A 72,089-nucleotide genomic window follows, 5' to 3' on the forward strand; every position below is an offset into this window, starting at 1 on the left:
TAAAATTCCAGTATATATACCACCATTTGTAAATGCTATAACATTCATGTAAACCAATGAATTTACACGTATTGGGATTTTTTTTAGCAAAGACATGTAGCAGGATACATTTTGGCCTAAACGTATGACAAAATTTGATTTTTTAAAATGTTTTACTGGACATGTTTAATTTAAATTTCATTTGGGTGCAGCATTGCATGACTGCGCAATTAGTTAAGGTAACGCATCGCCATATCGCAAAACACGGCCTGGTCGGGAAGGGGGGTAAATCCTCTGGAGGGCAAGTGATTAAAGAAAGCTGCTTAAGGTATCATGCACAGGGGGCTTTTACAAGCGTTTTATGTGCCTGGTGTAATTTCCCGGAGCTAAGGTGCCTCATCCAACAAATTTTACGAACTTGAAACTTGCATGTCTGGAAAACAACCTGGATGCGCATGCGTGGGTAAATATCTATGCAAAGAAGCATCATTTACAAAAGTACCACCCCATACAACCATTCATAGGTTTGGCAAGCTGTATTCAGTACATTCGGCTCCCTGGGCATGGTAAATTACACAAGGCATGTAAAATAACAGTAAAACCCTTGAGGTTGTTAAATACTTTGCAAATGCTTGCTGAAGTTTATACTCAAACTATCATTTACAAGTTATTAAACAATCATTTACAAATGACTAAACAAATTCATGTTTAGGGCTTCAGAGAACATCTCTCATCTCTTTTAAGGGCTCATGCACATTGGTGCTTTCGGAATACACAGCAAACTATCCGTGTATTTCTGTGTCCAGGAGTCACAGGTGTTGGAGTATAGCTGCAGCCAGCAGGCTGTACAAATCAATGACGGACTGACAGACGCCATGGCTGTACACCTGAATCTCATATCTAAGTGGTTACAGACATACAGGGATGGATGAGCATGAGCTGACCACACCCAGGATGGCTCATCTGACCCTGCATCCGTGTACAGAATTAACTCAGGTGTGTAGTTATAGGCATACACCTTTGTTGTCTGTCAGCCTGTCATTGATTCGTACAGGCAGCTGTCTATACGCCAACACCCGTGACTCCTGGACCCAGACAAATGCTAAACTCTTGCAGTTTATGTTCAGATGCCTCCATGTGTATGTGAGCCCTAATATGCAATGTCCCCTTACAGCTCATAGGCCATAGCTCTGACACACTTTCCTCCCATCCCACAATGATATGTTTTGTGCCTTTCTGACCAATGCATGTGTGTTGTGGGAGGGGAAGCTGTCAGAGCTGCAATTTGGTATTGCATATACCCCTGGTTAGGGGGACTCCCGCAGATATAAAGAAGGTTAGGAGTAAAGATGAGCTGAATGCTTGGGGTTTAGATTCTGGTTTAGTCTGCAAAATTATTGAAAGTTCAGGTGTTGAATCTGATCCCCCTTGAAGTCAATGGGAGCCAAATATTTAAAAAAAAAACTGTTTGTTGCAACTGAATATAAAGTGTGAGCTGGAGTTTAGCTTCAATTTGATAGTGTATTTAAATATGCTAGTACAACACTCCCCTCCCCCCAGACTGACAATGCTGCTGTCCAAAGGTGTCCCCTGTGCTCTTTCATCCAGAGTAGGGGCATTGTAATACAGGAGGTGTGTTATTGGCCAGATCAGCAGGTGAAAACAGTGGGAAAAGGCCTAAAAAAGAAAACTAATGCAGCCACTACATCTAAAGATTGCTAAGCTGCAATATATTAGATTTTTGGTTTTGGGTTTAATACTACTTAAAGTAGAACTATAGGCAACATTTTTTTTTTCATTTTGAAAAGAGCAAGGGAGGGTTATGACCCCTGTCAGTTTATTTTTTTCACCATTTTGGAGATTTCCCTTCACTTCCTGCCCCACAGCCAAACAGGAAATGATAGGAAATCCCTGCAAATGAAGGGAATCTCTTGGGGACCCCCAGGTCACCAGAACTAGCATCCCCCTAGCATCCCCATTGGAAGATTTCCCCTCTTTTACTTTTTACCCAGAATTTTTCTTTTACTTTCTCTTGGTAATACCTGTAAACAGGACAAATAAAGAGGGTGAGCCTCCTTAATGGGGACATAAGCAGCAGTAAAAACCTTTCAGGGTTTCTAATCCCTCTCCACTCTATAACTAAAAAAAAAAAAAGAGTTGCCTTTAGTTAAACTTTAAGGGGTCATATACACTGCAGCTGATAAACTGATGTTCAGGAGCTGTTCGCTGTTTTTTTTTCAGCAGCCCCTGAACTCTCCCTAATGTTTTCCTATGTGTCCATGTACACATCGTCGTTTACAGTCGTTTACAGGCAGTTGAGTTTACAGTCGGTTTTTATAACGCACCAAACTTGCATTCAGGTGTAGATTTTACCGGAGTTTCAAATTCCAAATGCGTGTAAATTATGCTGTTACACAGTTAATATTTATGTTAATGTTAATGAGAATTCATATAGTTTATTCTTTGTACCATTTCCTATGGAAATTTCTATAGTTAGTAATGCTGCCATCCAGTGGTATTATTTGGTAATGCATTTGTTTTTCATGTTGCCTCCTTGAGATCTATGACACAATTCCTTTGTATATGAAGTTCCTCCCTTCTTCTTGAGTTCAGCACCTGTGTCATGGAGGCAGCTAACAGACCACATGTAATAGGGACACATGTATTCTACATAGTACGCTACAGAAAGTATCATCTTTTGACCGCATAATACTGGAAACCATTCATTCTGCTGTATCCTGTTGTCACTTGTACAGAATAAAGCAACTTCTGGATGAACACAGTATTGGTGAGTTCAAGCTATCTGATAAGGACAATCTGAGTCAGAATATAAATGCTTGTAAATGTGGTTAACCGTTTTTTGACTGTTCCATGTCCAGATGCTGTCCAGAGCCTTTTTTCATCATCAGAAATGCATGCAAAGCGTTTTTCATGTATTCAAATGGACCCAGTACACCAGCGCAGTCAGTTCCAGGTTTTGCATGAAGGAAAAAATGGTAGAACGTGCTGCATTATTCCAATGATAGGATCCATAGTGAATACAACCAGAAAAGACAGGTCATCTCAACACATACTGCTCTCTCTGCTTCTGCTCTATTTGTCTCAAAATGTCTGAAATAGTTAATTATTTACTATTTTTCAGTGCATTCTGGGCATTTGGGAAGGTCTCCTGAGGTTATCCTTTAAAAACGCTTCTAAACGCAAATGCTTCTAAACGTGCATAAACGCGGAATGCAAACGCGGCTAAACTGATGTTTTTTAACCTACGTTTTCCAGCAGTCAGTTCCCATTGTTCAGAAGAGTTTTCCAAAGCCCTGTGTACATGAGCCATAAAGCAACGTTTCAGTGAAAATACATTTTAAAAAAGTCAGCAGCTACAAAAACTGTAGCTGCTGACTTTTAAAAAACAGCCACTTACCTGTCCCTCTATCCCACGGTGTCCTCTCCGCAACCCCTTTCACCGGCTGCCCTGTGTTCTTGATATCTTCAGCGTGGGCACCCGGCAGAGACAGCTTGTGGCTCCACAGCCGGGTGCTCACTGCGCATGCACAAGTAGTGTTGTACTTTGTGAATGGTTCTGTAGTGTTGTGGGACCTGTCATGTGTCCCAGAAGACTACAGGGAGGGAGGGAGGACAACTTCTGTTTCCAATTACCTAGGCAATTGCAGCGGAAGTGGAAGTGGGTACCTGTCAATTTCAGGTACTCACTCCCTCCCTGCTCCCCAAAGGTGTCAATTCTTAACAGGGAACAGGGGACCAGTACTTAACCAATACACGCCCGGCCAATAGCCAAAAGGCGGCCGGAAAAATGTATCGGCTTTCCGGGTTGGACGCCAAATGGTGTCCTCCCGCACATGCGCACTTTTCGCGCTTGCAGAGCCGAGCAGCGGCACGATCTGTCACCGGCCGTGTACCTCGGACACGGCCGATGACAGATCTGAGTATCAGCCCCGTTGCCGGTACCATGTGACCTGCTGTGACCAATCACAGCAGGTCACATGACAGTTGTATACAATGGATGGCTTCATTCATGCCATCCATTGTATACTACTGCCTAGCTGTGAATGGTCACAGCTAATCTAATGCACATGTCATGTGATTAGCTGTGGCCAAATCACATGCACATGTCATGTGATTAGCTGTGGCCAAATCACAGCTAAGCACAAAACAAAACAAAAAAAAACCCTGAATGAATCGATGTCATTCAGGTAAATGCTTGCTTATAGCAAAGTAATTCTTTGCTATAAGCAAATTGTGTGAAAAAAAAAAAAATACTGATCACTTCCCCAAAGTAGTACAATGTTACTATGGTAACATTGTACTACTTTGAACATAGTGAAATATGAAAAAAAATCTTAAAAAAAATAAAAAAAAGTAATAAAAAATTAAAAATTAAAAAAAAAATATATATATATATATTTTATTTTCATACTGTCAACAGTCAGTGTCCCTGATCACTGCCATGCCAGTTATATGAAGACCACTGCACATGTGTAAGTAGTGCTATGCTTTCTGAATGGTCCTGTAGTCTTCTGGGACCTGTCACAGAAGACTACAGGGAGGGAGGACAACTTCAAGGGGCATACAATCGAAGGTCCTTAACTTACAGTGGGGCAAAAAAGTATTTAGTCAGCCACCAATTGTGCAAGTTCTCCCACTTAAAAAGATGAGAGAGGCCTGTAACTGGCATCATAGGTAGACCTCAACTATGAGAGACAAAATGAGTAAAAAAATCCAGACAATCACATTGGCTGATTTGGAAAGGATTTATTTCCAAATTATGGTGGAAAATAAGTATTTGATCAATATCAAAAGTTCATCTCAATACTTTGTTATATATCCTTTGTTGGCAATGACAGAGGTCACACGTGTCCTGTAAGTCTTCACAAGGTTGGCACACACTGTTGCTGGTATGTTGGCCCATTCCTCCATGCAGATCTCCTCTAGAGCAGTGATGTTTTGGGGCTGTCGCTGGGCAACACGGACTTTCAACTCCCTCCAAAGGTTTTCTATGGGGTTGAGATCTGGAGACTGGCTAGGCCACTCCAGGACCTTGAAATGCTTCTTACGAAGCCACTCCTTCATTGCCCGGGTGGTATGTTTGGGATCATTGTCATGTTGGAAGACCCAGCCACGTTTCATCTTCAATGCCCTTGCTGATGGAAGGAGGTTTGCACTCAAAATCTCACAATACATGGCCCCATTCATTCTGTCCTGTACATGGATCAGTCGTCCTGGTCCCTTTGCGGAGAAACAGCCCCAAAGCATGATGTTGCCACCCCCATGCTTCACAGTAGGTATGGTGTTCTTTGGATGCAACTCAGCATTCTCTCTCCTCCAAACACGACGAGTTGTGTTTCTACGAAACACTGTAGCTTTCACGTAAACCAATTCATTTGCACGTATTGGGATTTTTTTTCAGCAGAATACATTTTGGTCTAAATTTATGAAGAAATTTAATTTTTAAAATTTTTTTAGTGGATATGTTTTATAGCAAAAAGTAACAAATATCGTTTTTTTTTTCAAAATTGTCGGTCTTGTTTATAGTACAAAAAATAAAAAATGCAGAGGTGATCAAATACCACTGAAAGAGAGCTCTATTTGTGGGAAACAATTTACATAAATTTAATTTATGTACAGCGTTGCAGAACTGCACAATTGTCAGTTAAAGTACCACATCGCATAAAATGGCCTGGTCAGGAAGGGGGGTAAATCCTCTGTAGGGCAAGTGGTTAATATGTCAGCTACCACTACTCACCTCTTCCTAAAATTTAGGGCCGAATTACACCAGCCCATTTGATTGTGGTCCACAACAAAGGTATGGAGTGAGCTGCCATTCAGAATGTACGCTGCAGAAATGTGAGCCCATTGACACCAACATCTTGTATTCCTCTGACACAAATGATATAGGACTTATTTTTATTTCCACTGACCCCAATGGTTTGCCTTGTTTTATCCCGCTGACACCGATGATTGGGCCTATTTTATTCTGGTGACACTAAAAATGGGGCTAATTTTATTCCATTGACCATAATGATGATGGGCTAAATTTATCCCAGTGACACCAGTGCCAGGGCTTTTTTTATTCCAGTGACACCAGTGATGGGGCTCATTGTATCCCAGCGACACCAGTGATGGGTTTATTTTATTCCAGTGACACCATGGATGGAGCCTATTTTATCTCTGTACACCAAATATGGGTCTAATTGTATCCTGTTGACGCCAATGATAGGGCTTATGTTATCCCACCAAATTCAATGATGGGGCTTATTTTATCCTGGTGACTTCATTGAAGAGACTTATTTGATCCCATTTTTCTCTTTACTGTAGTCCAAGGCCCTTTTTTTCCCTAAACCAGCAAAGTATAGGAGGAAGGTTTAGACACTACAATATGATATGAAGCCACACCCACTTTCTGATCACACCTACTTTCAGCCACACCCCCTATGTGTCTGACAGCACACTTTGTGCACCACATTTTTTCTTCTCAGTGCCCCCTTTACCTGTTCTCAAACATTGGTAACTAGTTACAATGAAAGAGACACAAGCCCGTGGGGTTCATACTTGCACCCTCATGTTCTGGAGAAAGGCAATTTACAGCTTTCAGTGCTGGGTCTTGCTCTTTCAGTGATGCTTTCCTAAACTTCTGCTCTTAACAGGAAAGAGTTGACGGTGGACAGTGCTGGTGTCATTCTGTTAACTTGAAGAAGAAAGAGGCAGAAGAAGGGAGGAGAAGTGGAGTGCCTTTCCATATTAGGCTATGGGGCTGTGTGCTTCCATTGTTGTACACAGTGTAGGGAGACACAACACTAGTCCCTGCATTCAAGGCTGGCTCCATAGAATGCTGCATGAGAATGGAGCCACCCTGAAAAAGGACACCTGTGGCAGTGATCATGGCACCAGCTTAAACTGTAATATAGGTAAGGATTAAAAGAGAAAGACGCTACCTACTCAGTAATGACTAAATCAGCTGCTAAAAGTGCTTACAAAAAATCAGGGTATAAAGTGACAGAGGAAGATTTACTAAGTCTAGGTTCACACGTACCTATGCAGGTTGCATTTGAGGCGTTTCTGCATTGCCTTTTGCGTTTTTGCACTTGCGTCTTTACCACGTTTTTGATGTGTTTTTGCATTTTATTTTTTATTTTTTAAATTATTCCTGTTGCTAGGCAGATTTTAAATGCAAAAAGCATAAAAAATGCATAAAAAAATGCAATACATGCTTTTCTGCAGCGTCCCCATTGAAGTGTATAGAACCAAAAATGCAACGTTTTGCATTCAAAAAAAATCCCTGATGCTTTCCAAAAAACACACCGGGTGAAAAGGCACAGGTGTGAACATGTCTCATAGGAAATCATGTTAAATGGACTGTACTGAGTTTCTGCAAAATGTAAAATGCTGCAGATGATGCTTAGGTGTGAGCCTAGGGTAAAACTGGATCACGCAGAATCTGGTGCAGCTGTGCATGGTAGCCAATCAGCTTCTAACTTCAGGTTGTTCACTTACGTTTTGAAAATAAAACCTGGAAGCTGATTAGTTTCTATACAGAGCTGCACCAAATTTTGCACTCTCCAATTTTAGTAAATCCCCCCCAAGGCCGCATTCACGTCTGGTGATTTCAGATGCGCATTTTTTGCACTTTTTTTGTGTGTTTTCCATGCCACATACATAGGACCGATCATTGATTTCAATGGGCTATCCTATATGTGGCAAACAGGACAAAGTAGCTCATGGGACTTTTTGCTGCGTTCCTGTTTGCGTATTTTTTTTTTACTGCTGCACTTGTTTGTTTTTGTATGTAGCAAAACACGTTTCCTTGCGGTGTCATTAACAATTAATGGCACCACAAGCGCGATTTTTCACATTCCAGAAATGTGTGTGGAAATGTGTGTTCCTGGAATGCCCAGATGTGTACGAAGGCAAACTCTAGTCAAAAATTCTATTCAAGTATAAGGCTTCATGCACACTAGAAAAGCTAAAAATTGCTTTAGAAATGCTGGACAAAAAACTTGAATGTTTTAGCGTTTTCTGCCAGTGTTTAGCCTAGTGTGTAAGCTACGTTCAGTAGGAGCGAGGACGCCATTATTAAGGAGAGGGCTGCCGTGCCCTTAACAACGGATGTTGTTGATGCTAGATGTAAAAGAAAATAACATTGCCGGCAATAAAAAAAAAAGTGAAAAAAGTGGCGTAGGGGTCCCCCCAATACATACCAGACCCCAATAAAAAAAAGTGAAAAAAGTGGCGTAGGGGTCCCCCCAATACATACCAGACCCAAAGATTTTAAAGGGAATCTCATACCAAAATTTATAAAAAAAAAACACAGTGTGGGCCCCCCCCAAATACCATATTTTTCGCTCCATAAGACGCACCTGACCATAAGACGCACTTAGATTTTAGAGGAGCAAAAGATGACCAGAGACTGCAGACATAGTACAGGAGATGATCAGAGACTGCGGACATACTACAGGAGATGACCAGAGACTGCGGACATAGTACAGGAGATGACCAGAGACTGCAGACATAGTACAGGAGATGACCAGAGACTGCGGACATAGTACAGGAGATGACCAGAGACTGCGGACATACTACAGGAGATGACCAGAGACTGCGGACATAGTACAGGAGATGACCAGAGACTGCAGATATAGTACAGGAGATGATCAGAGACTGCGGACATAGTACAGGAGATGACCAGAAACTGCGGACATAGTACAGGAGATGACCAGAGACTGTGGACATAGTACAGGAGATGACCAGAGACTGCGGACATAGTACAGGAGATGGCCAGAGACAGCGGACATACTATAGGAGATGACCAGAGACTGCGGACATACTACAGGAGATGACCAGAGACTGTGGGCATAGTACAGGAGATGACCAGAGACTGCGGACATACTACAGGAGATGACCAGAGACTGCGGACATAGTACAGGAGATGACCAGAGACTGCGGACATATGTAGTACAGGAGATGACCAGAGACTGCAGACATAGTACAGGAGTTGACCAGAGACTGTGGACATACTATAGGAGATGACCAGAGACTGTGGACATAGTACAGGAGATGACCAGAGACTGCGGACATAGTACAGGAGATGATCAGAGACGGCGGACATAGTACAGGAGATGATCAGAGACTGCGGACATAGTACAAGAGATGACCAGAAACTGCGGAAATAGTACAGGAGATGACCAGAGACTGCGGACATAGTACAGGAGATGACCAGAGACTGCGGACATAGTACAGGAGATGACCAGAGACTGCGGACATAGTACAGGAGATGACCAGAGACTGCAGACCTTTGGGGAGTGGGGGAGGGGCGGGTACACGAATTTGACAGGTACCCGCTCCCACTTCCAGGAAGTTGTCCTCCCCCTCCCTCCCTGTAGTCTTGTGGGACACGTAACAGGTTCCAGAAGACAATGGGGCCATTCGTAAAGTGCAGTGCTTCTTGCGCATGCGCAGTGGGCACCCTGCTGTGAAGCCGCAAGCTGTCACAGCCGGGTACCTACACTGAAGATGCCGGCGCCAGGGAAAGAAGACGGCCAGTGAAAGCAGGACACCACTGGACAGAGGAACAGGTAGGACAGAGGAGCAGGTTCTTCTGCACAGTGGAGCCAAGCGGCCGGCTCAGTATTCTAACACAGCGGCGGCTCCATAAGACGCACAGACATTTTCCCCCATTTTTTTGGGGAAAAAAGTGCGTCTTATGGATTGAAAAATATGGTATATACCAGACCCTTATTCGAGCATGCAGCCTGGCAGGCCAGGAAAGGGGGGGGAAAAGAGAGCCCCCCACTCTTGAGTCATACCAGGCTACATGCCCTCAACATGGGGGGGCGCTTTGGGGCAGGGGGTTCCCCCCTCAAAGCATCTTGTCCCTATGTTCATGAGGACACTGGCCAGTAGTTGTCGAGGTCTGTGGGGGGGGGGGGCTTATCAGAATCTGGAAGCCCCCTTTAACAAGGAGGCCCCCAGATCCCGCCCCCCCACCTATGTGAATGAGTATGGGGTACATAGTACCCCTACTCATTCACCATTCCAGAATGCACTGGCAGAGGGTTCTATTTCTGCCACTAAACTTGCGCTCCAAACAGCAGCTGTAAAAGTTCCCAGTGTGCATGAGGCCTAGGCTTGGTTCACAGTTCTGCGGGCCGTGTGGCCTGTGTTTGCTCGGACAGGGCAGCCCTTTCATTTGAATGTGCCTGCGTTTCCCGCACCTTTTTGAAAATGAGGCCGCAGGGAAACCTCACAATCTTTTTCTACGGTCCTGGCTAAGATGTGTGGGGGCGTCTTTTTTAGAATGAATGGCAGCCGAGTGTTTCCTAAGAACAATGCTATTTGGCTGCGGGTGGTTGAGGGAAAAGATGCGATTCCCAGACCCACAACCAGCCCGCATAGTGAGAACCTAGCCTCAATCCTTAACTCATAAAGGCCACTTCTATGGCTCTCAGACTCCTCCAAATAGTCAAATTCTCTTTTTTTTGCTTGTATCTAGGAGTGTAGCCACCCCCGCTTATTTACTCTCAAGATGGACTATAGGATTTGAAGTGTACACAGAGCAGTGCACATGACCAGAACCAGAATGCATTGTGTGCTCCAAACCAGGGGCGGACTGACCATTTGGAAACTCAGGCACTGCCCGAGGGCCCGGGGTCAGTAGGGGGCCCCATGAGATGCCCCTGGTACATTTTTCATAGGCTTTTTTGAGTTTGGGCAAGGACACAGGGGCCCCATGATCCCCTGTTGCCCGGGGGCCCCATGAGTTGTCAGTCTGCCCCTGCGCCAAACAAAAGGAAGTGAGGGGGAAAAGAGCAGACTCAGGAGCTCACAGAGGCCTATAAAAAGAGGCAGAAAAGCACAGCAAGAAATTATTTAAAAAAAGTAGAATACAGGGCCAGTAAGTAGTGGATGTGTAATTACTGGATTCATTGTGGAGAATAAGGATAGAATTTACTATCACTTTAAATTGGTTTGTTAGCCCAATTTTCACGAGAAGTGGTGGGTAGGACGCGCATGCGCAGTAACAGACACAGGACCGGTGACGCGGGCGGAGCCGGCTCTGTACACACACCGCACTGGACTCGGGGAAGGATTGGACATCTCGCGAGACTGGGACGTGGGCAGATTCGGGAGAGGTAAAGCTGTTGGAGAACGGTTTGTGCCCGGGGCTGGCGGAGGACGTCTGTGGTATGAAGAGGGCTCTGTGTGCGGGGATGGGGATCGGGTACTGGGAGGATGGACAGGGTATACTCGGGTAATCAGATCAGCCCGGCATCGGTCACTGTCCTCCTATCACTGGTGATCCGGGCTTATCCCGCATAGTGATGGTGACCAGCCGTGTGTGAGGGTGTCGTGCTGCATCGGTGAGTGTGGGAGGAGATCGCTCAGACTGTGCCAAATGACATTTGTTGACATTGAGGGTCCACCGTCTGTCCGGGGGATGACATCCTCTGTGTGTGTGACCTCATCTGTGCACCCCACCTTTCATCTGTATACCCCACACACCCCACCTGTCATCTGTACACCCCACACACCCCTCCTGTCATCTGGTGTGATGACCCATTGAATGAAGATCAGTGATTGGGTCACTTGTGTGTAGGTGGAGATCGGTGATGGGGACACAGATGTGGGATGTGTTGATGGAGATCGGTGATGGGGACACAGATGTGAGATGTGTAGATCGGTGATGGGGACACAGATGTGATATGTGTAGATGGAGGTCGGTGATGGGAACACAGATGTGGGATGTATAGTTGGAGGTCGGTGATGGGACACAGATGTGGGATGTGTAGATAGATGGAGATCGGTGATGGGGACACAGATGTGGGATGTGTAGATGGAGATCGGTGATGGGGACACAGATGTGGGATGTGTAGATGGAGATCGGTGATGGGAACACAGATGTGGGATGTGTAGATGGAGATCGGTGATGGGAACACAGATGTGGGATGTGTAGTTGGAGGTCGGTGATGGGGACACAGATGTGGGATGTGTAGATGGAGATCGGTGATGGGGACACAGATGTGGGATGTGTAGGTGGAGATCGGTGATGAAGACACAGATGTGGGATGTGTAGATGGAGATCGTGATGGGGACACAGATGTGAGATGTGTAGATCGGTGATGGGGACACAGATGTGATATGTGTAGATGGAGGTCGGTGATGGGGACACAGATGTGATATGTGTAGATGGAGGTCAGTGATGGGGACACAGATGTGAGATGTGTAGGTAAAGATCGGTGATGGGGACACAGATGTGGGATGTGTAGATGGAGATCGGTGATGGGACACAGATGTGGGATGTGTAGATGGAGATCGGTGATGGGGACACAGATGTGATATGTGTAGATGGAGATCGGTGATGGGGACACAGATGTGGGATGTGTAGATGGAGATCGGCGATGGGGACACATGTGGGATGTGTAGATGGAGATCGGTGATGGGGACACAGATGTGAGATGTGTAGATGGAGATCGGTGATGGGGACACAGATGTGGGATGTGGAGATCGGTGATGGGGACACAGATGTGAGATGTGTAGATGGAGATCGGTGATGGGGACACAGATGTGGGATGTGTAGATGGAGATCGGTGATGGGGACACAGATGTGGGATGTGTAGTTGGAGGTCGGTGATGGGGACACAGATGTGGGATGTGTAGTCGGAGGTCGGTGATGGGGACACAGATTTGGGATGTGTAGGTGGAGATCGGTGATGGGGACACAGATGTGGGATGTGTAGGTGGAGGTCGGTGATGGGGATACAGATGTGGGATGTGTAGGTGGAGGTCGGTGATGGGGACACAGATGTGGGATGTGTAGATGGAGATCGGTGATGGGGACACAGATGTGATATGTGTAGATGGAGATCGGTGATGGGGACACAGATGTGAGATGTGTAGATCGGTGATGGGGACACAGATGTGATATGTGTAGATGGAGGTCGGTGATGGGGACACAGATGTGATATGTGTAGATGGAGGTCAGTGATGGGGACACAGATGTGAGATGTGTAGGTGGAGATCGGTGATGGGGACACAGATGTGAGATCAGTGATGGGACACAGATGTGGGATGTGTAGATGGAGATCGGTGATGGGACACAGATGTGGGATGTGTAGATGGAGATCGGTGATGGGGACACAGATGTGGGATGTGTAGATGGAGATCGGTGATGGGGACACAGATGTGGGATGTGTAGATGGAGATCGGTGATGGGGACACAGATGTGGGATGTGTAGATGGAGATCGTGATGGGGACACAGATGTGAGATGTGTAGATCGGTGATGGGGACACAGATGTGATATGTGTAGATGGAGGTCGGTGATGGGGACACAGATGTGATATGTGTAGATGGAGGTCAGTGATGGGGACACAGATGTGAGATGTGTAGGTAAAGATCGGTGATGGGGACACAGATGTGGGATGTGTAGATGGAGATCGGTGATGGGACACAGATGTGGGATGTGTAGATGGAGATCGGTGATGGGGACACAGATGTGATATGTGTAGATGGAGATCGGTGATGGGGACACAGATGTGGGATGTGTAGATGGAGATCGGCGATGGGGACACATGTGGGATGTGTAGATGGAGATCGGTGATGGGGACACAGATGTGAGATGTGTAGATGGAGATCGGTGATGGGGACACAGATGTGGGATGTGGAGATCGGTGATGGGGACACAGATGTGAGATGTGTAGATGGAGATCGGTGATGGGGACACAGATGTGGGATGTGTAGATGGAGATCGGTGATGGGGACACAGATGTGGGATGTGTAGTTGGAGGTCGGTGATGGGGACACAGATGTGGGATGTGTAGTCGGAGGTCGGTGATGGGGACACAGATTTGGGATGTGTAGGTGGAGATCGGTGATGGGGACACAGATGTGGGATGTGTAGGTGGAGGTCGGTGATGGGGATACAGATGTGGGATGTGTAGGTGGAGGTCGGTGATGGGGACACAGATGTGGGATGTGTAGATGGAGATCGGTGATGGGGACACAGATGTGATATGTGTAGATGGAGATCGGTGATGGGGACACAGATGTGAGATGTGTAGATCGGTGATGGGGACACAGATGTGATATGTGTAGATGGAGGTCGGTGATGGGGACACAGATGTGATATGTGTAGATGGAGGTCAGTGATGGGGACACAGATGTGAGATGTGTAGGTGGAGATCGGTGATGGGGACACAGATGTGAGATCAGTGATGGGACACAGATGTGGGATGTGTAGATGGAGATCGGTGATGGGACACAGATGTGGGATGTGTAGATGGAGATCGGTGATGGGGACACAGATGTGGGATGTGTAGATGGAGATCGGTGATGGGGACACAGATGTGGGATGTGTAGATGGAGATCGGTGATGGGGACACAGATGTGGGATGTGTAGATGGAGATCAGTGATGGGACACAGATGTGGGATGTGTTGATGGAGCTCGGTGATGGAGACACAGATGTGGGATGTGTAGGTGGAGATCAGTGATGGGACACAGATGTGGGATGTGTAGATGGAGATCGGTGATGGGGACACAAATGTGGGATGTGTAGATGGAGATCGGTGATGGGGACACAGATGTGGGATGTGTAGATGGAGATCGGTGATGGGGACACAGATGTGGGATGTGTAGATGGAGATCGGTGATGGGGACACAGATGTGGGATGTGTAGATGGAGATCGGTGATGGGGACACAGATGTGGGATGTGTAGATGGAGATCGGTGATGGGGACACAGATGTGGGATGTGTAGATGGAGATCGGTGATGGGGACACAGATGTGGGATGTGTAGATGGAGATCGGTGATGGGGACACAGATGTGGGATGTGTAGATGGAGATCGGTGATGGGGACACAGATGTGGGATGTGTAGATGGAGATCGGTGATGGGGACACAGATGTGGGATGTGTAGATGGAGATCGGTGATGGGCACACAGATGTGGGATGTGTAGATGGAGATCGGTGATGGGGACACAGATGTGGGATGTGTAGATGGAGATCGGTGATGGGGACACAGATATGGGATGTGTAGATGGAGATCGGTGATGGGGACACAGATGTGGGATGTGTAGATGGAGATCGGTGATGGGGACACAGATGTGGGATGTGTAGATGGAGATCGGTGATGGGGACACAGATGTGGGATGTGTAGATGGAGATCGGTGATGGGGACACAGATGTGGGATGTGTAGATGGAGATCGGTGATGGGGACACAGATGTGGGATGTGTAGATGGAGATCGGTGATGGGGACACAGATGTGGGATGTGTAGATGGAGATCGGTGATGGGCACACAGATGTGGGATGTGTAGATGGAGATCGGTGATGGGGACACAGATGTGGGATGTGTAGATGGAGATCGGTGATGGGGACACAGATGTGGGATGTGTAGGTGGATATCGGTGATGGGACACAGATGTTGGATGTGTAGATGGAGATCGGTGATGGGGACACAGATATGTGATGTGTAGATGGAGATCGGTGATGGGGACACAGATGTGGGATGTGTAGATGGAGATCGGTGATGGGCACACAGATGTGGGATGTGTAGATGGAGATCGGTGATGGGGACACAGATGTGGGTGTGTAGATGGAGATCGGTGATGGGGACACAGATGTGGGATGTGTAGGTGGATATCGGTGATGGGACACAGATGTTGGATGTGTAGATGGAGATCGGTGATGGGGACATAGGTGTGGGAAGTGTACATGGAGAACAGTGATGAGGTCACCATTGTCAGTCCTGTCTCTGTCTCTCCATCATGCTGAGCCTCCAATAACCTCAGGAGAAACTCATACCGCCCACCACACTCACAGGGGTCATTAGTGGGTTTTAAACACGTAGTAGATTCCTGAGCAGAAAAAATCTGCATGTGATACTAGAGTTGTGGTGTGAACAGGACACATAGAGAACAGTTGGTTTCAGTGTGCTGAAAAACTGACATCTATGCACCATGGTGTGAATGAGGCCTTAAAGTGGAACTAAGCATGATCTTGTAACGGTTTCCCAAAACAGTTGCATTGAAAGCATGTCAGGAATGAGAACTGTCACATTTTCTTGTGCTCTCAACTGAACTGTCAGGTCTGGTGTCATGTCAGATCACATGCAGTCCCACAGCAACTGCAAATTGGCTAAGATGGCAGCTCACTCTTCTGTAAAGGATACGTGGGTTTACTTCCGCTTTAATGTCGCTCTGACTACCATCCTGATTGACACAGAAGTCATCTATAAACAGGATAAATATGTGTGGGGTTGTGTTCACACCAGCCCCCTGTTTGGTGTATTTGGGCTTCATGTACACAGTCGCAATAGAGTGCACAGAACGCATGGAGCCGGTGTAGGAGAGCCACAGGTACAGTGTACAGCCTCCCGTTGTAATGCATGGCTGGACACTGCTATGCAAGGGTTTGCATGGGCAACTCTAGACGCAGGATGTGCTTTATAGGGTTACATCACCCACTATATTTTTTTGGACCATGGGGCTGCCATGGTGGGTTGTGTCTCCAGTCACAGTAGTCTGTATGGTGCCACCAGTCCACCGGAACTGGTGAGGACTCTCTGTTCTCAGTGTTTCTCTTCTCGTCTTTTAGGGCAATTACACTTGTGGTTGAGCCACATTTTTATTGCTCCCCCTTAAATAGTTAGTTCACCTTTTGCAGAAAAAAAAGTAAAGATCACCCAAACACTGTCCCTGCTGTACTTACCTCTGGGGTTGCTGAGCAAGGACTTGAGAAATTCTGATTGGTCAATGCTATCACATTGAAAGCACTGATCAATCAGAATCCATCTGGTCTGAGGGAGAAGAGCAGGGATTTCAGATCCCTGGACCTCTGTAGCCGCTGCAGGGGTGCTGACCGCCTAGCAACTCTAGAGGTACGTGCAGCAGGGACCGGGGGTGGGGAGGAGGTCTAGTGTTCTAACCTCTGTGAACTAACACTTTAGGCTGCAAAGGCAGAAGGCTGGGTTGTGTACACATGCTGCCGCAGGAATTCAATTGGTTCTAAAGGCTCAAGGATTTTTACCGTATTGCATTCTATGCATGAAGGTAAAAAAACCTTCTGTGTGTAGCAGCCCCCACTAACACTTACCTGAGCCCCCTCGAGATCCAGCGATGTCCATGAGAGCCTCAGTTCTCCGAGGACTCTCTTTCTGATTGGCTGAGCCAGTGGCTCCCGCTGCTGTCAATCACAGCCAGTGAGCTAATCAGGAGAGAGAGAGGGGGCAGGGCTGAGCCTTGGCTCTGTGTGTGTATGGACACACACAGCCATGGCTCAGGAGCGTGCCTGTTCGGGTGCCCCCAGAGCAAGCTGCTTGCTGTGGGGGCACCTGACAGGAGGGAGGGGCCAGTAGCACCACCAGTATAGACATGTTTGTTATTTTAAAAGAAAAAAAGACAAGACTTTAGTTTCACTTTAAACCCCACAGCAGACACTATTGCCTGCAAAAGCAACCCATTCAAATGATGTTGATGCTGTATCTAAGCCAATGAGGGGAGTGACCTGGAAGAGCTGCTGCTCTCATGCACATCCCTGGATCTAGATGGGGCTTAGGTAAGTATTAGTGGGGCTGTAGGGGGAAACTGGTTGCAGAAGTTTTTTTTACCTTAACCACTTGCCCTCCAGAGGATTTACCCCCCCACCCCTTTCTGACCAGGCCATTTTTTGCATTACTGTGCTGCGTTACTTTAACTGACAATTACGCGGTCACGCAACGCTGCACCCAAATGAAATTTATGTCCTTTTTTTCCCCCCACGATTAGAGCTTTCTTTTGGTGGTATTTGATTGCCTGTGCGTTTTTTATTTTTTGCGTTGTAAAAATTTGTAACAATTTTGAGAAACTATGTTTTTGACTTTTTGCTATTAAACATATCCAGTAAAAAAAATCAAATTTCTGCATAATTTTAGGCTAAAATGTAATCTGCTACATGTCTTTGCTAAAAATAATCCCAATACTGGTAAATTAATTGGTTTACGTGAAAGTTATAGCGTTTACAAATGGCGGTATAGATACTGGGATTTTTAAAATTCTTTTTTTTTTTTTACTAGTAATGGCAGTGATCAGCGAGTTATAGTGGGACTGCAGCGGGCATTCTAAAACTTGGAGGGAACTGACTTGGTGTCACTGACATCCTCAGTGACACCAATACAGTGATCAGTGCTAATAAAAAGCACTGACACTGTACTAATGACACTGGGCAGGAAGGGGTTAACATGTGGGGTGATCAAATGGTTAACAATGTGCTGTTTTACTAGGGACTGTGTCTGTGTGCTTCACTGTAAGCACACTGCTTTGCATGGCTGTGCTGTGCACAGCCATGCAAAGCAGTGTGCAGGAGCTGACAGGGGAGAGAACTGTTTTGTTTACAAACAGTTCTCCACTCCATCGGAGGTGCTCGGCAATCACTGCGTACCTTGTGTGCGTTCCCAACCCGCAAATGCAAAATCACACATATATATGTGATTTTGTGCACCCATGCCACCCTGTAGCAGTACTTCTGATATAGGGCGGATGGGAAGCGGTTAGTTCATAGACGATTTAAAGTGTTGCTAAACCCAGGACCCTACATTCACTATATCTGTTCTCCCACAGTACACACTACATGGAAATGCAATTATTTTAGTAAATATAAACTGCTAAATACCTTTTCTCATCAGCAGTTAGAGCAGTCTTGTGACTTCTATCAATGTCAAGCAGAGCACTGGTTAAAGCTTGTAGGAGGTTTTCTATCTGGTCTAGGAGGTTGTAGAACCCTTGACCTCTGTCTGGACAGTGCTGATTGGCCCGGTGCTGATCACCTGCACTCTCCCAAGAAAAAAAAAAAATCCCCTCTAGCAATATACAGTAAACTGAGCATGTGCGGAGTGTCTCCATACGATATGTCTTATCAGGAGATAAGAGGGAGACAGTGCAAGAAGGGGACGATCAGAGAAGTCAGGATCAAACCGCCTTTTTTCACAATATAGAGAAGTAACCCCTTAGGTTCCACAGTGAGTATAACAAGCATGCTTTACTGCATATACAGACTGATTGTACTGTTGTGGGTTTAGTAACACTTTAAGGTAAAGAAAAACCTTGAGACTTTAGAACCACTTTAAGTCAGTCAGAGCAAACTAAAGGACTTCTATCCAGAGGGCTTATTCAAATTTGCTCAGAGATCAATGGTTTTCTACAAACGCTGGTCTCCACAAAGGAACACAGAACTCATTTGCTTTCTAGATGTTTTGCTCACGATAAAACGCAAGCGGAAGATGCATTGCGGTGCTGAAACCTGCAACATGTCTGCATTGTTCCACACCGCTCTGCTGCTCTCTACCACACCTTGTGTTTCTGTGCACCCCAGCTGAGCTGTTGTGCATAAAAATGAACACAAAGGGGGTTATTTACTAAAACTGCATGGTGCAAAATCTGGTGCAGCTCTGCATAGAAACCAATCAGTTTCTAGGTTTCATTGTCAAACCTTAATTAAACAAGGTGAAGTTAGAAGCTGATTGGCTACCATATACACCAGATTCGGGGTGCACAGGTTTTAGAAAAACTCCCCCAAAGTGACATATCAATAAAGTAAAAAAATAAATAAATGGTTAAACAGTGCCTTGTATTGTAAAAACATAAAGCACCGCCACAGAAGCCCATCCAGCACAAATAGTAACCCACACAGGTAAAACTGAATGGTTTCCTGTGCGTCTAGCATGAACCATCCCTAAGACACAATCATTATGTGATACCATTAAGTGGGGAAGTAGCCCCCCCATGAGCAAATATGGCTGCCCCATGTACATATACACCAAATCAGCCATAACATTATGACCACTGACAGGCAAAGTGAATGACATTGATTATCTCGTTCTAATTGCACCTGTAGGGTGGGTGAGACATATTCTGCAGCAAGTAAATGCTGTCTCTGAAAGTGTTTAACCGCTTCCAGTCCGGACACTTTTACCCCCTTCCTGTCCAGGCCAATTTTCAGCTTTCAGCGCTATCACACTTTGAATGACATTTGCGCGGTCATGCAACACTGTACCCATATGAATTTTTTAGCATTTGTTTGAGACAGATAAAGCTTTATTTTGGTGGTATTTAGTAACTACTGGGATTTTTATTTTTTTTGCAATGTAAATTAAAACGTCAACAAATTTTGAAAAGTGCTTTTCTTATAATATTTAGCAAATAGTATTTCATCATAAATCTTGGCCAAAATGTATTCCGTTATATTTTTAGTAAAAAAAATAACCCAACTTAGTTTATAACCAAAATTATAATTTTTAAACATTTTTTTTTACATTTTTTAATATTTATTTTTTATTCTTTTTTTTTTTTTTTTTTCATAATGTCACCCTAGCAGTACAGTGTCTTGTGGGGGGTGATGAAGATTTTTTCTTTTTTTTATACACTGATTGCTTTTACACCCATAAAGGATGTAAAAGCAATAATTTCTCCTCTCTAGCTGCATTCTTGCAGCCATTGAGAACTACTGAGTGAGCTGTGATTGGTCACAGCTTGTCACATGGTACAAGGCTGTTGTGAATAGCCTTGTACCATGTGACCTCTGTGATCATTCACAGATTTCACACGTAGTAAGCAATGATGTCACAAGTGATATCTTGCTTACTACTCTGCATGTGATCACTGATGGCCAATCAGTGATCACATGATCGGGACCTCGTACAGAGGTCCCGTCCAACGATAGGTGTTCCACTGTGTCTGGAGGACACAGCGGGCACCGGATTGCGGTGCTGCACGCTCCCAGGGAGCGCGCACAAGCAGGGTGCGGGGAGGCAGTTTATAAACGGCCACCCGACCCTGCACTGCCACCGTCCAGCCGTTGTTTATAAACGGCCGAACGGGAGGTGGTTAAAGCAAAAACAAAACTGGGCAAGTGTAAGGATTTGAGCGACTTTGACAAGGGCCATATTGTAACAGATAGACGACTGGTTTCGAGCATCTCCAAACCTGCAGCTCTTGTGAAATGTTCACGATCTGCAGTGGTCAGGACCGACCAAAAGTGGCCCAAGGAAGGAAAAGCGGTGAATTTGCGACAGGATCATGGGCTGCACGTGGGGAGTATAGGCTGGCCCATGTAGTCCTAAGCCCAGCTCAGCCCTAAGAGAAAGACTTCTAGTTTTTGGTGGAAATTTTCCTACAATAAAAGCAGTAAAAATAACCACACATATTCACATATGTTTTGGTAGTTTTATGCTTCCATAGAAGTATTAAAGCTGTTCATTTTTTGTTTTTTTAATGTACATTTTTGTAACGGTTATAAACTAGAATAGTCCTCAGAAATGCTGTTGAATGTCATTTAGTTGTGTTTGTGTGTGTGTTCCGCATGACAGCTAGGGCGCTTTTTTATTTGATTTTTAGGAAAGTTATAGTTTAACTATGTGCTGTAACATTGCCATGACATCTAAACAAACCTCCAGAAAAAGACTTGGTTATGTGGTTTCCATGTATTTTATAGTCAAAACATGTAAGGTTATAAAATAGTAAACACTTTCTTCTTTCTTTTATTTCTTTCTTTTGTTACAGTATACTTCCTCCCCATCCCTGGACAAAAGTACAAAAGCACTTTGTCCCAAATTCCCATGTGCTGTGGAAGGCCAGCTACATGGTTGGACAGGAATCCCCTCTCCCCTCCCACAGACGTCTGACAACGCAGCTAGTAATGAGGTGGCTGCATTGATGGTGGGTGCTTGTCTCAGGCTCCAAACACTTCTCTAAGACAAGCGCTGGTAAGAGGAATATAAGGGGGGTGGGGGTCTTGTCAGCCTCCCCTCCCATTTTCCAGTACTTGTCTTGGGACAGTGCTGGGAACCTGACACAAATACCCGCTGTAAATGCAGCCACCTCCTTGCTAGCTGTGTTGTCGTATGGCCATCAGGGGATGTCTTCTCCAACCAAGCTAGACTTCCACAGTATGCAGGAAGAAGGGACAAAGTACTATATGTACCTTATCCTGGAGATAAAAAAAAAAAAGAAAAAAGAAATGAGACTTCTTTAACCACTTGCCCTCCTGAGGATTTACCCCCCTTCCTGACCAGGCCATTTTTGCATTACTGCGCTGCTTTACTTTAACTGACAATTGTGCGGTCATGCAACACTGCACCCAAATTAAATCTACATCCTTTTTTTCCACACGAATAGAGCTTTCTTACGGTCGTATTCGATCATCTGTGCAATTTTTTTTTTGAGCTATAAAAAAAGACCAACAATTTTGAGAAAAAACTATGTTTTTGACTTTTTGCTACTAAACATGTCCAGTAAAAAAATTTAACAAATCAAATTTTGTCATACATTCGCACGCGCCCCCTACCCAGAGATGCAAATCATGTATATATATATGTGATTTTGTGCACCCGTGCCGCCTTGTAGCAGTATATTTGCTATAGGGTGGACGGGAAGCAGATAAAGAAGTCCTGTGGACACCATATATACTTTAATTTTACTACTGTAGTAACAATAGTTATATTTGACAATCCAACATATGTTTACTTGACAAATCTCCTTTCATGCTGTGAGTGCTGCCTGGCTGCTGGTTGTCTCTTTTCACTTCCTGAATTCCCTGCATGCTTTACATCTTCTCTGCTGTTTAATTTCAATTTATAAGGACTTCAGTTTCCAAGGGGCCTTGCTGCCTGCAAGCTGTGATTCCTGTATTGACTCCACCTCCTAAAACTCCTCCTCCCAAAACTCCTCCTCCCAGCACCTCTGTAGCTCAGAAGGCCGGCTCTGTGAAATGTGTGACACAGCAGTGCCTTCTCACAGGGCATAATGAATCTTTGTCACTGAATTTAAGGAAGGAAATGTGTGGGGGATCTTCACAAACTAAGATTACAAAATTCAACATCGTTGATATTAACCACTTACTGTCCATAGGATGTACTCATACATCCTTGGATGGAAAGGGTGATACACAAAAAAGTGTAGGGCAGCAGCGTGCCCCCAAAAAGGAAGTTAATCTGCAGATCAGGCAGCTTAAAGCGGAGTTCCACTCTGTAAAAAAATAATTTAGCAGCTACAAAAGCTGTAGCTGCTGACTTTTAAAAAACAGCCACTCACCTGTCCCATGATCCTGCGTTGCCCCCGCCACAGCCCGTATTCCTGTATTCCAGGCGCCAGTATCTTCAGTGTGGGCACCTGGCTGTGACAGCTTGCGGCTTCACAGCCGGATGCCCACTGTGCATGTGCTGCTCTTTGTGAATGGTCCCATAGTTTTCTGGGACCTGTCACGTGTCCCAGAAGACTACGGGGAGGGAGGGGGGATGACAACTTCTGCTTGCGATCGCCTAGGCGATCGCAGCGGAAGTGGGAGCAGGTACCTGTCAAATTCGGGTACCCGCTCCCCCCCTGCTCCCCAAAGGTGTCAATCCTTAATGGGGAGCGGGGGACAAAGGCTTATAGCGGAACTTCCCCTTTTGGGTGGAGCTCCGCTTTAACTTTCCGGGATAGTAACCGTCATATCCAGTCCTAGTAATCCTGGCTGTGGGTAAATATTGTAGTATGCCAAGATGAATAGCATAGATGTAGTGTGGCCAAGATCAGTCCAACCAGCCCACTAACATTGGAAAGTCCACTAAAAAGTATTGGGTCAATTCCAGGTGTATATAAAAGGATCCACACCTGGATATAACAAGTCTGCACCTTAGACCCATCCCACTGTGCTCACATGCAAAGACGAACACATGCGTCAGTCCCGCACGCATATGTAAATGGAAATCGCACTACACGCCTGAGGTATCACTGCGAACGTCAGAGTGAGAGCAATAATTCTAGCGCCAGACCTGTTGTGTAACTCTAAACTAGTAATCAGTAAAGGCTTTTAAAGCATCGCCAGTGGAGAATTTTAGGTACCCTAGTTTAGCCCCATTTCAAGGCCGTATGCAATTTTAAAGCTTGACATGTTTGGTATCTATTTACTTGGTGTAACATCATCTTTTATATTTTGCCAAAATATTGGGTATTGTGTTTTTGTACATTAACATTCATTAACCACTAGCCTACAGGGCACTTATACCCCCTTCCTGCCCAGGCCAATTTCGAGCTTTCAGCGCTGTCACACTTTGAATGACAATTGCGCGGTCATGCAACACTGTACCCATATGAAATTTTTATAATTTTTTTTTAGACAGATAGAGCTTTCTTTTGGTGGTATTTAATCACCTCTGGGATTTTTATTTTTTCTTAAACCAAAAACCACTGAAAATTTTGAAAAAAAAACTTTTTTCTTAGTTTTTGTTATACAATTTTGTAAATAAGTGATTTTTCTCCTTCACTGATGTGCGCTAATGAGGTTGCAGTGATGGGCTGCACTGATGGACACTGATGAGGAGGCACTGGTAGGTTGCACTGATGGGCATTGACAGGCATCACTGATGGGCACTGAAAGTCAGCACTGATACCTGACACTGATATATGGCACTGTTAGGCGGCACTGATGTGCACTGTTAGGCGGCAATGATGTGCACTGTTAGGCGGCACTGATGTGCACTGTTAGGCGGCACTGATGTGCACTGTTAGGCGGCACTGATGTGCACTGTTAGGCGGCACTGATGTGCACTGTTAGGCGGCACTGATGTGCACTGTTAGGCGGCACTGATGTGCACTGATAGGCGGCACTAATTGGCATTGATAGGTGGCACTGACTGGCACTGATGGGTGACATTGAAAGGCAGCTCAGATGAGCACTGATATGTGGCATTGATGTGCACTAGTGTGCACTGATATGTGGCACTGATGAGCACTGACTGCTGGCACTGATGGACACTGACAGGTGGCCCTTCTGGGGCCACACTGATCATCAGGGCACACTGATCATCAGTGCCCTGATGATCAGTGTACATGTCCCCTCCACAGAAAGCCAATTACCGGCTCTCCTCTTCTCTCGAGCTGTCAGCGTGACAGCTCGAGAGGAGAGAAATGCCGATAACCGGCATTTCTGTGTTTACATGTGATCAGCTGTGATTGGACACAGCTGATCACATGACCGAGCCGACATCTTCGGCTCTTTCCGCATGCGCGGTGAGAATGGAGAGAACCACCTTGCGCCCATCGTACTATATGGCAGGCAGAAGGTGATTAAAGTGTATTTTTTTTAAACAATTTGCATTTGATAACCCTCTACGAAAATACCATGTGATATAAAATTATGCAACACTCACCATTGTTTCTCTAGGGCCTCTGCTTTTAAATATTTAATGTTTGGGGATTCTAAGTAGTTTTCTAGCAAAGAAATAATGTTTTTTACTTGAAGGAGAGGAATATCAGAATTGGCACAGGCCAATGGGAATAGGAATAGGCTAGAAATAATTGAAATACAGATGAATATATGATTTTACATTTTGACCATAGATACACTTTAAGATGTAGAAGGTAGAGCTCACACTGTTTTGCTTCCTCTGAAGTTTTTGCTTTTCTATGTTCCCTTATCGCACGGTCCCCCAATTGCTGGCTTGATTCCTGTTTTGAAGGTGGCCCCTTGGCTTGCAGGGTCCGCTGCCTGTGCTTTACATGCAAAGACAGCCAAGTGTAATAGTACAAATAACTCACAGACTAGACGGTGGGAATAGAACAGGCTGATAACTCGTCAGGATCCCAGAAGTATGAACCCAGACTGGGAAAGGTCCTTAGATGACAATGTAAACACAAGCAAATCACAGCTGGACCGTGAGACTAGAGCGGGGTAATAACAGCTGTCAAGAGACTTATACAAATGGAAAGAGCAGGGTTAATGTAAGAATCTGGGATAAACCTAACTGGTCTACAGGATTCCTCCTCCCCCTCCTAACACCTATGCTCACTAACCTGTGTAAACAAGTTCTGTATACTTAGCTATTTTCAGGCCTCTCCAGTCCAGGCACATGATCCGGCTCCCCTTTGTAAGTCAGCAGCAGCTGCAAGGGAAAGGAGTGGCGACAATGGATGGGCTATAGGAGCCTGTAGGTGATGTCACTGCTCAGGCATAACCAGCTGTTGTCGTAGCAAGCTGCTTGCTTTGGGGGCACCCGACAGGAGGGAGAGGTCAGGAGAGTCTGCGGGGGATCCGAGAAAAAGGAGGATCCAGGCTGCTCCGTGCAAAACCACTGCACACAGTAGGTAAGTATAGACATGGCAGTGTCGTAGGCAATGACATAGGGTCCCCGTTGGAAGATTTCCCCTCTATTCCTGTTCTGGTGCCAACGATAGGACAAATAGAGTGAATTTCCTTAACAGGGACACAGATAGAAATATTATAAACCTGATATGGGTTCTAATCCATCTCCACCTTTTGCAACATGTTATATGTTACACCCATATTCAGGGTGTACCATATAAAACATTACAAATGCACGCCCACCCCCCAAAAAAAAAAATTCCCTGTTTTGACATCCAGCAGGGGATCTTCTCCCTACGCTTGCTGTTACAAACTTAATAAAAAAGAAAAAAAATGGCCACGCTGGGCTACATCCGCCCAGCCAGGTCATGCATTCAGTGTTCTGTGAATGCAAAAACTACAAGTCCCAACAGCCTTTGCAGCTGTTGGCTTGTAGTTCTCAATGGACTACCAGAGCGCTGTTGATCACTCTAGGTAGTTCATTGAGCTTCCTGTCAGAATGTAACTGCCTGCCTATATCGGAGGCATGGGCGGACATACACAGACAGTCTGCAGGACCGTGGCATTACACCCATGATCTGCTGATTGCGGGTGCAATCCTTTACAGTTCCCTAACAAAAAAAATAAATTGATATTTTTGTACCTGCAGAAAAGTGCATTTATTTATTTATTTTGTAAAAGTGAACTTATCCATTATCTGTGCCAATTCTGTATCGAACAGAAATATGGGAGGTGGCATTACTGATTTGGGTTTGCAGGTAGTATTACATAGAAATGATAGCATGCCATGATTTGATATTTGTTTTCTGTTTGCATTCTTCAGCTCTTGAAATACCTGTTTTTGCATCTCCCACAACAACCATAGTTAACTATTATGTGTTGTGCCTTCCTATAACCTGTGCTCTGGCTTCAATAGAATTTGTGCCAAGATAGGTTGGTACTTTGTTGAAAACGCTCAAAGTTTTTTTTTATCTTCATGCTTTTAATGCATGAAGGTAAAAAACCTTCTGTGTGCAGCAGTGCCCCGAGCCCTTTCCAGCGATGTTCTCAAGAGCCTCGGCTCTCCCAGGTCTCTCACTCCTCTTTAGCTGAGACAGCAGCAGTAGCCATTGGCTCCCACTATTGTCAATCACAGCCAATGAGGAGAGAACAGGGCCGAGCTGCTCTGTGTGTGTGACTGGATACACAGAGCAGCAGCTCGGGAGCCACCGTAGAATGCTGCTTGTTGTGGGGGCACTTGGAAGAAGGTGGGGGCACTTGGAAGAAGGAAGGGGCCTGGAGCGATGGCAGTGGACCCTAGAAGAGGAGGATCGGGGCTGCTCTGTGCCAAACCACAGAGCGGATAAGTATACCATGTTTGTTATTTAAAACAAAAAAAAAACAGCAAAACAAGCCTTTATCACTTTAAACAGACCCTTTCAGGGAGTGGAAAACAATTAAATCAGCAGTGTCCTGAGAACTTGTGTCCTGTAGCAGGACTCTTGTCTGCGATCCTATTCTACATTTTGGGCTTTGTGGGAAGGTGTGTATCCCGCTGCCTGCTCTGTACTGCCCATATGAAATGTTTGTCATTTTGTTTGAGACAGGTAGTGCTTTCTTTTGGTGGTATTTAAACGAAAAAAGATTGAAAATTGAGGAAAAAAAAGTTTTAATTAGCTTCTGTTATAAAATTTTGCAAATAAACAATTTTTCTTCACTGATGGGCACTGATGAGGCAGCAGTGATATGCTGAACTGATGGATGCTAATAGGCTGCACTGATAATCAAGGCACTGATGATCAGTGGCCTGATTATAAGTGTAAATGTGCGCTGTCAGGATTTCCAGTTATCAGTGACATCTCTGGAGGAAAGGAAATGCTGATAACCGACAAGTTTATTTACACGTGATCAGCTGTGATTGGACACAACTGATCACACTGTAAAGGGCTGCTGTGATTGTCCCTTTATTGTTCAAAGGACACATTGATCACAGAGCGTGCCTAGGGTTACGCAGGGGGCGGGGTTCTGGAAGACTATAGATGGTCTATAGACACCCTCCCAGAACTAGACGACCACAATGTAGCTGTCTTTTGGCAATGGCACGGTCGGGAGGTGGTTAGAAGTTGAAGTCTCACTTCAATTTTTATTAAATTGGAACTACAGTCTAAAATTAAAAAAAAAAAAAAAAACTGTGAACAGGCATGCTTTTTATGGCAGAAGAGCCCTGCATTGTCTCCTCTGCAATAAAATAAACCTGCCTATCTGCTCACAGTTTTCTGTTGAATATACACTGTGCTGACATCATCCTGTACCAGCCAATAAAGTTGGTCATAGACTGGCAAACGGAAGAAGACGGGCAGAAGATGCCGGTGAGGGATCTCATGAGCATCTGACAGTTTAAGCAGAGGTAAGTATTGCAGACTTTTTTTCTGCTTTAATATGTTTTGTCCCATTGTTCTTTGTGCTGTCTAAGGCTTGGTGTAAGGTTGGACAGGGTGCCCCTCCTCCCTCCACGTTTGACAATGCAGCTAGCAAGGAGAAGGCACTTTTCTCTGTCTCCAAGCACTTGCGCTTTTAGCCGGGATCATTTTAGCTTCTCTCTCTTCCTTGTGGGATGCAAGTCTGTGTAAGGTGCTTGGAGATCGTGAAAAGTGCCATCTGTCAAAGTAGCCGTCTCCTTGCTAATTGCGTTGTTGGAATGTTGCGGAGGGAGGAGAGGCGCCTTATCTGACCTCACAGCTAGGCTTGGACCTCACATAGGAAAATGGGACAAAGCACCACATGATCTTGTCCCCTGGGGAACAACAGGGCAATAAAAATTAAAGCAAAACATCTTTAAAGTTACTTGCAGGCACCACAAGGTTAGTTTTGGACTGTCAGGTTCACTTTAATTTCAAGTAGACAAATAACTGCCTTGATTGGGTGGAGGGCTCTTCGTAGTTAGGGTTTGCCTATTAGTCCTGTGTAATTATTTGTTATGTTATTGAGTTTTTCATTAGGGATGCACCAAAATGTTGGCGGCTGAAACATATCAGCTGGAAATAGCCCTGTCGGCATTTTAGAGATAGGAAAAATGTAGCCGATACAGGGGGCTATGTGTACTGCAGATGTCGGGGGGGGGGGGGGGGGAGAGGAGCAATGTATACAGTGAGCTACCGCTATATGTCATTGGCAGTTAATAAATGTAATTACCGGCTTTTTTTTCCCCTTCACAGTAGCTTCCTGCTGCTGAAGGAAACAACGGGGCGGGGTCACTGGGTAATGTCACGGGGTGACTCTGTCCATTTGTTTCCTTTAGGGGCAGGGAGAATGATAGCTCCTTTTTGGAGCTATAGTGAAGGGAAACAAAGACGCTAAATACATTTAAAAACCGCCATTGACATATATCGGCAGCCATTGAGGGAGCCTGGGTGTACACACTGCTCCCCTCCCCCCTACAAAGAGGACCTGTCACTCCTATACTATCACATAGGGGACTATTGGTACCCTATGTGATTTGCAATAAAATCAAAAGTTAAAAAAATAAAAATACACATTAAAGCGAAGTTCCACTCACACTGTAAAAAAATAAGTCAGCAGCTACAAAAACTGTAGCTGCTGACTTTTAAAAAACAGCCACTTACCTGTCCCATGATCCCGTGGTGACCTCCCCGCAGTCCGTTTCACCAGCCATCTGGTGTTCCAGGCGCCGGCATCTTCAGCATGGGCACCCGGCTGTGACAGCTTGCGGCTTCACAGCCGGGTGCCCACTGCGCATGCACAAGTCGCGCTGCGCTTCCTGAATGGCCCCGTAGTCTTCTGGGACCTGTCGTGTGTCCCAGAAGACTACGGGGAGGGAGGGTAGGAGGACAACTTCTGCTTCCGATTGCCTAGGCAATCACAGTGGAAGCTGTCAATTTTGGGTCCCCAAAGGTGCCAATCCTGAATGGTGAGTGGGGGACCAGTCTTTAAAGCGGAACTTCCCCTTTTGGGTGGAGCTGCGCTTTAAAGTAAAAAAAAAAAAATACCTATGAAAAATTTTGAGCCTCCCCACCCCCACATACGCAGGCATTTCGGTTTTGGTTTTCGGCCACATACATTCTGAATTTTCAGTATCAGTTTCAGCATCAGAATTCTCATTTTGGTGCACCACTAGTTTTCATGTCCTTTCCAGTTCCACACTGCCTGTTTCAGTATTATTCCATTTGTAAACACAGGAGACGGTGTTCTATTTCTAAAAAGAAAATTAATACTTCACATTCTTCTCAGTGATAATGGTTACCATTGTACAGAGGGCAATAAAAACTTGACAGAGGGTCTAACCCTTCCACACTCTATCCAAAACTAAATTAAAACGTTTTCCCTAAAGATACATTTAAGTGCTAGTTCACACTGATGTGGTGTGAATCTGATGCAATTTTAAAGTCCGATATCACAGTGTGATTTCTGCTGTAACAGGTGCGAATTGAATGCGATTTCTGAGTGGACTTGGCATAGCAGGAGATGAAATTTGCACCACACCCACACTAAACTCGCACAGGACCCTTTTTTGGACCGGATCAAATTCGCACCGCATTTGTGTGAACAGCCTGCATTGGAAATAACACTTTTGTAGATTATATGCGAATCTATGCTTTTCTGATCGCATCTGATCCGCATAGAATTTGCATCAGTGTGAACCGACAATTAAGGTGGTTGTAGCCATATTGGTGCACTTGTAACAACACAGTTGAGTACTGATTGTGATGTGTTTTTGTTTTTTTGCATGAATAATTAATTTTTAGGATTATCTTTCGGGGTATCTACCACCTTCTTATTGAATTAAAGGGAATATGTTGGGTATTTATTTCAATATTTGTTTTGGAGTTTAATGTAAAAAAAAAAATCACCTTGACATTAAAAAATACGAAAGATTCTTTAAGTCTAACTCCCAAGTTTCATTTTACTTTAGTTTGTTTGGACCAAGCTGGCCCAAACATACTATATGCTTTACTAAATCATGTGGGCGATGTCAGTGCTGTAGATAAGCTACATACAGTATACAGTACTGTGTTCTGACATATTCTGACTGCAGGATCGCTGAGATGCTGCAACCGTCCCCTGCCAGCTCTAAGAACCGAGCGATCACATGACCAGTGATCATTCAGTTTTCTGTCTGCTTTGAGCAGAGTGTTGACTGTCTGCTTCTGCCCCTCCAACGATCACTGGAGTGCTGGGCTGAGGAGGGGGATAGAGCGATAGGTTCAGACTCTCAGTGGTGCACTGAGAGATTGAGCTAGCTGCTGATGTTGTGGATCCCAGCATGATTGTCGGGTTCCTTCCAGAGCTTGGAGCGACTCTGTGACATCAGCTGACAGCAGGCTTTGGCTGATTCTGGTTCACAAGAGTGCAAAATTAACTGCACTTCTGTGGCCCAGATGAGAAGTATGGCCAAAAAAGCTTTTAAGGTAAAATAAAACCTGGAGTTAGGCTTTAGTTTTTTCAGTTACATTGGGGTAGCCATATTTGGTTATTACATATGCAGTAGACTACTACTACACCATATTGTGCTTTACCTTTCCCTAATCTATCCAAAATTAAAAATAAAATGTAAAAGAAATAAAAATAAAAGACATGAAAGAAAAAGAAGATGGTCTAATAACCTATCCATCAGTTTTCTGGACTGATTCATGGAATGGAATGTATCCATCTATTTATGTTAGAGATATACAATGCACAGATGATTGGAATGCAGCATATTGGGTGGTTGAGCAGTACTCTGGAACAAAGGATTTGGATTTCAGTTTGGGGTGTTGAGCAGTACTCAGGAACTAAGGACTGGATCACAGTGTGTTGGGTCAGTGAGCAGTATCTGCAACTAAGGATTTGGATTACAGGGTGTTGAGTGGTTTAATAGTACTTGAGAACAGAAGATGTGGTTTGCAGTATGTTAGGTGGGTTGATACTAAGGATTTAGAGTTCAGTGTGTTGGATAGGTGAGCTGGACTCTATAACAAAGGACGTGGCTTGCTTTTTTATTAGGTGCTTGAACAGGACTGGAATGGAGGGGCTGAATTGGAGTGTGTTGGGGGACTGAGCAGCACTATGGATCAAAGGAACTAGACTGGCATACTGGGTGGTAAAGCATGTACCCTGTGGTGTCAAATGGTGCCTGAATTCTGAAAAAACCCATCTGTATATTTCATTATGTACATACTACTCCAAAAACATATGCAGACAAACATTAACATATCTGTTTATCTTTTAGGGTTTAAGATTTAAAGAAGGGTCATACCCACCTATCTGCACTGATCATGTCTGGTGAGTATTCAGTACTACATTATCACTCTAAGGGAATCTGTGACCAAAGTAATAAAAAAAAGTTTACATGCAGAAGTTCAGTGGTACAAAACCATATGATACCATTCAGTCTCTGTCCATATTAATGGATAAGTTCACCTTTCGTAACAATACATGTTACTCCCATATTCAGGGTGTAACATGTTATGAACAGACTGGCCTGCCTTTGCGGCTGTCGGCTTGTAGTTTTCAATTAACTACCACAGCTCCGTGGTAGTTTATTGAGCCTTCCTATAAGTAAGTATCTGCTTGCTTGTATGAGATGTATGAGCAAGCAGATACGGTGACAGGTCAGAGGGAGACCTGCGTGGCACGAGTGATCTGCTGATTGCTGGTTCAATGCTTTAGATCAGGGATATTGAATTAAAATTCACGGAGGTCCAGTCATTAAAATTTTCATCTTGCAGAGGTCCGTGTCTCATGCTTTTGCTATGACTTGGTTTCTTCATATCACAGCCCCACCCCTTTACATTAGTTTCCTCTTTACATCAGAGCCCTCTTCACATCACAGTCCCCCCTTTATACCGCAGAGCCCCCTCTTTATATCACAGCACCCCCCTTTGCAATACAGCCCCCCTTAACAATGCAGCCTTTCTTTACATTACAGTGCCTGCTTTAAATCACAGCCCCCTTAACATCCAAGTTCCTCCGTTTTACATCACAGCACCTCCTTTATCTAAATGTCCTGTGCTCCCCCTTCTTACATCACAGACACCCACCCTTTACATCAGTGTCCCCAGCCCCCACCTGGTATCCCAGTCCCCTTCACAGCGCCCCTTCCTGGTATCCCAGTCCCCTTCACAGCGCCCCTTCCTGGTATCCCAGTCCCCTTCACAGTGCCCCTTCCTGGTATCCCAGTCCTCTTCACAGCGCCCCTTCCTGGTATCCCAGTCCCCTTCACAGCGCCCCTTCCTGGTATCCCAGTCCCCTTCACAGCGCCCCTTCCTGGTATCCCAGTCCCCTTCACAGCGCCCCTTCCTGGTATCCCAGTCCCCTTCACAGCGCCCCTTCCTGGTATCCCAGTCCCCTTCACAGACCCCCTTCCTGGTATCCCAGTCCCATTCACAGACCCCCTTCCTGGTATCCCAGTCCCATTCACGGCCCCCCTTCCTGGTATCCCAGTGCCCTTCACGGCCCCCCTTCCTGGTATCCCAGTCTTCTTCACAGCCCCCCTTCCTGGTATCCCAGTCTTCTTCACAGCCCCCCTTCCTTGTATCCCAGTTTTCTTCACAGCGCCCTTCCTTGTATCTCAGTTTTCTTCACAGCCCCCCTTCCTTGTATCTCAGTCTTCTTCACAGCCCCCCTTCCTTGTATCTCAGTTTTCTTCACAGCCCCCCTTCCTTGTATCTCAGTTTTCTTCACAGCCCCCCTTCCTTGTATCCCAGTCTTCACAGTACCCCTTTTTTGCACCCCAGTTCCCTTTACAGCCTCCCCCTTACTTGCATCTCAGTCCCCTTCACATTCCCCCCTTCCTTGCACCCCAGTACCCTTTACAGCCCTCCTTTTTTGTACCCCAGTCCCCTTTACAGCCTCCCTTTTTGTATACTGGTTCCCTTCATGGCCCCCCTTCCTTCCTCGCAGTCCAGTCTCCTTTATATGAATACCCCCCTACCTTACATTACCCCCTGCCAATCACAACCCTCCTCTAACCTAGTTGTTCCTACCTTACACAGCAAGTAGAAGGCACAGCATTCTTGGACAGAGGGCGGGACATGCTTTTCATGTTAATAGGCAGGTGATTGGTTTCTAGGAACGCCTAACAACCAATCACTGGCATGTTAATTTGAAAAACTGGGTAGCTCCCGCCCTCTGGCTGGACATGCCATGCCTTCTACCTGCTATAAGGATAATTACTGTGGCGGTGGTGATCGGGGGCAGGGGGGAAGAGAATATCAGCCAGCAGATGATGTCCAGGCTGCTAAGTGGTGAAGCCGCGGGCTGTATAGAACAGTCATTCAGTCCATTTGTGGACCATGGTCCACTATTTAGTGATACCCGCTTTAGTGGGTCCAAAAAGAAAAAAATAATAAATTCACATTTTTTTTACCTGCAAAAAAAATGTGCATTTATTATTTTTTGTTAAAAGGTGAATGTATCCTTTCAGTTGACATCACAATTCTAAAATTTGGTATTTATGTCTCAGTTTTGCCTATTAAATTGAGCAGTGCTGAGGGCTACTGACTTGTGCAATTTCCCTATTTGCATTGCTTGTACTAAAACTGCTGGTTTTCCAGTGTGAAAACCTAAGTGTCAGTGTTCCGTAAAAAGTTCTTTGTAAAGAGTGTTTGATCTCGTGTCACATGTGATGGAATCTTTTTAAATGAATGACCATGTGTTTACATATGTCTGTAGTCATGTGTATGTAGTGCAAGTTAAGTTGATGTTTGCTTATTCAAAATTGCAGTCTAGGGATTTATCAGCTTAATCAGTACAAATATTGTTAGAATTGCTTTTCACTTATGTTGCCGGTTTCCATATTTGGGTATTTCTCTGGTATGGGTGGCAGAATTGAAGTGTTCAAGTAAGGAGCACTTTTAACACATATCCATTCTTTTTACTTGTCCCTGTAGCCTCTTGAAATAACTCATTTGCGAGGGCTACGTACTTTGCAGACAAGCATGGATTTCAGATTTGTCCTGGTATAGAAGTCAGGGCGTGTCGATTGTGCCTCTGGCTTCTTAAAGCAGCATGTTCTCCCTCTCCTTTGGCAGGATGGGATGGATCAGTTAGGATGGTAGTTTTTTGGGCAGGTTTTGGGGTTTGGCCTACAGGTGTGGCATGTAAATTTAAGGTGGTTCTAAAGGTACTTTTGTTTTTTTATAAATACCTTAATGCTTTTAATGCATTAGGGTAAAAAAAAAAAGAATAAAAACTTATCTGTGCATTTCTCCTCCAGCCCCCCTTTACATACTTGAGCTTGTTCTTGATCCAGTGATGTACACAAGAACAGCAGCTTTCTTGACTCTCTCTTTCCTCACTGTATAGAGAGGCAGCAGCGAGAGCCATTGGCTCCTGCTGCTGTCAATCACAGCTAGTGATTAGATATTGGGGGATAGGGCTGAGCTGCGCATTGTGCATCAATGGATACCCAGAGTGCGGCTTTGAAGCAAGCCTGCACAAGTGTGCCCCCATAGCAAGTAGATTGCTGTAGGAACACTCAGCAGGGGAGAGGAGCCAGCAGCGCTGGCCATTGCACATTGTATTTAAGTTTATCTCCTTCAGAATCACTTTAAGCTCCATTTTCTAAGCGTCACAATATTTTGCAAATTACTGGGGTCCCTTGAACACTTCTGGGTTCTATGCTGAGTTACTTCCCCTCTGTAAACTGACCACAAGAAGTTACTCACTTCTCACTGCTGCCATTCACTGAATGCTGCTGAAAGCAGAACCAATGTAAGTATGCAATACAGATCATTCCTGGAGTTCAGCTTTAGGGCTGGTTCACACCAGTGGCTGTGTTAGAATAACAGGTAGGAGACAAGACCTTGTCTTGTAGTGGGACCATACTGGAGTAGCCACCCAATGCAGTCCTACTACCTGGTGTTAATTGTCCCTAAAGCTGAAGTTTTGTCTGGTTATATAAGGTACACCTTTTGCATCAGAAATATACCAAAGCTTTCCCAGCACACTTACCAGCTAACCTCCAAAAAAAAACCAAAACAAAATGGCACTTTCCAGCTGTAAAGTGCTGTCCTAACTTATATATGAGTTCAATACTTGTTCATACTTGTCTAGGAATAACTGATTCCTATGTCCCTTAATAAACTCCAAGAATCAAATTTTACAGTAAGTAGAAAAATCTTGTTTTATTGCTCTTTGGATGAAACATCTTAAGCTGCAATTGTGTCTATTATATTAAAGTGACTTGAATTTTCTGAGCAGAGTTTAACGTATGTATTCTTAACTCAGAAAAGTACTTTCTATAGCTCTCAGCCTCCTTCCAGTTTCTAAATTCTTTCCTGGACTTTGGAAAAGGAGAAGCTCAGGAACTCGTAGAGGACATCACTAGGAGTCTGAAAAGCACAAAAACTATTTCTTGAAAAATAGATTACGGGCCATTATATAGTGGATGTTTATGGATCATTTTTGGAGGATAAGGATATTATTTAGAGTCACTTTAATTACCGATGTGCTGTAATAACCATGACCGGTACAGTGGTCATTCCTCTGTGTATTGCTCTTAGCAGCTCTCTAACTCCCCTGGTGGTCTGTAAGACAAGCTTCAAATTACAGCTTTGGTGTTAACCTGAGAAGTTCCCATCACATGTCTGTTAATACTTTTTTTTTTTTCCCTTAAGATGTTGGAAAAAGTATACTATACTGCTTGAAATATTTAGCACTTTCTTTCCACACAGATAAACAGAACAACTTCCCACCTCTTCCTCGTTTCATACCTCTGAAGCCATGTTTCTACCAGGATTTTGAAACCGATATTCCCGACCAACATCGGACCATGGCTAAGCGTCTTTACTATTTATGGATGTGTAAGTATAAACCTGGACTGAATAGTGGTCTTCATGCTTCCTTTGTGACCACATCGTTGGCAGTGCCCACAAACAGACTTTTATATTAAAGCTAAAGTTTAGCTTAAAAAAAACCCTTTAGTCATATCACTTTTGTATAACGAAATTTGTCACATGTTGTGCAGGCAGCTGGATCCTGGAGAAATCTTCACTGCAGGGTTGCCTTGTCCTCTTCCTGTCTCTGAACTATGACACTGCAGTGGTTAACAACTTTAGGTCTTCAGGTACAACAGCAGTACAGAAGGTCTGACGGGGATACTCCTGCACCTTCTTCCTCCACTGATAAAACTTTCTTTATTGATTGCACTGCTTGTAACATATCCTGTGAATTGGAAGAGAATCTTGGGACTTGGGACCGTGTTACAAGCCGTATAATCACTGAAAACATGTCCCTGTCAAGCTGAACCCAGAAATGCAAATCTGTTAACCCCCACAGTGTCAAATGTTTAGAGCCAGGAAGAGGACAGGCATCCCTGCACAGAAGATTCACCAAGATCCTGCTTGCAGTACAGTGTGAGACATCTTGTATTACAGGTGAGTGATTGGACAAAAGCAGTAGAGATTTTTTTTTTTTTGTCATCTAAACTGCAGCTTAAAGCTTTCTCTGGAAAGAACTGTAGAATCTTAAGAGAAAAATCAGATAAATACAAAAACTCTTCAAAGCACATCATTTATACTGTGTTGTGATGTCTTAAATAAAAGCAGGTAGCCTGAACAGCCCATATTTTGAGGATTTGCCTTTTGAGGACAACTGTGTCTACTGACACAAATCAGTTCACCCCTGCAAGTAGAAGGAAAGGCTGAATACATGATATGCTGTGGTTGATTGATAAATCAACCTGAGAAAACTTGGTCCAAAGCATCTACTCATTCCAGCTGGTAACACATCTGTTTTCTAGTGCACCAGTGTAGCTCGGGGGTTGCCATTGCTGAAATTCTGAAAACCTCCAGTTTTTCCAAAGCCGGAATCTTGGAGCAAACACGTGTTATCTTCAGTTTCTCAAATAGTTTTTTCTTTAAAGAGGAGTAGACTAGAGATTGACTTAATTTTTCTCTTGTACAAATCATTAGCTTAAATGTTTAGTTTTAGACAAGAGTTCATAAAAAGATGATTCAGAACTGAACAGTGCAAAAAAGGGCAACTAAATTAATACGAGACATGGATGAGCTCAGCTTTTTTTTTCTTAAACATGTTCTCTTTACCTGCCCTGTCAATATTGTACAGAGCAATCCTGAACTTCCTCTTCTAGGGTGTTCCAGGCGTGTCTTTTCTTCACTGCGCCACCATAGGAAGTGGCTTCTTATGGGGGAGCACCTGCAGGCTTGCTCTCAAGCTGGGCTCTGTGTATCTATAGACACACACAGCCTAGCTCTGCCCCGCCCCATGCTCTTCTGCTGATAGGATTTGATCAACAGCAGCAGAAGCCAATGGCTCCTGCTGCTGCCTGTCTGTTCTGTTAGAGGAGAGAGAGCAGCACCTCTGCAGAAAGGGCACTGTGCTGGGTCAAGACAGGTCTCGGGTAAGTATAAGGGGGTGGGAGGGGGAGGCGATATTTCCACCTGATAATTTTTTTTATCTTACTGCAGGAAATGCATTCATGTAAAAATGTTCTGCCTTTTTAGAACCACTTCAACTGAATTTATTATCTCTTCGATAGAGGAGATATGATCATATTGTATAAAAGCATAAATAATCTATTTAGTAAATTCAGCATACAATTGTTCGCTTAAGGGCAAATTCAAACGGGTTGTGTTTTTTTTTTTTTTTTCTGTCAGTAGAGGATACATGAACAGATCCCCCCCATCAGAGCAAAATCTGTGTCTGTTCAGGTTTTTCTTCCAGACTGACACAGGAGCTTAATGGACCCATGATAGGTCTACAGACAGGTGGATGTAAATGGATGTTCCACCGATCCATCACACTTTGTTCCAAAAAAAAAACGTAAAAAGACGCAAACTGTTTCCATTTCTTTTTTTTTTTTTTGATGACCTAGATGGACTTAGAGGTGCTCCAGTAGTGTTCTATAGTAATGAGGTTCTAGCTAACCCCATGCAGATTGTTCAAAAAAGAGCTGAATATGTTTTTTTTAGAACATAAAGCACAAACGGCAACCAATATTAATATATAATAACACTGTAGCATTATGATCCAAGGAATGTTTGATTTCCATAGGGGATAAGCAAGGAATTGTTTTCACTTTTTTTTTTTTCTCTAGCGTTCTGTAGATGAAACTTTTTTTTTTTTTTTGAGCTTGCTCTTTTTTTTCTTTTTTAAACTGACTAATCATGTAACTGTGGCTCCAAAAATATCAAAGCCATTCACAATATAACAGTCAGGTAACTGGCATTTTCAGAAACAGGTCAGCAGTGGCATTCCATAATGCATTTCTCAAATATATGCTTTGCTTTATATTCGATTAGGGAGAACATGACATCACCTTTTATCTATTTCATCTCTCACAGTGTGAATATTTGTATGGTTGAAAAGTTTTGAACTTTATATCCGATTGCAGTTCTGATATGTTCCCTCTGAAAACACTGCATGCAATTTGTGTTCCAATTCTATCATTGTGTAAAAGAACAGTGATCAATGTATACATCCCATGAATATCATGTTTTTTTTTTTTTTTTGTTCTTTTTATTTCCCCCCCAACTGTATATGTGTCCATTACCCTCATGGTTGTGCGACTGGACATACGAACATTTTGTAGAGCTTTTCATCTGCGCTTTTTCATCATTGCTCACATGGTCACATAAGACATTGTTATTCCCCAATCCTGCAGCAATGAAAAGAATACTGCTCAGGCACAGGCTGCTTGTCAAGGTGAATCTGCCTTTGTCTGCACCAGCTCTCATATAAGGTTTCATTTTATACTCAAGCTACCAATTAACTGCTGCACTGGTGTTCCAAACATGCTGTGTGTGTGCCTTTATACATACGTATAATATTGCATGATCACCCTAATGCCTACACTGGTATGATGCACATCTGTGTAACGCACAGCTTGCCTGTGTTCATTCTAGGAGTTTGATATGATCTGCTGCTCATACACTGTGTGATATTCTCTGAGTGCAGTTTGCAGTTTGCAGTTCCAGGGTGGGAGGGTTATAGATCCTGACTCCTATGCTCTGACTTTGCCCCAACCTCATTCTTATCTTTGGCTCTCTTCTTCTTGCTGCATGTGTGTGCCTCTGCGTGACCCGGTGTGTGCGTGCAGTGAACAGCATCACGCTGGCGGTGAATCTGATTGGCTGCCTGGCGTGGCTGATTGGAGGAGGCGGAGCCACTAATTTCGGCCTGGCATTTCTATGGCTCATCCTTTTCACTCCCTGTTCCTATGTGTGCTGGTTCAGACCTATTTACAAAGCGTTCAAGTAAGTATGTGACTGCCAATTTACATTGAATCAATTTGTCCACAACTTATGCTTGTTACCCAAAGTGTAATAACACCACCTTCCTACCCTATTACTGTAAAAATAATTGCAGAAGGGATTCTCAATATACCTGACTTTTTGTGGAAGCACATGTCCAGGATTGTACGGTGGCTGGTTGTGAGACCTGATGGTGGATCCTCCGATTCAGTAGAATCCAGTGACCAAATGGCTAGGCATTTAACCACATAACCAGGCCTTGTGGTTTACCCCAAGACTGGGAAATATTTCAGGAGTTGTTTGTTTTTCCTATTTGACTTTAAAGTAGCAGAGAGGGCAGGAGGGTGGAGGTGTTCTTGCACTTTATCTACTTTGACCATGAATCTATATGCTTTCACTTTCTATTTTAGGCTAAAGCTACACTGCAGCAAATACTAAAAGAAAATGACATTGTAATCAATGATTTAGGTGCACCACCTGAAAATAGCATGTGTAACATTGCAATCAATGATTCAGGTGCACCACCTGAAAATAGCATTTGTAGCATTGCAATCAATGATTCAGGTGCACCGCCTGAAAATAGCATATGTAGCATTGCAATCAATGATTCAGGTGCACCACCTGAAAATAGCATACGTAGCATTGCAATCAATGATTCAGGTGCACCACCTGAAAGTAGCATACGTAGCATTGCAATCAATGATTCAGGTGCACCACCTGAAAATAGCATATGTAACATTGCAATCAATGATTCAGGTGCACCACCTGAAAATAGCATATGTAGCATTGCAATCAATGATTTAGGTGCACCACCTGAAAATAGCATATGTAACATTGCAATCAATGATTTAGGTGCACCACCTGAAAATAGCATATGTAACATTGCAATCAATGATTTAGGTGCACCACCTGAAAATAGCATATGTAACATTGCAATCAATGATTTAGGTGCACCACCTGAAAATAGCATATGTAACATTGCAATCAATGATTCAGGTGCACCACCTGAAAATAGCATATGTAACATTGCAATCAATGATTCAGGTGCACCACCTGAAAATAGCATATGTAACATTGCAATCAATGATTTAGGTGCACCACCTGAAAATAGCATATGTAACATTGCAATCAATGATTCAGGTGCACCACCTGAAAATAGCATATGTAACATTGCAATCAATGATTTAGGTGCACCACCTGAAAATAGCATATGTAACATTGCAATCAATGATTCAGGTGCACCACCTGAAAATAGCATATGTAACATTGCAATCAATGATTTAGGTGCACCACCTGAAAATAGCATATGTAACATTGCAATCAATGATTTAGGTGCACCACCTGAAAATAGCATATGTAACTGGTCCTGTACCAATCATACATTCATAACTCATTATGGGTTGTCTTTTAAAATATTTATGAAGACTGAGGAGACTACAAATGTACATGTAGCTCTAGCCTGTCAATCTCTAACATTCCTGTGTACCTGTATAAGTCTTTACCTATCTTCTTGTTTTATTAAACACTACAAACCACACCTAAACATTTTGTTTAATGTAATCACATACAATGTCAGTATGGCAGTGATTACTGAACATTTTGGACGTATGTGTATAACATATACCTTCCTATTGCCTATTCTTTAGGTGCAGTAGCTGGTACCCCCTATACATTGTGCTAACAGATTGCATGCATGATGGGAATCCTTCCATGTGATCCACCTGTCTTAGTGTTCTACATTTGACTTGTTCCTTACAGATTCCGTGTTTGACATGTGATTTTCTCCTTTGACAGGACGGACAGCTCCTTTAACTTTATGGCTTTCTTCTTTACCTTTATGGCCCAGTTGGTTATTAGCATAATACAAGCCGTTGGTATTCCTGGCTGGGGAGTCTGGTAAGAGTTTATTTACCTTTTATTTTTTATTATTATTATTATTATTATACAAGATTTATATAGCGCCAACAGTTTGCACTGTGCTTGTACAAAATTAATTGACAATAGTCCTCTATGGTTATTTGCTGGATAACTACCATGCCTTTGATCATGAGAGATGCTCTAGATTGAAATACTCATACATGGGGCTCTTTGGTTGACTGTTTCCAGATAACAGTGTAAGCACTTCTACACATAGGTACGGAAAGGGTAATTCTATTGACTTTCATGACACTCGCTGACAATTCCCTAACACCTGGTGCAGATAGGGCATGGACAAAAAAAAGTCACAGGGGTGCACTCAGTTTTGCACTCCTGTGACCCGTATTCAGCCGGTAGCTGGCTAAAGTCCGCTGTTGTCTAAGTCACTCAGCTGGCCCAAGCTCTGGAGAGATCCTGACTTTAAAGCCAGGATCAACCCAGATTCCTGACCTGAAGCTTGCTCAGCCTCTGAGTGCGCCACTGTGACCCTGAGCCAGCTATTCCTGCCCCCTCTCCAGCCTAGTAGTCCAGTGAGCGGGTAGAGCAGAGAGCCGGTGGCTCACAGTCACTGGCTTTCTGCTCATTGAAGACCGAGAACATGGAGATCAGTAGTCTTTGAGCGCTCAGTTTTCGGTCTTCAAGGCATCGGACTAATATTGCACCCACCTAGGTGAATATGAAAGTTTATTTTGTTTTATTCCTGAAAGTTTCTTTTAATGTGTCACCTCCAAGGGCATAGCTACAGGGGTCGCAGGAGTCACAACTGTGACCCGGCCCCGTGCGGACCTCCCCTTTACGCAGCCAGCATAGGCAGCTGGGTGGGTGGTGGGTAGCAGTACCAGCGCCTGTGTAACTGGAGGATGGGGGTAAGTAGCAGAGCTCCATGCCATTTCCGCACTGGTTGCTATTCAGTCTCATATTCCCCGTGTCCTCGGCCGTCCCCTCTTTCCTGCTCCATAGCAGTTCAGTGTACCTCCCCCAGCCAGATTCCTGAGCAACCCCTTAAACTCCCCCCAAAGTCGCCTCCTTTGTACAGAGCTTTCAGGTGCACAGTGCTCTCGGACAAAAGATCTAGCACACAGGTGCAGCCCTATGAGAGCCGGCTCCCTTAAGGACACCACAGGCTTCTCTTCCAGGCCCCCCTCCTCCACCCGTCATACACAGATCTCCCTCATTGTTGAGCAGAGGATGCGTTCTCCCATGCTGATCGCTCTGGTCTGTACTGCTGGAGAGAGCCCACGCGACCATGGATGAGTGATTGAAGGTTGGCCGGCGGCAGCGCAGTATGCTTCCTTACCAACAGCAAAGCGGACACAGGTGGCACAGCCAGACCATACTGGCCGGGATCTAGTACCCGCACTCCATCAACCCTGCCCTGCAGCTTGATCATGGTGAGTGAGTTGACCCCATCTCTCCCTTGTACCATCCCATACCCCATTCCATTGCCCCTGGGGAAAGGGACCCCATCTCCCCTGGGGACAGGGATCCCATCTCCAGACCATGCTGGCTGGCAGTGCTGGTGTCATCCACCCTAGGGTACCAGGAGGGGGCAGTAAAATCCAAATCCCCAGCCACTTGAGAATTTGGGAGGTGTACTGGCGGGATCGCTGGATTTGATGGGAAGGGGGGGGGTACAGCAATTCCGGTGTAGGGTGGCTGGAGGTCGGGGGGGGGGGGGGTCTAGCAGTACCAGTGTGGGGTGGCTGGAGGACAGAGGGGGTCTAGCAGTACCAGTGCAGAGTGGCTGGAGGATGTGGGTACATTAGTATCAGGCGGGGGGTTGTTAGGCAGCAGTACCAATGCAGGGTGTCTGAAGGATGCAAAATGTACATTTACCTGTGTAGGCAAAGATCCTTGCACCGGCCCTGCCTGTACGCCTGGATAGAAGGAGCAGCAGGGGCGGCTACATATAGAGGATTCAGTCTCCCCATTTTATTCTTGCCTGCCATTGCATGCCTGTGGCATTCAGTGGTTGCAGGAGGAAAATAGAAAGGTAGATTCCTCTATATGCAGCCGCCCCCGCTGCTCCTCCTATACAGATGTGCTGTTTCCTGGCCCCCTCCTCCCCCACAGCTCTGCCGGGTTCCCCCCTCCCCTCTCCCACCAGCTGCTGTGGGGGGGGATCTTTCAGGATGGAGAGTGGGGAATGACACATTTACTGGCCCCTTCTTTTTCTGAATGGAGAGTCCGTGATCCATATCAATCACTGACTTTGTCCATTCATAACTGGGGCATAGTAAACTGTGCTTACTATGCTTCAGTTTATGAATGCACAGGAAGCTGTACAGATCTATTCCTGTCCTTTCATTAAGTGCATCTGAGTCTGCAGAGAAGGAGATGAGGGCTGTGTCATCAGTTTCCTTTCTCTGTCTCAAAGGTGGAACATCAGAGGTCTGCTTAGACCTTGATATCTCACCAAAGCACCCCAACGGGGCTCCTAAAAAATTGTAAAAAAATAAAAAAAAAGTACTGATACCAGTGGTGGAACTACCAGGGTCAGAAAGGTTGTGCTTGCGATCGGGCTCTGGTATTCCACCACTGGGCTCAGTAGGAAGGGCCCCAGCCGGGGGTCAGGGGGTTCTTCGTGGTTTCTTGCATCGGGGCCCTGAAGGTTCTAGTTACGCCACTGGTTACCTCTGATCATGAAACTCCAGTGGGTGATGGTACACTCCTTCAGGAGCTGTCCTCTTACCTGTGTCTGCATACCTTCCCTTAGGGAAGTTTATTTTCATTTGATTCCCATTCCTTTTCACTGACACAGCTGGACAGTATTTGAGGAGAGTCCTGACTAAAGTCTGTGGGCCCAAAGCATTCTTTGATTGAACAAGGTGGAGATTGTGACATCACCGCTCCCCTCCCCACCATGTCCAGTCAGACAAAGCTTTGCATATATTGAGCAAAATGCAAACATTCTCAGAATGGAGCTATGCCAAGCGAGCGACTTTGCCCCCCAGCCAGTAATTATTGTACAGCAAAGCAGCCATTGGCAAGTGTTCTTCCAGAAAACAGCAAGGATCACTGTGGTAGTAGCAGCAGCTACTTCAGAGTTTTTCCATTTCCATAGGGAATTGGCCAGATATAGGATATTTATACTCGCATCAGTCCAAGCTGGTCCTATGTGTATATATTTGTTAAAAAAAAAAAAAACAACATACCTGGCATTCAGCTTTAAGGGTTTCTGCCACCCGTGTATGGATAAGCAGATGTTAATCACATGACAAGCTCTGGCCTTCATGGACTTGAACTGATGTACAAAAGTATTCTCTGCTCACACACAGACAACTCATTGTCTGGTTGAAAGCTTTTCTCAGTGCTCTCAAATATCTGCATGGTTTAGCTATGCTGTTCATATAATTTACTATTTTCATTTTTTTTTTTTTTTTTTACAATTCGCAAGACATGTTATAGAAGTGCTGTATTTGTAGATTGGTTTTATTTCCTGCTGGAGAGAAAGAGCTAAAGCAAACTTAGTAGCATCTTTCACAATGTTCACAATCATTTTTAGAATGTTTAACTGCTTCCTGCCCGCAGGCTGTAGATTAGCATACCTCAACACAATGTCCAATGGCAAGGGAATATTCTTCCTTCCATTTTGAAACTTGGAGCCCACAGCTGTGCTGGTTATGAGACTGAGCTATCACTTGCAGCTCTGGTCTTTGACTATAAACAACCACTGTGATTGGTCCCTGGTCTTATGATTGCTAGAATAGTCAATATTAGAGAGCACATTGATTTGTTTACAACATAAACCCACACTCAGAGCTTTTTGTGCCTCCTACAGTATAACCACTTTCCCTCCAGAGGTTTTACCCCCTTCCTGACCAGGCCATTTTTTGCGTTACGGCGCTGCGCTATTTCAACTGGTAATTGTGCGGTTATGCAATGCTGTACCCAAATGAAATTTATGTACATTTTTAACACAAATAGAGCTTTGTTTGGTGGTATTTGATCATTTCTGCGGTTTTACATTTTTGTGCTATAAACAAAAAAATACTGAAAATGTTGAAAAAAAAAATATTTTTTACTTTTGGTTATAAAAAATATATAGTAAACTCAAATATAGTCATAAATTTAGGCCAAAATATATTCTGCTACATGTCTTTGGTAAAAAAAAAAATCTGAATAAGTGTATTTTAATTGCTTTGTGTGAAAGTTATAGTGTCTACAAATGGCAGTATAGATATTGGAATTTTGCTATATGGTGCTGCGCTAGTTTAACTGACAATTGCTTGCAATTTTGTACATAAATTAAATTTAGCATGTACATGTAAGCTATCTGTTGAATGGCATGATGAGTCCATGGAAATTTACTTTTTCCCATGTTTTTGGAAAATGAATTTTTTTTTTTTTTACACAAAGTTGTCATTTAAATAGTTTATTTCTCACATATGCCATGATTATATTTGGAATTACACCACAAAATATATTCTGCTACTTCTCCTGAGTATGGGGATACCACATGAGTGAGACTTTTTGGAAGCCTAGCCACATACAGGAGCCCGAAATCCAATGACCACTTTGAAAGCCTGAAGGTGCGTAACTATCTCATTTCATTTCCTCACTACCTATCACAGTTTTGGAGGCTCTGTAATGCCACGATAGCACCAAATGCCCCCAAATGACCCCTTTTTGGAAAGCAGATACCCCAAGGAGTTTAAAAAGAGGCATACTGAGTATTTTGTAGATCTCATTTTTCCTCAAAAGGTTTTGAAAAAGAAAAGAAAAAATATGTTTTCGTTTTCTTTGTTCATTTTCCAAAAACTTGAGGCAGCAAATGAGATCTGCAAAATACTCACCATGCTTCTTATCAATTCCATGGGGTGTCTACTTTCCAAAAATTGGTAATTTGGGGGGGCGGGGTTGTACTATTCTGTCTTTTCAGGGCTTCCGAAACTGTGATAGGTAGTCAGGAAGTGTAATGAGGAAATAAAGCCCTTTAAAAGCCTGAAGGTGCTTATTGGATTTTGGGGTCCTGTACGTGGCTAGACTGCCAAAAAGTCTTTCCCATGTGGTTTTCCCATACTCGGGAGAAGTAGCAGAATGTATTTTGGGGAGTAATTCCACATATACCCATGGCATGTGTGAGCAATATATCATTTAAGTGATAAATGCCGAAGCATAGGGGCCATCCACCCACTGGCCACCAAGGCCCCCATGCTTGGGCTTATCCTAATTAACTCTAAACCTACTCTCGGCCACATTCTAAACCTGATCTACCTAGCCCTGTAAGAAATAATCGCTCAGCTTATCTGTTCTGTAGCCACTCCTGGTCCGGTCTCCAGCGGTGCCTTCTGTGTGCTGGAGACAGATGGGAAAAGCCTAGGAAGTGACGTTACCCGTAGTTACTATGGGGCTTCCATGGTAGGCTGCCTCTACTGCACACTGCTACACGCCGAAGCCGCTGCTGACAGAACAGCTAAGTATAGCGATTTTTTTTTTTACAGGCCTAGATAGAGTAGGCTAAGAATGTGGCTGAGATTAGCTTTAGAGTTAGTTAGGATTCACCTTTTCTTAAACTTTAAATTAGGAAACAAAAAAGAATGGCATTTTTTTTATCACTGCACCAAATACATTTTTGTGCGTCTTTGGAAAGCAATATATAAAAAACTATAGGTAGGGAAATTATGCAAAGCATAATTATGAACCTAACCAACACATACTAAAGCTGCTAAATTTGGCATGGGCGTCTAGGTTTCAATGACTTCAGGTCAGAAAGATTTAAATCAAATACTGTTGCAGATTTCATCCTCTCATGTGCCTTTTTCTATTTTCCTTCTTTCAGCGGCTGGATTGCAGCAATTTCGTTCTTTGGAACAAATGTGGGGTCTGCGGTGGTGATGCTGATTCCTACCATTATGTTCACAGCTATGGCCATCTTGTCCTTTATAGCACTGACAAAGGTATACTGGGCGTACAAATATTCTGAGTTCACCAGCTGTATTGTGTTCTTACTTTGTTGCAGTGCTCATGTACTCAAAGAGGAACATGCTGATAGGAGAAGCATGACAGATGAGCTGATCAGGCTGCTGCTTCTCATTCCAATCTCAGATTAGGGGAGGGACAAGTTCTGTAAGTATGGGGCTGCCATTGCAGGCCACCTCCGAAAATATACTAAATGCCTTTCTGTGGACTTCAAAACAGCAGATTTAAAGAGGCGCTAGGAACTTTCACAGACAACTAGGAACATCCAGATAGCTGCACTTCCAAAAGATCCATTTATTCGTACGTCACTTAACATGGCAATAAGACACCATGGGAACTGAAAATGTTTTGACTTTTCCATGTTATGTGTCCTGATGTATGAATAAATGAATCTTGTTTGGAGTGCAGCTATCTGGATGTTCCTAGCTGAGCTTGCATCCAGGTGAGTGGGGTGTTGAACTGTTGTGGCAGGCAAACCTGGAGCAGTGACCTTATGTATCTATGCATTTTGGGACCTTTCATACTTGTACCGGAAGTTAGATGAAGGAAAACTTCAGACAGGCTAAATTACTTTGTTGAGCCGGCTCCCACACGGCAAGGCTTCTTTCAATGGGCACCCCACAGGAGCTCAAATTACAGAAATACAGGCAGGAATGGCAGACCAAAAACACATGAAAGAGTACAAGATAATTTTAATTGTTGGTTAATAAGTCATATAAAATCCTCCAGCATGGTTTTTTTTATATTTATTTATTTTTAGGTGAGTTGGTACAACACCATTTTCTCTTAATTGAAGCTTAACACTGTATATAACTTAGATGAACTCTGAGGTTGACCGTGAACTCACAGATCTTTATTAGAACTAGTGTTCAGTTTTCTTCATGGAGTAACAATGAAAGAGTTTCTGATTAGCAATGTAGGTTCAACTGGTACTTCATCCTGAAGAAGCCCACGTGACCCGGTGGGCGAAATGCGTTGACGTCACTGTCTTTTGATGCCCACGCTCCCAACGTCCTGGCCTGGCCACACGGCCGGTTGTCCTCAGCGCCTGCACACTATGCTGACTTCTCAGCTGTATTGACCGGATTGGCCCGCACATCTCTCATTGGGTGCAGCAACCAGACGTTCCTTCGGAACCATATATCGTGGACTCTTGGCAACCGGGGGGTTTTCCTGCTGGGTGAGAGTATCCTGACTATCATTGCCGCTACCCTGTATGACCACTGTACTTGCTATACTGCATATCATACTATGGGGATTATCTTCTAGTATTCACAGGCTGATTGCAGGACATTGTGCCCTTACTAGGACTGTACTACCACATGTACTCCATTCCTGGCTTGCTTTACATTGATGTATTACCCCCATGTTATGTAGCTTTACATCAAGCTTACCATCAGCCATTCAATTTATTCTATTTCCGTGCATCAGATAATTACTAGATCTTGAATCCCCTTTACTGCAGCCTATCATCTTGCTGTTCAATAGATACTACAGGATCTGTGGTCATCAAACTATATATCCTGTCTTTCTTATATTGGGTGTAGCACCAACATTCCGGTGTCTTAGATATATCCTATTGGGTGACCACCCTATACCTGGAATAACGGCAGTTTATTTATGACCAACTATATCTGTCATCTGTGATATTAAGGAAGAGGAATTGAATGAATATCAATACAATACACTTTAGTGTATATTGCTGGAGTCAGCATGCAAGTCATTTCCATATGATCCCATCTGATTTATATCAACCTGACAAGATGCTCTGATTATCATCTGGTCACAGTCAATTACTACCTCTCCATTTATCTATATAGCACCAATGAAGGTGCATACTCTACCTCTGTATGAGGCCACGTTCAAGATTGGAGATTCAGGCAGCACCTAGTGACCGTTCACATCCAACTGGGGAGTCAAAGTGCACTATATCCATTTGATATCACTGGACTACCTCATGCCATTTATTGATTGTTGGTTTATACTAGATATTTGCACTCTGTGAGACCCTGCATCTTATTTCTATATCTCACACTTAAAGCCATTACTATGTACCAATATTGCTGCATATGTTCTTCCTTATTCTATCTTCCACTATATTCATCCTCTTCCTTTTTGGCCTATTCCTGTTTTCATTCCTTATTGCTCCATCATTTCCATCTGAGTCCATCATTCTATTCCTTAGTTAAGGCTGACTGCTCTGTGCATGCATGTGTGTATGTCAGAGTGGCCGGGATCCCGGCACGTGGGCTGTCCCTTATATGACAACATTGTCATTTTAATTTTAGTTCGATGTTAGGTGGAGGTCGTCTGTTTTTTCTATTTGTTCTATTTAGTTAATAAACATTATATTTTCAGCCGCTGTCTGTTCTCATTAGGACTTCTGTGCCAGTGGGTTTCCCCCTGGTTTCTTCTTTTTTACTCAACTGGTACTAATACAGGAGCCAGTATACAAGGGGAATGCTGTTTCCCCCCGAAATGCGTTTGATTTTTTTATGGTTCGTTTGCCAACAACAGTTTTTTTGGACTCTTTTATCCGTTTTTAGTCCAACACTCCTTTCTGTATTTCTGTTGTTTAAATGCCTCGATGTGTCTGACTACAGTATGTATATATCACAGTCCTGGAGCAAGCATGCTGTAAATGAGTTATAACTGCTTAGCTTAAAGTGTTACTAAACCCAGGACCCTGTATTCACTATATCTGGGCTCTCACGGTACACAGAACATAGAAATGCAATTATTTTAGTAAATATAAACTGCTAAATATATTTTTCTCATCAGAAGTTAGAGCAGTCTTGTGACTTCTATCAGTGGCCAGCAGAGCACTGGTTAAAGTTTGTGGAGAAGTTTTCGTTCTGCCCTGCGAGGCTACAGGATCCCTGACCCCCTGTCTGGACAGGTCTGATTGGTCCTGTGCTGATAACATGCACTCTCCTAAGAATAAAAATACTGTTTAGCAATACACACCAAACTGAGCATGTGCAGCTTGCCTCCAAGCCTCTGTTCTATCAGGAGATATATTGGAGACAGTAGAAGGGGAGGATCAGAGAAGACAGGATCAAACAGCCTTTTTACACAGTGCAGAGGAGTAACTCCTTAGGTTCCACAGTGAGTATAACAAGCATGCTTTTACTTTACTGTTGTGGGTTTAGTAACACTTCAATGTTTGCCCTGGGTCAGTGACTCAGTGTCCTTTCTATTGGAGAAAAAAATCAGGTCTTCTTTCCTACTAAATGAAAGTGTTTTGTGTGACAGAGTTGTGTAAATCTCAGAATGGACGGAATTTAGCAAATAACAGAGCATTTCTGGGAAAGAATTGGAGAAAATAACTATCTTCTTGCTCCCTTATAGGTACACAAATTTTACCGTGGAGCAGGAGGCAGCCTGAGTAAGGCACAAGAGGAATGGACCACAGGTGCTTGGAAAAACCCTCATGTCCAGCAGGCAGCTCAGAATGCAGCTCTTGGGGCAGCACAAGGTGCCATGACACAGAACGAACCTCAGTACTCAGCCACACCAAATTATGGCTACTCCAATCAAATGTAAGAGATTCTTGGGACTTCAAAGAATACATTCCCTGGGGTTGGAAAACTCCTCATTTCCGCTGTTCTCTTGTAGTTAAATTGTCTCTTCAACTCTCTTCCCATTCCCTTTGATATGGTGCATAATTGATAGTGGTGTGTGTATATGGTGTCCCAGAGAGTATCAATCCCTGGTTAACGGGGGCAAATGTTTGTGAGTTCAATTTATATACATACAGCGCTACAGCCTGGTGCTTTAACCGGTTGCTAGATATTGTTACAATAAGTAAAAAGCATTCAAGGGGAAAACCAGATTGTATAGTTAGTATAAATAGTTATATATATATATATGGTGAAAGAAAATGATTTAAATTGCCATATAGGTGATGGTTTCAGGCAGTCTGAATGGGCCCAGCTGGCCTTGAATGGATCATGTGACTCCAAAGCCTGCAAGGCAATAAAAGGGAGACGCAAGTAAGCAATACATGGATGATATACTTACCTCCTATGTTTGCTACCTGTTATTGTGCATCCATCTTCCAAAGGCTTGGCTATGTAGCAAAATAACAACCTATTGTAAGGCCATTGCCTTTATTTATGGTAATTGATACCTCGTTCACTCCAGGTTTGCACCCATTATTGTTAGTATTTTGGACAGATTAGTTTTATTCACAAATATATGTTCAGGAACTCCAGAATTCCTTGAAACTTGTTTTTTTTAGTTTTTGGACATTGTTGTTTTAATGTGAAAGTACAGATTCAGCACTATATAATTATGCATAGTATCCCTATGGAACTAATGTACAATACATTTCTCCTTTACCCATGGAACACTAAATATCTCCTTTATTCATAGTACACTCCAATAGGACACTGAGTGTTGGAGCCACAAGACCTCATCATGCCACGTGTGGTGTTTTTTTGTTAGTTTACATGAATTAGTATACATGAACAGGTGATGCAGATTATAAATAAATTATGCACAATGTATAGAGATTGGTGGGCTAATCTATGTTTTCCATCTCTCCAGGCATATTTTAACAAATTGCCATAATGAAACTTCATAAAATCTAGCTTTGAGCCTCAGATTAAAAAATGTTTTCTTCCATATCTTATGTGGTATACTAACAGTTGAGCGACCAAACAAAACCTACGCAATGTATAATTATTGGTGTGTTAATTATGATAGACGGTACTTGAAATTTTAAACAGGCATCTTTAAGGCCTCGTTCACGCCATGGTGCAGAGATGTCAGTTTTTCAGCATGCGTTCTGCAAGGGCATAAAGAAAACAATTGTTCTCTATGTGCCCTGTTCACAACACTAGCATCACATGTGGATTTTTTCTGCGCAGGAATCAGCAACGTGTATTACACTCACTGAAACGCGCATGAAAACTGATGTATACTCGTGTCTCTACAATCTGTGCTTCAGCTTCCATCCATTTTTCTGCATTTATAGTGTGAATGAGGCCTAAATTTTCTGGAATTGGCCTAATTCACAAAGATTGAACATAAGGATAAGGATCTTTTTTTTAGCAATGTGACCGTAATTTTTAAACTGGTTGATCTCATTGGCTAGCTAAATAACTGTCACTTTTTAAAAAATGGGGATCCCTATCTTAGTGTTTTTGTGAATTGAGCCTTTCTATATCAAGCACTGTAAACATTTCCGGATATTTACCTGTCTCCCCATAGCGTATGGTGCTACCAGCTGCACATGTTTACATAGAAAAATAGCATGGGGAAATAATATGTGTTATTTATGAATGAGATAAAGAGGATAACTTTACTTATATTTGAGTTTTATTGCTCTAAATAAAAGAAAAAAGAATGACTTTTTGACTTCTCCCTTCTAATATCTTCATGCAAAAAAACATACTTGTACTCTCTTCTAAGCAACAGTGGGGCCCTTGTACCCCTGGCATTAGGGTCCTTTTAATATTGCAGACCCCAAGAACCCAAAGTCTCAAATTTAATTCCTGCTGGCCTTAATACTTTAAGCTTGATATCATCCTAGTTGTCTAACCCCTGGCAAACTCTTGTGGCTTGAATCCAACACAAATCTAACTCTAACCTGTAGCATAGACACTGGTTAAAGGAGAGGTGTGTTTAGGCAAGGGATGCACCCATACCTGTTTTATTACCGACGAGTACCGATACTTGTGCTCAAGTACTCGCCAATACCAATTACCAATACCTTTGCGGTACGATCTAAGCCCTTACAAAATGAATGGGATCAAATGGCACTGCAAAGGATCGCATGTGATTTGAACCGGAATATGGTACAATTCCTCTCAGAATCATATGTGGTTTTCTGCACCGTGCCTGTGTGAACCTAGGCTGAAGTTCAGGAGCAGTGGGGGAACCGCATGCAATTTGGACAGGAATCGCACTGCATTCCTGTTCAAATTACATGAGATTCTTTGCAGTGCTATATGAGCCTATTCATTTTGTATGGGTTCAAAATGCACTGCAAAGGTATCGGTTTCAGGGTACTTGAGCAGTTGCTTTATATCGGCGCAACCCTAGTGTAGGCAGATGTCCATGCAAAGAGAGGGCATGGTGCAATGTCTAACAAGGAGAAAGAGCAGGGAAGTCACCAGATACCATTATTTGCTCTGTGGACTGAGACCAATTATTTGAATTGCAATGAGCCATTATACTCACATTCTCAGGCTTCCATACTAGGTCTTAGCTCCAGTCTATCAGATTACAGTTGCTGGTATAGCTGGAGATTTGTTTGCTGGGGACCCAAGAAAATATCCAGTAAGTAGGCAGCTATGTTATTTTTTTTTTCTTTTTTAAAACTCCAGTTGGTGATGCTCATGTTCAACAGTAAATATAAATTAATCTGTATTCAAATAAGTCATTTTTGTTTTATATATGTTTCCAAATTGTATGTGTAACACATGCAGCACTTTTATTTTGTATGTAAACTGTTAAAAGTCATCTCCACTCAAACCTTCATTTTGTTTAGGTAAAAATCACTAATCAAATTTTTAGCTGCTTAGCCAGTAGCACTGTTTCTAGACATATAAAGCTCAATTAAAATGGTTGTAAATCCTTACATGTACCCATTGAAGTGATTTGCCTCAGGTGATACACAGAGATGAATCAGTCCTTCTACATAAGTTGTACCTGTGTATCTGTAGCCATCTCCTGTACAGTTGTTCAAAGTGCAAAATGTGTACAGCTTGTCTGAGCTTTCATAAAGCTGAGGGCAGGGAGTGGAAGTTACACTCTGCAGATCTCAATGAGAACTGACCTGAGGGAAGGGAAACACAGGAAAAGACCTGAGCCTGTCAACCACAGGCTGTGTGTTAGAGCTCCCTCCCTCTCTTAGAGTCAGGAAAACCTGTCAGAAATTACTCAAGCTGACAGCAGAGGAACAAAGCAGTAGAGAGAAATGACACCTAGTGCCCTGGGCAGAGACAGGCACATGCTATAGAGGGATATGCTTTGTTCATATTTCATGTCTGAGGTTTACAACCACTTTAAGCTTTGTAAAAGTGTGAAGCAGTCAGAATCGAGAAATATAAATAACTACCTAGGGAAAAAGAGCAGTAACATGACTTTGTGTGGAGTTGGCCATCTGTTGCAACCTAGATGCATTCTAAAAAATATGCTGTTTTTTTTTTTTTTTAATTTAGTTTGAAATTCAGACTTCATACCCAATCACATTCATATGTCAATGTGTCTGCTGCCCTTGAAATATCAGTATTAGAAATATGTGGCAGCTATTTTATGAACTGTCGTTATTCTGGCAGAAGGGTTGATGGACAATTCAAATGCTGTTTATGGCTTTTCTTTTGTTGGGAAGCTATGTAGACTCTTTAATACCTTACACCATCAAGTAGTTATTAATGTAAGTATGGCCAATCATGTTATATTATAGTAAACATTCCCTTAGTAATGTTTACATTTTTAACACCTTATTCGTAACAAATAGGAAAGTGCACAGTAATACAAGTGAGGATCTTTCCTTTGATACTCGCAGTCGACAAGATAGTCCCTTAGTAATGTTTACATTTTTAACACCTTATTAGTAACAAATAGGAAAGTGCACAGTAATACAAGTGAGGATCTTTCCTTTGATACTCGCAGTCGACAAGATAGTCCATGTATATTGCTATTCATGGGATCCTTGGGACGTTCTGTCCAGTTCCAATAATGAGTTCTGGTATTTTGTCATTTTATGTGTTGTTTATCTTAACTTATTGACGTTCAGTGAGAAGAGTCGTGGAAAATGATGTGTGTGATCAAATTCAAAAATAAAGAAAGCTTTCAAACTAGGCTGCTGTATTAATTATTAAAATTAAAGCTATTTTTCTTTATGACACCAAAAAAAAGAAAGGAAAGAAAAAAGAAAACCCACAAAAAACAGGGAGTTTCCCAGAGAGGATCTGGCATTACTCCCACTTAATAGGTATCCTCTGTTTTTGCCTATACGTTTATGAATGGTTCTCTGGCAGTGACAGAACAGTGTACAAAATACAAGGTGGCCATTTAGGCATGAACCATAAATATCCTGGGCTGATTCTGACATTTATAGGATTATCCAACAATGGCACGTTAACGCTGAACTCCAGTGATTAAATATTTTGCATAATTATATTGGGCCAGTTTGGGTGTGATACATGATAGTCCTCTGTAGAAGCTGTAGAGTAAATCATCGTAGTAGCCTGAACTATTTCCTGGTCCAGAGCTGTTATTCCTCAGGAGCGTTGGCAGGGGAATGAGCTAATGAAGCATGATGTGTGCTTCATTAGCTTCAGTGGAGTGCAGGTGAGACATTGGGTTCTAAAAAAAAAAAAAAGTTTTAAAACTTGGTGACTTAAAGACTTACAGACTTCGTGGCTGAGTTGCTGTTGTTCCCAGTTGCTTCCACTTTGTTATAATACCACTAACAGTTGACCGTGGAATATATAGTAGCAAAGAAATTTCACAGATGGACTTCTTGTACAGGTGGCAATATATCACTGTACCACGCTTGAATTCACTGAGCTGCTGAGAGTGACCCATTCTTTCACAAATGTTTGCAGAAGCAGTCTGCATACCTCAGTGCTTGATTTTATACACCTGTGACCATGAAGGTGATTGGAACACCCGAATGAAATGATTTTGAGGGATGCCCTAATACTTTTGGCAATATAGTGTGTGATGATTTTGCGCAATAGAGACATAGATGCTGTACGCGACAGCCATTTTGTCTCTCCTTTTCTTCCTCCTCCCTCTAGAAATGGAATTTGTAGCTGGAAGTTGTAACAAAACTTCAAAAGAGCCTCTTTTCTTAAATAAAACACAAATAGAGACTCAGCTCCAGAGCTGTAAACCACTAATTAGGCTTATGCAGGATGTCTGTTTTGAAAACCACTTTCCTCTGCCCTATTGTAAAACAACAACTCAGTCAGCTGTCACACACCTAAGCTTAGGCCATTAGGGCTCTAGGAATGCAGAGCGTGCCATAAAACGTTGTTTTCACATGTAACCATTTCACATATAGTTGATAAAAATCAACAGGAACTGGGCACATTAATATTAGCTATATATTTTGATAGATAATTTTTATGCCAGCCCAAAAAGATCATACATGACTATATTAGCACACAGGAGAGAGATGAAAGCAGTCTCTTCCCTTCTGGGTGACAAGTGTACGCTGTGTTTGGTAAAACTGGGTTTGAAATATAATTCTGAATATCAATCTGCCAGTTGCTAGAATACCACCTACACATACTGGAGGTTATTAATATTAGTATGAAACTGCAGTTGAGACTTGGTCATTAACTTGGGAACCGCCTAGAACCCATCCCCATACTGGATGATTGGTCAGTTGTTCTCAGGCGACACCCCTTTAATATCATAGAAAAGGACTGACAGGCCTGGAGGAGAGAGCTCTCGTTTAACATCAATCAAGAAACATCTAATGGACTTGAGAGCAAAGGCAACCTTTTTGCTCAGAAAATTGGACTCTGCTTAAACTAAGGATATTGCAAGTATTCTGCCTTCTTAACTCATTTTTTTTTCTCTGTTGCTTTATTGTTCTCTTTATGTCTTTGTAACATCTTTTTCTGTGAATATTTTAATTGCACCATTTTGACCTTATTCGTAATAAATCCTTTTTTGAAAAGTGTTGAAACTGTCTCTAAAGCTTTTAATGCAAACTAAAGAATCCCTGTGTCCTGAAGAGTGCTACTGTATGTAATAATCCTCTGAACATACTTGTCTGTGGTGACTGTGTATTACAGACGCTTATGCTAATATCATAGTGTTATTGCTAGGATTTGTGAGTTTCCTCCTCCTCTGTAAAAAGGTGGTGGTGGCAGTGTGAAGGGTTAATTGCGTAATTAACCTAACCCAGTAACAATCGCTCTCAGGCTGTTGGCACACAGATTGTGGTCCGCAAACTGGAAAATCTTTGTGCAGGGCGCAGCTGAGATTGGCATTGTTACGCAAGGGACAGTGCATTGTGAAATTGGCTGGTCCTTTGTCACAAGTTGGTGAGAAGGGCAGGGTCGGCCCCACGTTGCGGTGTAATATATATATCCATCCATATCCCATCAGTTGCTAAAGGGCTGTGACGACATAACACTAAAAACATCTGAATGAACTCTCTGCACACTACTATACACCCTTTCCAGAAAACTTTGTAGAAATAAAACAGGATTTTTAGTTCACATGCATTGCAATACATGTTTAAGCTGGCCAACTGCATCAAAGTAATCCCTATCTGGCCAGTCCCTACACTACTCTACTCTACATTACACTACTCGCCTGTGGGGGACCCAAGAAGGGGAGGTTGGGGGCCTCTCTGCAAAAACATTGAACAGAGCATGTAAGTATACAATGTTTGTTATTTTAAAAAAAATTACCAAATGCTTTAGTGCCCATTCACATATATGTGGATTGGATGCAGTTTGAACCGCATTCAATCCGCATGACATGTGAAATAACACTGCTCCCTATGATGCCTGTTCACATATGTCTGGTGCATTGCCAGTGCGGATTCAGTGTGTTTTAAAAAAAGAGTCGTGTACAATTTCTGAGCAGTGTGGTCCGGATCAGGTGTGGATTACAGGCTTTTGAATTCTATGGGAACCGTTTTGTAAACCTCATCTTGTGTCTCCCAATGTGCTCCAAGAAAAGGATTTTTTTTGGTATGTCACAAATCCTATTTTTATTTACTTCCAATGTGCCTTTGACCCTGCCAGAAAGTTTGACTACTCCAGGAGCAATTAATTAACAGACCCCTCCCTCCTTTTACGTCTTATACCCTCTTTTTTTCTGGGAGTGTTTCATTTCCTCCATACAGCGCCGAGCCTGTTGGGGCTGCTGACATCACATTCAAGTCTCGGGCCTTTTGGATTTCTACACAAGGGAGGCTTTTATAGGTAAGTAACTTGCATAAAATAAGTAAATACACGCATTAACTTTTGGGAAGATTGTTGTTGAAATGAATGGTCTGGTCTGGTGACCTGGTCTCTTTAACCACTTGCCCTCCAGAGGATTTACCCCGCCCCTGCTTAACCAGGCAATTTTTTGCGATACAACGCTGCTTTACTTTAACTGACAATTGCGCAGTCAGTCAACGCTGTACATAAATGAAATTTTATGTCCTTTTTTTCCCCCCACAAATAGCTTAATTTCTGTAGTATTTGTTCACTTCTGTGTTTTTTTTTTTTGCGCTATAAACAAGAAAAGACCATCAATTTTGAAAAAAAACCTTAAAAAAAAGTGTATTTTTGACTTTTTGCTATAAAACGTATCCCAATAAGTGTATATTAATTGGTTTATGTGAAAGTTATAGCATCTACAAATGGCGGTATATACTGTATACTGGAATTTGTATTTGTATACTAGTAATGGAGATCAGCGACTTATAGCGGGACTTCGTGCGGGCATTCTGACACTGGGTGGGAACTGACTAACGGCCACTGACATCCCCAGTGACACTAATACAGTGAGTGATTAGTGCTAATAAAAAGTACTGACACTGTACTAATGACATTGGTCAGGAGGGGATTAACATCTGGAGCGATCAAAAGGTTAACAGTGTGCTGTGTGTTTTTTTACTATGTGCTGTGTTATGTTTTACTTGGGAGACATGCTGCTTTGTATCACACAGATCTTTCCCCTCTCAGCCCTGCTGATGATCACTGAGTCCCGGCCAGACATCACCGGCAGCCAATAGCAGCGCAGGTAGGACGTTCGCCCCCCCCCCCGGAAATGCAAATCATGTATATATACGTGATTTTGCGCAACCATGCCGCCCTGTAGCAGTACCTCTGCTATAGGGTGGAGGGTAACTGGTTAAAACCCAACAGAACATTCCATCTAAAGTAGTGTTCTAGATGTAGCAATACAAAAGGTGTGTAATGCCTTTAGAGCTATGTTTTAACCTCTTCACGCTGGCCAAAGGCAAATGTGCTGCCTCCCGGCGCCTGGGCCTAGACGCGTTACAGCGGTCACATGACTCTAAACCCCGCCCCGCCTCCCGGCTTCTAAAACTCTTAAAGGTCCAGGAGGCGCTGGCGCAAAGGGGTTAAGCAGCCACAGCCTAGAAAAACCCTGTCCCTTGCCAGCATGCTGCAAAATGGGATCCTTGCTTACTGTGTGAAAGCAGTGATCGATTTGCAGAGGTCTGACATGCCACCTGCTGAGTCAGGGCTAGAGTTCTCCAGTCGGTCACAATCATACACTTTGATGACTGCAGAGCTATTGGTTTGACTCCGTAGGGGGTGTGTCGGACCTCTGTAGAGAGACCACTGCCTCCACACAGAGAGCAAGGGTTCTACACTGCAGGGGTTTTTGGCTTTTTGCTATAGAAAGTAATCAGTTAGAAAGGGGCTCTTATTGTTTATAGCTCTGCAACTTTAAAGAGGATCTGTTTTTAACATTTGGCTTAACTTTGTTGTGGAGACTCAAATCCCCTAGGGATATATGTGTCTTATCTTACTTGTAGGAGAGCTCTGTAGATCCCATCACTCCAAAAATGGATGTCAAAATTAACAGTTCCATAACAGTATAAAAAAAAAAAACTGGTCTCTTTAAAGCCCAACTGAACATTCCATCTAAATTGTTTTGTGGGTCAGTGTACTGTAACAAAATAGATAGAGGAGTGAGAGCACTGGTATAATTAGAATCGGCTTTAACAAATGTTATCTTTTCGGTGTCACTTTATTGTTACCACTGAAAAGGATAATTCTTCAAATCAAGATATTCTTTATAAATCCAACAACAATGTTTTATACGGGCTTGCTGTGATCTAGTGGCGTCCTCTAATCTGTCCGGGAGTGCAAGCTGCTACACTGGGAAACCTTTTTCGTTCGGGTGCACTGTTGTTTGTTGAATGCTGATTTTTTTTTCCTGTCTCCCTAATTACCAGATGCTGTCAGATACTCTACGTCCTTTGGAGAACATTTTCCTGTATATTCCAGATTGTATAATGAAGTAGGAAGGATCATGTGCTGCAGACCTTGCAAACTACATTCAAATGCCCCTGGTATGTATTTGTAAAATTAGTAAATTGTTTTCCAGTTGTCCCCATGTGTTCAAGTGTCTTTCATATTCACAACTACATCCAATGGCCCCCAAAGCCATTTCTCCAGGGAAGGAATGACTACCTTCCTGCCTTTGCCAGGGAAAAAATGACTGCCTTCTTGCCCTTGAGATGAGCCTTTGTGTTCTTTTGCCTTGGAACTCTCCCATGGATGTAATTTTTGCTCAGTGTTTCTTATTGTTGAATCTGGAACAATGACCTTAACTGAGGCAAGTGGGACCTGCAGTTCTTTTGTTGATGTTTTGGGTTCTTTTATGACCTTCTGGATGAGTTGTCATTGTGCTCTTGGAGTAATTGTGGTAGGCTGGCCACTCCTGGGAAGGTTCACTGCTGATTTCTCCATTTGTGGATAATGGCTCTCACCATGGTTTGCTGGAGTTCCAAAGCCTTCGGCCTCGTTCACTCCATATGTGCAGAAAAACTGATGGAAACTGATGCTTAGATTTCACTTGCAGAGACATTAGTTTACATAAGTCTTCATACGTGCTTCAATGAGTTTTCTGAGCAGAAAAACTCTGCACGTGATACTAGTGTTGTGATGTGAACAGGGCACATAAAGAACAATTGATTTTGTTGTGCCCTCGCAGAACAAATGCAGAAAAACTGAGGTATCTGCACCATGGTATGAACAAGCCTTTATAAATGGCTTTTGTAACCCTTTCCAGACTGATACATGTCAATTTAGTTTGTTTCTCATCTGCTCTTGAATTTCTTCAGATCGTGGCATGATGTGTTGCATCTTGAGATCTATTAGTTTGCTTCACTTTGTCAGACAGCTTCTGTTTAAATGATTTCTTGATTCAACAGGTCTGGCAGTAATCAGACCTAGGTGTGGCAAGTGAAATTTAACCCAGCTTTCCATAAAATATGGTTCATCACAGTTCATTTGTGATTTAGCAGGGGGGGGGGGTGGAGGAAACTACTTTTGCCACATAGGCTAGAGTTGGACAGCTTTTTTCTGTTCATGAAATAAATACAAAATCAATAATTTGAAAATTGCATTTTGTATTTACTTGGGTTATCTTTGTGTAATATTAACATTTGTTTGATGATGTGACTCATTTAAGTGTGGCAAATATGCAAAAAAACAAAATCAAGAAGGGGGCAAATACTTTTTCACAGCACTGTATATGGACAAACCTTCTTGGATGTATGTATGTGTGTGTGTTCTATTTTATTAAGCTGTAATCCCTAATCATGTACTTTGTCACATTGGTGTATAATGTCCCCGTACTATACACTGTCTACATGATTTGAGTTATCAAGACAATGATGGCCTGATTAAAGGATAAGTTCACCTTTTTCATCATGTTACAGATGTGTCACTGGATTATGAGCACTATTTTGAACATTTACATTGGTATTTCTGTGCCTTGTAGTACCACGTACACTCTTTATACTCCGTTTAATATTTGAATGGACATATATGTATTAAAATAATACTATGTCACATGGTTTATTATAATTAGGTGTTCACATCTTTACCATAACACTTTATGATGACATTTAATGTTTGGCGCTGCACTTTTATTTGTATATGTTTTGTGGCCTTTGCCCTTTTGTGCTAGTAGCTCTTAATACTCATTGCTCGCCATATATTCTGTATTATGTTACAGATTTACTGGCCCCCGCACCTTCTTCTCCCCCCCCCCCCCCCCCCCCGATCCCCCGTTGTAACAGCTAGCAGGGATTCTTCCCAGTGTTCTTTGAATTAGGGATGCACCGATATTGTTTCTTTTTTTTTATCAGTGAGTACGAGTATCGATACTATCGGTCAAGTACTTGCCGATACCGATTACCGATACTTTGTGGTTCAATTTGCATTAATACAAAATGTATGGAAGTAATTTGCACCACAAAAAATAGCATGCGATTTGAACAGGAATGTGATTCCTGTCCAAATTGCATGCGGTGTTCCCACTGCTGTGTGAATCCAGGCTTTTCATAGTCTGAGTTCACACAAGAGTGGTGCAGGGAGGTTTCCTGCAGTGGAGATTGGGAGATGTATACTAAGGAAGTAGATGTTCCATATGCTCAGTGGTAGGAATTTGAAATCCCCACCACTTTCTTTCCTCTCCTTGCAGAGTGAAAGTTCGAGCTAGAGGACTTTTGATTGGTCAGCATGATCACATGGACGGTGCTGACCAATCAGTTGCTCTCTAGCCTGAACTGTCATCACTGCAAGGAGAAGAGAGAAAGCTGCTTCACAGGTCTGGGGATTTGAAATCCCCGCGGCTTTCCCTCCTCTCCTTGCAGTGATGACAGTACGGGCTAGATGACATCTGAGTGGTCAGCACCATCCTTGTGACGGTGCTGACCAAACAAAAGTCCTCTAGCCCGAATTGTCATCCCTGCAACGAATAGAAAGAAAGGGGTGGGGATTTCCAATCCCCGCCGCTTTCTCCCCTCTCCTACCACTGAGAATATGGACCATCTGCTTCCATAGTATACATCCCCACTCTCCGCTCAGCATGGAATGCCTGCAGGGAGGTTTCCTGCACCGTTCCTGTGTGAACTCAGGCTACGAATCACATTCCTGTTCAAATCGCGTGCTTATCTGTGCGGTGCAATTTGTATTAACAGAAATCGCACCAGAAAATATTGGTTTCCGATATCGGGAGCATTTTCACAAGTACGAGTACTCATGAATATACTCAGTATTGGCACTGATACCAGTGTCTGTATTGGTGCATCCCTACTATGAATGGAAAGACTACAAGTCCCAACAGCCTTTGCAGCTGTTGGCTTGTAGTTCTCAATGAACTTCCACGGTGTTGTTGAGCACTGTTATAGTTCATTGATTCTTCCTGTCAGTGTACGAGGTATGAGCAGAATTACAATGACAGTCTGCAAGGAGACCTGAATGTCACCAACGATCTGCTGATCACTGGTGCAATGCTTTCCAGGCTCCTAAAGCAAAAAATAGCAAATGCACATTGGTTTACCTGCAAAAAAATGTGCATTTATTATCTTTTGTCAGAAGGTGAACGTATCCTTTAACTAAGCACTACATGCAAATAAACCCTATTAGCATTGTACTAATGACTTTTAATTTTGCTATGGGTGAGATTTAAAGGAGAAGTATGGCCAAAGCTTTTTTGCCCATACTCCTCCTGTGGGGCACTTCTGCACTCCTGTAACCCAGATTCAGCCATCAGTAGGCTAAAGTTTGCTGTTGGCTGACTTTACAGAGCCACTCCAGGCTCTCTGCAGGGATCCCAACAATAATGTTGGGATCCACCCAGATGCCTTATCGGCAACTGGCTCAGCCTCTCAGTGTGCTGCTGAAAGCCTGAGCCAGCAGCTTCTACCCCCTCCACAGCCCAGAACTCCAGTGAGCACTGGAGGGGCAGAGCAGAGAGCCGGAGACTGAGAGTCACTGCTCTGTGATCAGAACAGACCCGAGAACTGAGCGATCAGTGGTATTTGATCACAGTTCTCTGCGAAGAGCTGATGTGAGACAGCTGCAGCATTGGGTTGATGCTGCAGCCAGTTAGGTGAGTACATAGGTTGTTTATTTTCATTTCAAAAGGGATAACAGGCGCATGGCATGGCAGTCCATGTATGTTTGATGAGTTCCAAATGGGCAGGGGTGAAGGTAGTCCAGTAAGCACTAAAGGCAAGCTGCGTAGGAGCGAAGCATAACTCCGCAGAGGGGAAAACAAAGAAACACAGCGCCCTAAGTTTGTAGTGTGAAGTTATTTAATAAAAAGTTAAGTAGTAACTCACATCTTAGAATTTAAAAACAGGCTCATGGGTAAGAGGGTGAGATGTCTGTAGCCAGATGTTGTTGTATGTCTGATCTAGAGAGGAGATCGATTGAGTCCGTCAGCAGGTGGTACTGTGCATGTGCAACATGGATGGTAAGCCTGGTGGAATCTCCAAGCTATCTACCAGCAGATGGTGCCGTGCATATGCAGCATGGATGGTGGAGCTTGGCAGAGTCTCCAAGATGTCCGGTATCAGCACATGTGGCGTCTGACGTCATCAAAATGTGTCTCGTTTCTGAGTGTATGCAGGACGAGATGAGTTCAGGCATGCTCTTTCTTGGAGATTCCACCAGGCTTACATCCATGTTGCACATGCAACAAGCAAAGTCTTTTAGTAAGTTCGGCAAAGTGATATGAGGATCGGCAAGGAATATCCGTGTAAGCCGCAAGCTTATATTCCTTGTCCGATACCTTGATCACTTTGATGTCGGTGTTAGAGCGTATCTTCCGTAGTAGGGGCTCCAGGGAAAGGACAAACAAGAGCGGGGAAAGGGGGCAACCCTGACGCGTACCATTTACTAAATGGAAAGAGTTTGACAAGTGACCGTTGACCCGAACTCGAGCGGTAGGGCCTGCGTACAGGGTCATTATAAAGTTGAGCATCTTCTCGCCCAAACCCAAAGCCACCAAAGACGCCTTCAGATAATCCCATGCAATCCTATCAAAGGCCTTCTCTGCATCCAGGGAAAGGAAAAAACCGGGAGAGTTAGATTTACAAAGCTAGTGGTGGAGGTTAAGGGCCTTAATGGTATTGTCCCTTGCTTCCCTGCCCGGGATGAATCGAACTTGATCTAAGTTGATCAAGGAGGGAAGCAGGGGGAGAAGTCGATTAGCAAGGATCTTCGCAAAGATTTTGATGTCCACATTTAGCAGGGAGATGGGTCTATAGTTAGAAACCTGTGTGGTATCTTTGTCGCCTTTGGGGATAACTGTTATATGGGCTTCTAGAAGTCGATTTTGGAGCTGGGGAGATTGAGAGAAAGTATTAAACGCCGAAAGGAAAGGAGTACCCAGGATATCTAGGAAAGATTTGTAATAGACTGCAGAAAAGCCATCTGGGCCTGGACTCTTACCCGGTTTCATCTGCTTTAGAGCACACTGCAATTCATTCAGTGTCAGGTCCTTTTCCAACGAGTTAACCAAGTCCTCCGAGAGAGCCTTCGGATCGTGGAGGTGAAGGAATTCAGAAATCAAGGAAGCCCTGGATTTGTCAATAGACAGAGGGGGACGTTCAGGAGGGAGATTGTATAAGGATGCATAAAATTGTTCAAAATGAGTGGCAATGTCAGGGTTAGATGTCGCCATAGTTCCATCTGGACCCCTAATTCTATGCACCGTCATACTGGATCATTTCTCGCGGAGAGCTCTATTAAGAAACTTCCTGCTCTTGTTAGCAAATTCATAGTATAGCTTTTGTGAGAGAATGTACCGTTTCATAACCACCTTAGCCAGTTCAGTAAGAAGTTGTGAGCGTATGCTCGTGAGTTCAGATAGGGTCGACGCAGCCAGAGACTGCTTATGTGCCTTCTCCAAAGAATGAATCTTATCCGTGAGGAATTTCAAACGCTCTTGTCTATCTCTCTTCCGCTTCGTCGCCGCTGAAATGAAGAAGCCACGGATAACACACTTATGGGCCTCCCACTGCGTGAGAGGGGAGGTATCCGGAGAGGAGTTTAGGGAAAAGTATTCTGTCAGATTAGAGCGGATCTCCTGTTCGATAGCAGAATCTGCGAGAAGGGAAGTGTCTAGTCGCCAAAATTTCGAGCAAATGTAATTATCTGGGAACCGCAAGGTCTTGGTGATAGGGTGGTGGTCGGAAAGAACCATTGGTTCTATGGAAGCAGCATAGAGGAGTGGAAGATCCGATTGCGACAGAAAGAAATAATCTATCCTAGAGTATTTTTTATGTGGTGCGGAATAAAATGTGTAATCCTTCACAGAAGGGTAGAGGGTTCTCCAGGAGTCATGCAATTGTAAGTGTTGTACCTGTATGTGTATTTGATTGAGGGCCTTGCACGGTAGAAAGGAGCTACCTGAGGAGGAGTCTAACAGTGGACTTAGTGGGATATTCAAGTCGCCCCCTAATATCAATACTCCTGATTGGAACGCTGCTAGGGCGGAGGTGATGGAACGCGTGAAGGACACCTGTTTGGTGTTGGGAGCGTAAACATTGGCGAATGTAACGGGTCGATTGGCAAAAGAGCCCTTTATAAACAAGTATCTGCCTTCCGGATCTACAAGGGAGTCTGACATAGTAAAAGGACAATGTCTAGTGAGTAAAATAGCTACTCCCTTTGATTTGGCCAAAGGATTGGCGGCGTGGAGGACTGTGGGGAAATGGAAATTAAAAAGCTTGGGAATGGAGTCCTGACGAAAGTGCGTCTCTTGGAGGAAGACTACATCTGCTTTTTGTTTATGCAGGTAGGAGAGCAACATGGAGCGCTTTTCTGGTGTGTTCAGACCCTTGGTATTGAGTGAGAGAAATTTCAGGGACAATAGTCCCAAAACTGAGGTGGGGGACGGCATGATAACCTGTCAGTATCGCTGAAATCTGGGGCAACAGTGGACTAGAGATGGGGGAAGAGGGAGAGAGAAAAAAAAAACAATTAAAAGGGGGGACCGAGAAAAAGAGGTATGAAGGATGAACGGCTTAAGGAAAAGACCCGCTATTCCACGTGAGAAAAGAGAAAACTAGAAAGGAAGGGGAAAAACAGAAAGAGAAGAGGAGAATGCCAAGAGGAGAAGTAGGAAAAAGATAAAAAGAAAAAAAAGGAAATGGAAAAGAACAATATAGTGATATGCGCTGGAAAAAAGTTCAGTAAGGGCTCACAGAGCCCACTGTGTGGGGAACGAAGGAGACGCTGAGACGAGAATAAACACCACCGCCGGCCGGTGGTCACACTAAAATATGTAAACAAATGGAAAAACAGGGTGTGAGGAGGAGGGAGTTCGACAGTAACTTATGTTGCAGGGTATTCTAGGGGCATAAAACATGGCAAAGGTCACCAACCTTCTCTAGGAGGCAGCAGGGCGTAATCTATACATGTGACAAACATGCGTAGGCAGAGGTAGGAGTACAATATAGGCGGTATAAATCCGGTCAGAGACTGCCCCCACGCAGTCTGTGCCTGAAGTAGCAAGGTACAGAGGAGACAAATATATGAGAAGCGTTTGGACGGTCATAGGACCTGTAACGGGGGAAGACTAAATATATGAGAAGCGTTTGGACGGTCATAGGACCTGTAACGGGGGAAGACTAAACACAGAATTGTAGAGGGCCTTGACGAGTATTACAAGCATCCCTTTAACAAGGAACAGAGTATCAACGGGTCAAGATAGGCAAAACAAGCGAAAGTCAGTGCATTAACATACAAAACACCATTGAGCCCCAAATATCAAGCAGTTACAGACGGAGCTTCCCAGGGTCAGAACCAGTCATAACATTGCAAAACATGGAAATGACTAAATATTATGTGGATAGGTAAAAATAAATTGTTTGGAGTCTCTATGTTAAATAAAGCTTTAGGGAGAGCAGAAACTGGCAGGATCAATGGGCGCATTATAATAATTGTTTACGCCCTCCAATATAAAAACCAGTGTACAATTACATTTATAAGGCAAAAAAGCTGCTATTTACATGACTGTTAACAGCCTAATGTTATCACATAGGGCAAATGTCAGACCCCTTGTGCTAGAAAGTTTAATTTAAAAAAAAACATTTTTCATGTATTTTTAACTTAAGTTTAATAAATTAAATAAAAAAACCCAAATATCTTAAATTGGAATTAATGTTTTTTTTTTAAACTTGTACTTACAGGTAAACCTAAGATAAGGCTTACCTGTAGGTACAGTGAATATCTCCTAAACTTGCACTGTTTAGGAGCTACTCATGTTTTTGTGCACTGTTTAGGAGTTACTCATACTTGTGCTGTTCCTTCAGAGGTCTCTGCCTCGGCCGAAACTCCCACGTGCATGTTTGGCAGTGACGTCATCGCGGCTTGGGCAGTCGGACTACTGGAGCGTGCGAACCCAGAAGGAAGGTCGAGTGAAGATGGAAGCCTGTCAGCAGTGACAGCGTGCCGTTGGAGGGCTTCATTCTAAGGTAAATACTTCATAATGCGATGCATACTAGCACATTATACCATGGTCTTGCAGGTTTTTTTTTTTTTTTCTTCAAGACAGCACTTTACTACTGCTTTAATAGCCTTACGTACACTTACATACAAATGCAGACTTGTATTCAGGTGACCATGGGTATGTCAATGGCAGTTTCACTACCCATATTAATTTATTTACACCCAAATGAATTAGTATAATTATATAATGAATATGCAGTATATAACTAATTAGAAATAAATAACTGAACTGAGTAAATGAGCTCATAATAATCACGAGTACAGGATAAAAAATGTAATAAATATAAAAGACACTATTCATAAAATATACTGCAATGGTCCAGATGTACCACAAGATGTCACCTATTAAATGCAGCTGGTAATATGATTGGTAACCAATGACATATTAGCAGTTGCATTTAATGGGTAACATCTACTAGTAAACCTGGACCATTGCAGTCTACATCATTGATTCATTTAGAAAGCTTATTATGTAATCCATTAACATTGTTGTCATTCTGCACTTTGAGTTGATGAAAGCTGGCCATATGCTATTCTAATTTCACCTGAAAATGTTCATTTTTGGAACATTCATTTGACGTTCAAGTGGGATAGTGGTGTCAAATTGAAGATTGTTTTCTATAGTAATGATGAGAAAATTCAAGGGAGCGAGTTGAAATTTTTTTTCTCTACATTTTAACTGTGAATGTGGTAATGCACATGTTCTAGGAACAAAAGAAAACTGTTTACCACTTACCCTCCGGAAGGATTTATCCCCTTCCTGACCAGGCCATTTTTTCTATGCGTCACTGCACTAATTTAACTGGTAATTACTTGGTCACGAAATGCTGTACCCTAACAAAATTTAAATATTTTTTTTCACTCATATAAAGCTTTCTTTTGGTGGTATTTGATCACCAGTGGGGTTTTTATTTTTTTGCAATTTTAAACAAAAAAAGACCAACATTTTTGGAAAACAAACTATTTTTTACCTTCTTTTATAAAACATGTCCATTAAAAAAAAAAAAAAAAAATCAAATCTCTTCATAAGCTGTGGCCAAAATGTATTTTGCTACATGTCTTGATGTGTAAAAGAAAAAAAAAAAGTATTGATTGGTTTGTGTGAAAGTAATAGCATCTAGAAACTATGGCACAAATACTGGAATTTCAGTGACTTATAACGCGACGGCGATAGTACGGCATGTAATCTGACACTAACTGAAGCTGCAGCGGAACTGACTAACTGCTACTCACATCACCAGTGACATTAATATGGGGATCAGTGCTAATGATATGCACTGTCACTGTACAAATGACACTAGGAAGGGAGGAGTTAACATCTAAGGTGATCAAGGGGTTAACTGTGTGCCTAATTTTGTAATATGTGGTGTTTTTATTATTGATCTTGTTTTTATTCACTGCTTAGCACCCCTTGTCAGTGAACACAGCTGTGCATTGTTTACAATCACAGAGCTGTGTTCATTGAAAGACTGAGCAGATCAGCGGGTCCCAGTGGTCAATCGTTGGTCGGGACCTGGTAATCAGCATGTGCTGTAATGAATCACAGCACAGCCAGGCTAGCAGGCACGTGGATCATGTACTAGGTATGTGATCCAGCACATGGAGGCCACTTTGCCGCCACACATGTACGTGATGCGGTTGGCTAGCGGTTAATGTGTGTCTAGGATCCCATTCAAGTAGCTGGTTTGGGTGATATATTTAAAGATTTTATATCATTAAAGGTGAATGATTTCATTAGTGAATGGAAAGACAGGAAAAAGCATGTAAGCAAAATATTTACAGAAAAGATACTAAAAGATAGATAATCAATAGCAACAGTAAAATAAATAGGAATATGAATGGAAAGTAATCAACAAAGTCCAATACAATGTACTATAATGCCTAGTACACCTAGGTATGGTGGTGGGGTTGGTTTGCTCCTGTCACCACAGAGCACCTTCCAAGTCCTCCCAAACCCTCCCTCTCTATCCTTCTCCTCCTTCGAGGCCCACTGTATCCGGCTATTCTCTCCAGTCCCTCTGAGGATTGCAGTAATCTATCGGCCTCCTGGACCCGTGTCCCACTTTCTCGACGACTTCTCCGCCTGGCTACCCTTCTTTCTCTCCTCCGAGCTACCCACCATCATCCTTGGAGACTTCAACATTCCTATCAACATCAATAACCCGGCTACATCCCAATTCCTCCACTTAACCTCTTTTTTTGCACTCGCACAGTGTATACAGTCCACCACCCACTCCGACAGGAACACTGTGGACCTTGTCTTCTCTCATCTCTGCACTCCCCACAACCTCACAAACACCCCATTTCCTCTCTCTGATCACAACCTCATTACCTTCTCCGTCTTCTCATCCTCAAACACTTATCCCTCCAAACGTCAAACTATTACCAGCCGAAACCTCCGCAACTTGAACCCTGCCCCTTTCCACTCTGCAACTGACCAACTTTACGACAGTATCCTTCCCCTGTCCTGCCCTGACCTGGCCACTACTGTTTATAACAACTTGCTATCAGCCGCTCTAGACTCGCTAGCACCCCCAGCAACACGAAGCGTTAGACCCCGACCGCTACAACCCTGGCAGACTGACCATACCAAAAATCTTAAATGACGCAGTCGTGCGCTGGAGCGACTATGGCGCAAAACCAGATCCCAGCAGGCGTTCACCCGATATAAATCTGCCTTCCTAACCTACACTTGCTCCCTTCACGCTGCCAAGCAAGCCTACTTTGTTACCCTCATTAATGCCTTCTCCCCCAGTCCTCGCCGGCTCTTCTCTACTTTTAACTCTCTACTCTGTCCTCCCCCACCTCCACCCAGTACCTCACTCACCGCCCACGAGATTGCTAAGCACTTCAAAAACAAGATTGACGCAATTCGTAGGGACATCGCCACTGCTCAGACTTCCACCCCTCCTAGCATCCCTCACACTAAAACCCCCTCAACACTCCATTCCTTCGACCTCGTCACTGCTCAGACTTCCACCCCACCTAGCATCCCTC

The 72,089-nt window shown here is 43.4% G+C and overlaps 1 protein-coding gene across 4 annotated transcripts; it reads left to right on the forward strand.

The window, feature by feature from the left end:
* The first annotated feature begins 2,745 nt into the window (after window positions 1–2,745).
* Window positions 2,746–55,923, forward strand: SCAMP5 (secretory carrier membrane protein 5). Of its 4 annotated transcripts, none has more exons than XM_089652369.1 (7): window positions 2,746–2,767; window positions 32,283–32,335; window positions 36,730–36,858; window positions 40,116–40,272; window positions 42,064–42,165; window positions 47,969–48,086; window positions 51,460–55,923. In XM_089652369.1, exons 2-7 carry the CDS (start codon window positions 32,329–32,331, stop codon window positions 51,652–51,654), a joined length of 708 nt encoding a protein of 235 aa, XP_089508495.1. In that variant the 5' UTR covers window positions 2,746–2,767; window positions 32,283–32,328; the 3' UTR covers window positions 51,655–55,923. The 4 variants fall into 4 exon arrangements, with proteins under 4 accessions (XP_089508495.1, XP_089508493.1, XP_089508492.1 ...); XM_089652367.1 differs by lacking the exon at window positions 2,746–2,767 and adding an exon at window positions 11,000–11,117; XM_089652366.1 differs by lacking the exon at window positions 2,746–2,767 and adding an exon at window positions 11,073–11,169.
* Window positions 55,924–72,089: the final 16,166 nt, after the last annotated feature.

Source organism: Staurois parvus, unplaced genomic scaffold, assembly GCF_062004578.1.
Source record: "Staurois parvus isolate SC_StPar_1 unplaced genomic scaffold, SC_StPar_1.0 ptg000682l, whole genome shotgun sequence".
Classification (NCBI taxonomy): Eukaryota; Metazoa; Chordata; class Amphibia; order Anura; family Ranidae; genus Staurois; species Staurois parvus.

Bases quoted from the DNA above. Each gene is read 5' to 3' on its own strand.
- SCAMP5 (XM_089652369.1), top strand. The intron at 40,273-42,063 runs GTAAGTATGTGA...CTCCTTTGACAG, and splicing joins CCTATTTACAAAGCGTTCAA to GACGGACAGCTCCTTTAACT. The intron at 48,087-51,459 runs GTATACTGGGCG...GCTCCCTTATAG, and splicing joins CCTTTATAGCACTGACAAAG to GTACACAAATTTTACCGTGG.